We start from the raw sequence: 72089 nt of genomic DNA on the forward strand, positions 1-72089 counted from the left end.
TGGCTCTGTTAGTGGGAGAAGCGAAGAAAATAACTTTTGGGGCTCCCCTGGTAGTTTACACTCCCCACGATGTGAGAAACATATTGCAGCAAAAAGCAGAGAAGTGGCTGACTGATTCCAGGCTTCTAAAATATGAAGCCATCTTAATCAGCTCACCCGGTTTGGAATTGAAAACCACTTCTGCACAAAATCCTGCTCAGTTTCTATTCGGTGAACCTCTAGAGAAATTAGTACATGATTGTTCTGAGATCGTGGAGCTGCAGACCAGAATAAGACCAGACTTAGAGGATCAGGAGTTAGAAGGGGGAGAGAAGTGGTTTGTAGATGGATCTTCGAAAATTATTGAGGGAAAAAGAAAATCAGGATATGCGATAATAAATGGTGCATCCGGGGAGGTTGTAGAATCTGGTCCTTTGAAAGCAAGCTGGTCTGCACAAGCTTGCGAGCTCTATGCTCTCCTGAGAGCCCTCCGGAGGTTGAAAGGAAGGAGAGGGACCATATACACAGATTCACGGTATGCTTAGGTGTGGTACACACTTTTGGGAAGATTTGGGAAGAAAGAGGTCTGATAAATACTAAAGGAAAAGACCTAATTCATGGGGAAATAATCTGACAGATTCTACAGGCTGTCCGAGAACCGAAAGAAATATCAGTTGTCCATGTAAAAGGACACCAGACAGGGTTGCAGTTTCAAACCCGAGGTAACAACCTAGCCGATAAAGAGGCAAAACGAGCAGCTCTGCTCACCGTAAGTATTCCCGAGGTGACTCCGGAGGAATCACCTGAAATCCCCGTGCTCCCTTCAGAGAAAGAGATTGAAGAATTCAAGAAAATAGGGGGAGTCATGAAACAGGGAAAATGGTGGTTACCTGATGGGAGGGAACTGATCCCGAAGGGAGCGGCAAGGAGAGTATTGCAAAGACTACACAAACAGACCCATTGGGGAACTCGGGCACTGGCCGATCAGTTCCTGAAATTTTTCGGGTGCAAGGGGATTTTTGAAATTGCCAAGCAAGAGGTACAGGGTTGTGTGGTTTGCCAAAAAGTGAATAGATCCAACTCCAAACAAACTGTTTGGGGAGGGCGTCCTCTCTCATACAGACCATTTGAGAGGATCCAGGTGGACTTCACCGAATTACCAAAAATCGGTAGATATAAATTCTTATTAGTAATAGTTGACAAACTGACGCACTGGGTAGAAGCCTTTCCCAGGGCAAGGGCTACAGCCCAAACAGTATCAAAAATTCTATTAGAAGAAATCATCCCTAGGTATGGGATAGTGGATTGTATTGATTCAGATCAAGGAACTCATTTCACTTCAAAAATTATAAAACAAATTTCAGAGGCCCTGGGTATTAGGTGGCAATACCATACTCCCTGGCATCCTCAGAGTTCAGGGCAGGTGGAAAGAATGAACCAAACACTTAAATCCCAATTGTCTAAACTCATGATAGAGACGAAAATGTCATGGATTAAGTGTCTCCCCCTTGCTTTGCTAACTATTAGAACGATGCCCCCTTCTGAAACGGGTCTGTCCCCTTTTGAAATGTTGTATGGGATGCCATACAAACATGGAATGCCAGTAGGACACCCTCAAGTGGAGGATGTGCAAATACAGCCATATCTCATTGCTATCAACCAAAATTTACAGGAATTGCTAAAACGAGGACTGATCCCCCAAAGCGCCACTCTGGGATTCGCAATACACCAGATACAGCCTGGGGATAAAGTCCTCGTCAAAGCTTGGAAGGAGCTTCCCCTCACCCCCCATTGGGAAGGACCTTTCATGGTTCTCCTGACCACAGACACAGCTGTCCGGACCGCAGAAAGAGGTTGGACACACTCATCTCGAGTAAAAAAAGTAAAGGAATATGACACCTCCAAGTGGAAAGTCACCACCCCTCCGGGAGAACAGAAAATTAGGCTTCAGCGTCACCACAAATGACCAGTGACGACCAGATAAGTTGTATCAACCCTGAGTGTGATTGTTTTCCGTTTATACATTTTAAGTGCGCTTATTGTAACCAGATTTGGGTAACCCACTGTTGGGGAGGGTACAAGCCTAAGGGATTGTGTACAAAGTGTCTAGAAAAAGAACAGGATTTGACTAGCCGTCTCTTAATACTTGCCACCAGGGCGGGGTTGTTAGAACTCGACTCTCCTGAGTGGTTCCTACTTTTCCAAAAAGGGGTAAGGGGGAAGCTAGACTCCAAGGCAGAAGCTTTGGAAATCGAGTGCCGAAAGACAGTAAAGGTACCGTGCAGGACAGACAAGATTAAGTCGTCTCGGTGGGCTGCTTTCAAAAGAAGGTACGCCATAAGGACTACAAGGGCCCCTGAAAAATATCCTTGCTGCCGAGAAGATGGTAATCCCCGCCGTATATTTTTATATGGGCGAAGGGCAAGGCAGAGGGATACACCGGTGGAGAATCCTGATAGTCCTGAATCTAGTCATGTGCTTGACCAAGGGAATGAGTCCCGAGGTACCTCTGGGGGAGCGTCCCCTAGGGAAGTGTGAGCAGTGTCAGACTGCCACAGATGCCGGACGAATAATTGACTGTCCTCCAGAACAACAAAAGGGGTTTTGTTTATCCAACGGCACTCGGTATAATCTCTGTGAACTAAAGGGGGAGGTCTGGTGTTATCACTCAAGGGCAAGTCTTAAGGACGGGCAGTCTAAAACTCCTATGAGAAGAAAAACCAAAGCTACCCACTTCAGGTATAGGAGAGAAGTGGGGATGCTCCCTCCAATTCCAATCTGCAGCCAATGTAACAAAACTGTCTGGATAGGAAGAAAAAGACAATCCACCTTTTTAGCATATTATAAAGTCAACCCTTTGTGTTACAATAAAGCAAACTTAAAAATGTGTACCATAGGGGGGAAAGTGTATTGGGAAGGTAAAAATTTAAAACATGAAGAGAAAGCCTCCTTTAGTAATGAACCGATAATTCTTGATTTGTTAAAAAGTGATGATGACCGAGTATGTTTGCAATTCGACCAAGTGTTCTGCTTCTCCAGAGATGAGGAAGGGATGGACCCTGAAAACAAAATAAAACAACTAACCCTAGAATTAAAGAGGCGAGAAGTGGAAATTCGGAAAAAGAGACTAGAACAAGAGAGGCTTAACTCTCTTAGTGAGCACTATGAGCAATTAGAGAGACAATACAGCAATTGGGGATTGCCAGCCCCCAACCAGAATCTTTTCATAGACCTAATGCAAGAAACAGCCACAGAATTAGGTCTATCTAACTGTTGGATCTGTGGCGGTTTAAAGTCGGCTGAAAGGTGGCCTTGGAAGGGAGAGGGACTCACCCCAGAGCAACTTCTAAAATGGGAAGGCTCTAAAATGTCAAAAACAAAACAAAGACCAGAGGGATGGGTTATAGACCAAAGGATAATTGGTACCGTCTGCATTAGCAGAGAAGGAAAAGAATTCACTGATTTAGTAGTTTATACCCCGTGTGTAAGCACACTCACAGTGAATTCTGACAGTAAATCAAAAACTTGGCAACCTGAACCACCCGCGGGCTATTGGAGTCGCAGCCGGGGTAATCACTGCGAATGGGTTGAAATAATTGAACTATGTTGGTACAAAAGCTCCGGGGCCAATCCCTTCCAAGCACTAGAAGGCCTGAAAGAATATTGGGATGATCCGGCAAGAACAAACAAAGGCTGGGAAGCTCCCGATGGCATTTACTGGTTATGTGGCAAAAAAGCATATAGTGAGCTACCTAAGAAATGGAAGGGGTCTTGCACTCTCAGAATAATTAGACCCTTTTTCTTTACTCTACCCAGAACAGAAAGTAAATTGCTGGGAGCTCCCCTCTTTGAAACATTAAATAGACAAAAAAGGGAATTAAAACGGGAACTACCCATGGCAGGAGGCAGTCAGAAATGGAAAGAAGAAGAATGGCCTGCCGAAAGGATCATTAAGTATTATGGGCCTGCCACTTGGGCAAACGATGGCAGTTGGGGTTACAGGACTCCCATTTACCTTCTCAACAGACTTATCAGGTTACAAGTGGTAGTAGAAGTGGTTTCCAACCACACCTCGGAGGCCCTAGAACTCCTAGCGAAGCAACATTCAAAAATGAGAGCCTTTGTGTACCAAAACAGATTAGCTCTCGATTATTTGTTAGCCGAGGAAGGAGGAGTATGCGGTAAATACAATGAATCCGAGTGTTGCATGGAAATAGATGATTATGGAGAGACAATAAAAGGACTAGCTGCCGAAATAAAAAAGGTAGCACATGTGCCCGTTCAAAAATGGAACTCAATTCTGCAAGCCTCCTGGTGAGACCAGATATTTGGACAGGGGGCTTGGTGGAAAAAGTTAGTGTTCTTTATATCTTGTTCAATTGCCGGAATCATCTTTCTCCCGTGTTTAATTCCTTGCTTCATCAGGTTGATTCATTCTGTTGTGCAAGGAATGCAAATTGCCACTCTTCCAATTGACCCAGAAAAAGCACCAGGGAAACCCACTCTTTTCTCTAAACTAATGAAGTTAGAGGAGAAAAGAGAGAACCAGAAGGCAGCTGAAGCCTTAAAGAAATTTGAAAATAAAAACAACCCTTCTCAAGAATACTGTGACAATTCACTTACAGACTGGGAAGAAGACAAATATAGTTAAAACTACGCAGTTCTCCCTCACTAGAAATGAATGAAATAACACGAATTTTAAATGTTATAAATTATTAGGCGGGGGACTGTGATAAATGTAACCTTGGATAAAAAATTCGTGAAAGAATAGATAAGTATATAACTAGATTTGTAACAATGTAAAAAGTATATAAAATATAGTGTGGCCGAAGAATTTCCCCAAACCCAGCAGTAACTACCCATTCAGGCGGTAACGACCCTAGGCGACGTTCATCAGCCTGAAAGAAAGAGCAGGACACGAACAATTAAGCCAAACAAAGAAAGGAGCCAGGCCGAGATGCCCATCGACTCCACACCGCACCTGGGCACCCCTTCCTGCAAACCCCGACTGAAGATGCAATCAGGCCGGACAATAAGTGGAAGCCCAGCCGAGATATCCATCGACTCCGCACCGGACTTGGACACTTCACCCTGAGAGCCCAAACCGAAGATATAATCAAGGAGCACTCAGAATCTTTTACATGCGAGAGGACTCTGCCCAGTCGTCTATTGATTCAGTTCCACGGTTCCAGGAAATTCATTCAACCAGCCATCTAAACTCTTTGTTGAACAGTAACTGCTCAGAGTTTTGGCCTCAGGACACAAAATCCCTATAAAAACCCCGGACAGTCTACCCTCCTTCGTGGATTTGGGAACACCTATACCTTTGGGTATAGACCCCTGTCCACCCAGCGCTGCGCTGTTTATTTTATTGTGTTTTTTTTTCTCATTGTTTATTTTTATTATAAAAATTGTTTTATAATAAACTGTTCTTATTATTTAACCTAAATTTGCCTTTGCATTTATAACACCCACATCCCCACATGGTTCTCACACTTAAAATGTAGCAAGATTTTATGTTATCAGCATATAAAAAAAGCAACAAACCAGAGGTTTCCGTGGTGTTGCTGCTGGGCACCAATTATTTTCTCTGGTGTTTGTCTTCTAAACCTCTGCTGCTACACTGTCTTTTTGCTGAGGAGAAATTTCTGCTTCAGGAAACCTGCAGCTTTTATAAAAGAAGCTTGAAATAATCAAGATAAATCAGTGTCTGTCCCTAGGACAGCACTCATAGAACTGTTAATCAGCCACCAAAGAGGTTTTGACATATGGTACTGTCTAGGTTCTAGAAGACAGGTGTCTGCTAGGGAGGGCAGGAGCCTCCCTCGGGATGAAAGAATGTAGGACACCCTCCCTCCGAATTATTATAATTTTGAAATCAAGGGGTTTTCAGGCAGAGATCTGGGGATAGGAATAACAGTTCTTTACTAGTAGAACCAGGCAAACAAACAACAATAACTACAGCATTAGCAAGAAAACAGAACCAGGGACCCCGTGACAGCCTTCTCGGCTGAGACGGGATGGAGGAGAGGCTTTGTTTTCACAAACCCCTCGGGCAGTCAGTCCCGGTGCTCCTGCAGGGCTCTGAGGAACAGTCGGCTGGAACAGCAGGGATGAGCTGAGATCCTGGGCCGGTGGATGAGGTGTATCAGCAGCTCTGCGGCGGTGCCTGGCACTGCCACACGTCCCTGCAGGACAGGGGGTGTGAGGCTAACTAACGAAGAGGGAAGAAGGAGAAGAAACAGCAGCTCCGTCTGGGTGATGGCAAAATTCCTTTCTCTCTACCGCAGCAGCTCTGTGCCCCAAAAAAAGAATGTCTCTCCCTGAAGCCAAAGAAAACCAGCCAAAAACTGTCCCTACCTTCCTTTCCTGCCCCCTTCCCCGCCTGGGCTCAGCCACTCTTTGTCTTTTGTCGAGCACCCACTAAGTACCCAGAGTTAGGTTGTCCCCGCAACTAATGGGTAAAAATTCTACGGGCAAGCCAGAACAAAAAAGGACACTTAACCTCCAACACTATCTACTCCGCATTTTTTCTTATACTAAAATGTTACATCAAATATTAAACCTTTAAATTATACACAAACACACACTACTTTAACTATATACATATGTACATACAGATACAGATACAAGCACAGTGTCATGGGTAGTTCACCCTAAAACAAGGTCTCCTCGAGGTATGCACCGGGTCTCTCCATCTTTTTGCATCACCCACCAAGTGCAACCCGGTCCCTGAGCAAAGACAACCCCACGGATTGGATTGTCTTTGCTGGAGGCAGAATTAACCCAAACAGTTTTTCCCAACATACCTCTCATATGTACCACTGGAACTTTATCTCCATCTGTTGTTCTAAAGGGCTCAGATTGGGCAGGGCCTGCTTGGTTAGTAGAACCTCGGGTGTTCACCAACCATGTGGCTTTCGCTAGGTTAATCTCTCAGTTCTTGAAAGTTCCCCCACCCAGTGCCTTCAAGCTGGTTTTAAGCAGGCCATTGCACCGTTCAACTTTTCCAGCAGCGGGTGCATGGTAGGGGATATGTTACACCCACTCAATGCCATGTTCCCCAGCCCAGGTGTTTATAAGGCTGTTCTTGAAATGAGTCCCATTGTCTAACTCAATCCTCTCAGGGGTACCATGCCTCCAAAGGACCTGCTTTTCAAGTCCCAGGATGGTGTTCTGGGCAGTGGCATAAGGCACAGGGTAAGTTTCCAACCATCCAGTGGTGGCTTCTACCATTGTGAGCATGTACCGCTTGCCTTGGCGGGTTTGGGGCAGTGTGATGTAGTCAATCTGCCAGGCTTCCCCATACTTGTATCTGGACCACCACCCACCGTACCATAGCGGCTTCAACCGCTTGGCCTGCTTGACGTCTCACAGTCCTGAATGACCTGAGAAATATTGTCTATGGTTAGATTCACCTCTCGGTCTCGTGCTCACTTATAGGTGGCATCTCTACTCTGATGACTTGAGGCGTCATGGGCCTATCGAGCTAGGAACAATTCTCTCTTGTGCTGCCAATCTAAGTCTGTCTTTAATACTTCTATCTTTGCAGCCTGATCCACCTGCTCATTGTTTCGGTGCTCTTCATTAGCCCTACTCTTGGGGACATGGGCATTTACATGACGGACCCTCACAGACAGTTTCTCTACCCTGGTGGCGATGTCTTTCCACTCATCAGCAGCCCAGATTGGTTTTCCCCTACGCCGCTAATTGGCCCTTTTCTACCTTTCCAGCCATCCCCACAGAGCATTGGCTACCATCCATGAATCAGTGTAGAGGTAGAGCTTTGGCCACTTCTCTCTTTCAGCAATGTCCAGGGCCAGTTGAACAGCTTTGAGTTCTGCAAGTTGGCTTGATCCACCTTCTCCTTTAGTGGCCTCTGCGACCTGTCGTGTGGGGCTCCATACGGCTGCTTTCCACTTCCGGTTCATCCCTATGATGTGACAGGAACCATCAGTGAACAGAGCATAACATGTTTCTTTTGCTGGCAGTTGGTTGTACGGTGGAGCTTCTTCAGCCCGTATCACTTGTTCCTGCTCCTCTTCATCAGTGAGACCAAAGTTTTCACCTTCTGGCCAGTTTGTAATTATCTCCAAAATCCCAGGGCAATTTGGGTTTCCAATACGGGCGTGCTGCGTGATGAGGGCAATCCACTTGCTCCATGTAGCATCGGTGGCGTGGTGGGTAGCAGGAACCTTTCCTTTAAACATCCACCCCAGCACTGGCAGTCGGGGTGCCAGGAGGAGTTGTGCTTCTGTGCCAATCACTTCTGAGGCGGCTTGAACTCCTTCATAGGCAGCTAAAATTTCCTTCTCTGTGGGAGTGTAGTTGGCTTCGGACCCTCTGTAGCTTCGGCTCCAGAATCCCAGCGGTCGGCTTCGAGTCTCCCCAGGCACTTTCTGCCAAAGGCTCCAGGACAAGCCATTGTTCCCGGCTGCAGAGTAGAGCACGTTCTTCACATCTGGTCCTGTTCTGACTGGGCCAAGGGCTACTGCATGAGCAACCTCCTGTTTGATCTGAGCAAAGGCTTGCTGCTGTTCAGGGCTCCAGTGGAAAGTGTTCTTTTTTTGGGTAACCAGGTAGAGAGAGCTCACGATCTGGCTGTACTCAGGAATGTGCATCCTCCAAAAACCTATGGCACCTAGGAAAGCTTGCATTTCCTTCTTGCTGGTGGGTGGAGACATTGCAGTGATCTTATTGACGACCTCAGTGGGAATCTGATGCTGTCCATCTTGCCACTTTACTCCCAGGAACTGGATCTCTCGAGCAGGTCCTTTGACTTTGTTCTTCTTGATGGCGAAGCCAGCTTCCAGCAGAATCTGGATGATCTTTTCTCCTTTCTCAAATACTTCCACTGCCATGTTCCCCAACACAATGATGTCGTCAATGTACTGCAGATGTTCTGGAGCCTCACCCTTTTCCAGGGCAGCCTGGATCAGTCCATGGCAGATGGTGGGGCTGTGCTTCCACCCCTGGGGCAGTCGGTTCCAGGTGTACTGCACTCCCCTTCACGTGAAGGCAAACTGAGGCCTGCATTCTGCTGCCAGGGGAATGGAGAAAAATGCATTAGCAATGTCAATAGTGGCGTACCACTTCGCTGCTTTGGACTCCAGCTCGTACTGGAGCTCCAGCATGTCTGGCACGGCAGCGCTCAGAGGTGGAGTCACTTCATTCAATGCACGATAGTCCACAGTCAATCTCCATTCTCTGTCAGACTTGCGCACAGGCCAGATGGGGCTGTTGAAGGGTGAGTGGGTTTTGCTGACCACCCCTTGGCTCTCCAGCTCTCGGATCATCTTGTGGATGGGGATCACAGCATCTCAATTTGTCCTATACTGCTGGCAGTGCACTGTCGAGGTGGCAATTGGTACTCGCTGTTCTTCCACTTTCAGGAGTCCTACTGCAGATGGGTTCTCTGATAGTCCAGGCAAGGTGTTCAATTGCTTAATGTCCTCTGCCTCCACAGCAGCTATTCCAAAAGCTCACCTGAGTCCCTTTGGGTCTTTGTAATAGCCATTTCTAAGGAAGTCTATGTCCAGAATACATGGGGCCTCTGGGCCAGTCACAATGGGATGTTCCTGCCACTCCTTCCCAGTCAGGCTCACCTCGGCTTCCAACAGAGTCAACTGCTGCGATCCCCCCGTCACCCCAGCAATGGAAACAGGTTCTGCCCCCACATGTCCTGATGGCATTAGGGTACACTGTGCACCAGTATCAACTAAAGCTTCGTATTTTTGTGGCTCTGATATGCCAGGCCATCGGATTTACACCATCCAAAAGACCCGGTTTTCCCGTGCCTCTTCCCGGCTAGAGGCAGGGACCCTCTAGCACTGGTCATCCTCTCCTCCCTGGGCATACATGCTAGAGGTTCTTTCAAGGGGATCATCCTCCTTTCTGTAATATCTGGCAGTTTGGTCACAGGAGGTTGAGGCTACCTCCACTTTAGTGGAACTTTTCTGGTTAATGGTTCCCTCCCTGAGTTGATGCACTCGTGCTGCCAGGGCAGAAGTGGGTTTCCCATCCCACTTTCCCATGTCTTCCCCATGGTCACGTAGAAAGAACCACAGCTCAGTTCATGAGGTGTACCCTCTCTCTCTAGCTGGGAGACGCTGGGCTTGGAGTTTTGGGCTTGTGACCCGCACTGGTGCCATATGGGAACTGCTCTTCCTCATCTCTTCCCTCATTGCCCTCATCTCCTCTTTGAGTTCCTTAATCACAGCGGAAATCTTAGCCTGATGTGGGCCATGGACCATACTGTCAAAATGTCTAAGCCTGGTGGCGACAGAACCCACTGTCTCTCGGCTGTTATCGGCATTAATTGTCGCAATGAAGGTGGTGTATTCACGTGGCCCTAGATTTGCCAGACTCCACAACATCTGCCCAGTGCACCTGACTTTGTTGGGGTCATTATCATGCTGTCCACCCCTCCCAAAAAGGATCTCTAATATCGCCACTCCTCTCAGCTGTTGGATCCCTTCCTCAATGGTTTTCCGTTCCCTTCTATGATAGTGCTCTTCCATTCTCTCTCTGTGGACAAACCTCTCTCTCACACTCATCAAAAGCCGCTCCCAGAGGGAAAGGGGCCCTTGCTCCCTGACAAATACCTGATTCACACCTGAGTCCTGGGTCAAGGGTCCCACATTCCTTGCCTCACCACCATCCAGCTGCATGCCTGTACCCATAAGGTCCCAGACCCGAAGTAACCAGGTTGTATAAGCCTCACGCCCCCGCCTCGCAATGTCTTTTTGCAAGTTACAGAGACTCTCATATGTCAGAGACTCAGTGATGATTTCAACTTCTGGCTCCCCTGTGGGTTGTGAGGGCCCTCCTTTCTTATCCTTATCAACAGGGTGCTGTGATTTCATCTTAGACTTCCTCGTTTCCACAGGGGCAACAGCTGCTGGCTGTGACTGCCCTTGTGGTTCAGCTGGAACCTGGACGGTTGTAATGTCTGTGGGTTCCACTGCAGCACCATCTCCCTCTTCGAGGCAGGGGGAGGGTTTCCTAGCAGCTGAGGAAATGCACTCTAGCTTCTGGCTCATCTCACATATCTCTTTCACCAGAACCCCTACCCACTGTGAGTGGTTCATTTCTGAGGTGGGCTGTGGGGCAGGGGCAGGCTCTGGAGCAGCACCCCCTGTCTCTGGGGTTGTGTTAGGTTCTGGAGCAACACTCTCTGTCTCTAGGGTTGTGCCAGGTTCTGGAGCAGCACCCCCTGTCTCTGGGGCTGTGCCAGGCTTTGGAGCAGCACTCGCTGTCTCTGGGGCTGTGCCAGGTTCTGGAGTAGCATCTCCAGTCTCTTTCCCTTTGTCTCTGAATGCTAAGTAGAACAGGCCTATCAGCAACACCAGCCACTGTAAGATGTCATTAGCATTCAGAGAAGATTTTAACCCTTTGAAAACTGGTGGGGTAGGCCCAAGGAACTGGGTGAAAGGTTGGAAGAAAATTTCCCCAGCTGTCTTTTTTTCCCAGTAGGTACCATTATTAAAGTAACCCAAAAACCATCCAGTTAGTGTGTGACAGCTCTGAATCCATGAGCTCGCTGTCCAGAGGACGTTAAACATCCATGAATTCCTCACTTTATCAATCCACAAAACAAACTGGATAATAGCCACAGTAGCCTTAGTTATAGGACCCATATTTAAGTAAGGCACAGCAAATGGGAGAAATATAGCTGTAACCACATGCCCCACGAACCTGGGTAAGCTAAACAACATGGTTCTACCTAACAAGGTTTCTAAATCCAGCACACAAAAGTTAGGTTATTTAAGAAGTGTTATTCCTTTTATGCCCTTTTTCTCTCAGTGCCTCACGTTGGGCGCCAAAATCTGTCTTGGTTCTTGAAGACAGGTGTCTGCTAGGGAGAGTAGGAGCCTCCCTCGGGATGAAAGAATGTAGACTCCCTCCCTCCGAATTATTATAATTTTGAAATCAAGGGGCTTTCTGGCAGAGATCTGGGGATAGGAATAATAGTTCTTTACTAGTAGAACCAGGCAAACAAACAACAATAACTACAGCATTAGCAAGAAAACAGAACCAAGTGACAGCTTTCTCGGCTGAGATGGGATGGAGGAGAGGCTTTGTTTTCACAAACCCCCTCGGGCAGTCAGTCCCGGTGCTCCTGCAGGGCTCTGAGGAACAGTCGGCTGGAACAGCAGGGATGAGCTGAGATCCTGGGCTGGTAGATGAGGTGTATCCGCGGCGGTGCCTGGCACTGCCACACGTCCCTGCAGGTCAGGGGGTGTGAGGCCAACCAATGAAGAGGGAAGAAGGAGAAGAAGCAGCAGCTCCGTCTGGGTGATGGCGAAATTCCCTTCTCTCTACCGCAGCAGCTCTGTGCCCCAAAAAAAAGAATGTCTCTCCCCGAAGCTGAAGAAAGCCAGCCAAAAACTGTCCCTACCTTCCTTTCCTGCCCCCTTCCCCTCCTGGGCTCAGCCACTCTTTGTCTTTTGTCGAGCACCCACTAAGTATCCAGAGTTAGGTTGTCCCCGCAACTAATGGGTAAAAATTCTACGGGCAAGCCAGAACAAAAAAGGACACTTAACCCCCAACAGGTACTTTGAGCCATTTAATGTCTGATCCCTGGTTTGAGTGCAATGAATTTCTTTTTACTCTCCATTCCATGCCTTAGTGTCAGGATCAGCAGCAATGTGGCTGAGAGCTCAACAGGCCTTGCCTGACCCTAATCCCTGAGAATAGAGCAATTTGCTATAATAAAGGGAGATTAGGGAAAACAGTGCTAAAACCTTATGTTCCTGTTCATTCTATCTCACAGCAGTTCTGTGGAGCAGAGGTGACAAAAGCAGAGGGGAAAACATTTGTTGACAAAGATGATTGAACTGCTGAGACTAACACACTGCATCCATAAAGTCATAGATTCATGAATGATTTGTGTTGGAAAAAACTTGAAAGGAGGTCCAACCCCTGCATGGGCAGGGACACCTTCCACCAGACCAGGTTTCTCAGAGCCCCATCCAGCCTGGCCTGGGACGCTTCCAGGGATGGGGCAGCCACAGCTTCTCTGGGCAACCTGTGCCAGGGCCTCAGCACTTTCACAGTCAAGAACTTCTTCTCAATATCCAATCTAAACTTCCTCTCTGTCAGTGTGAAGCCATTCCCCCATGTCTTGTCACTCCAGGCCCTTGTCAAGAGTCTCTCTCCATCCCTCCTATAAGCTTCTTTCAGGTCCTGGATGGATACAATGAGGTCACCCTGAATTCTTTTCTTCCTCCAGGCTGAACAATTCCTGTTCTCTCAGCCTTTCCTTGCAATACTCAGAACTGCTTTGTACATATCGGTGTTGTTTCTGTCTTTAGTTAAGGAAGGCCTGAGGGTGACATGCATCAATGTAGGTGAGAGAAATTCTGTATGAGCCATTGAAAACAGCCTTCTTCTTTTTCTCCTCGTGATGAATAACAGAATATGCTGAACTGGGAAGAATTTCCATGCTTATGTGTTATGCCAAATGTCTTGACAGGTTATTTTCTGTTTGTGTGTGCTCTCGTCAGACCTCAAATTCTGGGAATTTGGCTCTGGGATACCTCTTTGTTTAGGGAGAGGATAGAAACTGTCTCCTGGAAACAGAGCAGGCTGGGCTCACTAACCTCAGGATTTAGTCTTTAGACACCAGGAGCATCCAGGTCTTTGCTTTTAGAAGTTGTTCCTTGCCCATTTCTTCATTCCTGTTTCAATGTGAGATAAAGAAAAATTTTGTTAAATCTTTATGCTGATTTAAAGCAGGATGGGGCCTACCAACTATGTGAGTCAAAGTCCCTAAAAGACCACTTTGTCTGTTAAGCACGTGTCAGATCTTGAACTATGTGTACCAAAGACAAGGCTCCTGGGGTGACAATCTCCTTTTGAACACATCTACTACTGATTAAGGAGATGACTTCAGCTCAGCTCAGATGCTTAGTCTGGAGAGCCTATGAAAATTTGTGTACAAAAACCAGAATATGCTGGAAAACTGTGCACCAAACCAGAATAAGTTAGGACATGAAACTTGGAGCAAGTCCAGAGCAGGCCACAAAGATGACAAGGGGACTGGAGCAACTTTCCTATGGGGACAGGCTGAGAAAACTCTGGCTGTTCAGCCTGGAGAAGGGACAGATGGATAGAGGCCTCACAGCACCTCCCAATATCTGAAGGGGCTACAAGGAAGCTGGAGAGGGACATTTGCCCAGAGCAGCTGTGGCTGCCCCATCCCTGGAAGTGTCCAAGGCCAGGCTGCATGGAGCTCTGAAAAACCTGCGACTCAGAAGGTGTCCTATGAAGCCTATGGTAGGGGTTTGGAACTGGAATCTTTAAGGTCCCTTAAACCATTCTATGATTCTGTGGTTTTGTGATTCTGTGATTCTAAGATTCTGAATTTCAGAGGTATATGAGACATTAGGCACGAGAAACACCTGTGTAAGGTTTTAACCTGAGATCTCAGTTCTTCCCCAGATCCCAGATGGGAGGTGGAAACCACAACTGGGCTGCCACCAACCTGTATCCCCCTCATCCTGGAGGAGGACCCCATGTCAGTCTGCTGTGTTTTATACAACAAAGACGTTTGGCTGCATGTTTATTTGTTTTAGAAACTGAACTCAATCCATTTTCAGAGACATACTTTTGTGCTGACTTGATGGGAGGCAGTGAGTGAAAAGTTGGCAGGTGGGAGATGTGATTTAGCCTTCTTGTTGATGTCCCTTCAACTCAGGTGGTGATTTTGTTGCCAGAGGAAAGATTTACCATGTTTTTAATAATCTCTAAAGAAGTCTTTCCCAGATCTCAGATCCAACACTTAATTCTGCATTAGCCTGCCACTTTTGTTACCAATTCCCTCACCCAGGGGTGAATAACTGATTGCTATCAGTCCTGTCAATCCCAACAATTTCATCATGCTGGAATTCCTCATCACAGGAATAGCTTCTGCTTTGGAGGCAGATCAATACCAGTTTCATAATGGAGGGAGTAGATCTTGGAAAAGGGAGTTGAACACACTTTAATCAGGAGGGAAAACGTAAAAGCACAACTCTTGGCTTTATTCCTCTGTTAGTGTCAAATCTGGAGCTGTTCCAAAATAAGGGTCTTTTAAATTTTAAGCTATTGTTCTAAATAACTCTGAATAATTGCTCAGTTTTTATCTGAAAAAAATCTACTAAGACTTTTTTGGACCCAGTGGGGATATTGCCACTTTTTCTGCTATATTCTGATGAAAATTCAGGGAGTTGGGGTACTTCTTGTTTCTTTCCAGCTGGTAAAAACACCAGTATTTAAAAGCAGTTTAAGATCAGGATATCTACATAGAAACACAATGGAAAGAAGAAACTGTCCACATACCTTTTGGGGAGAAAGTATTTTTCAACTATTCCAGTTTAAACTGTAGATCCTACAAAACCAAATAATGGAGGCTATATTAAGGCTCACTAAACAGGAGTATTTCCTGAGAAACTTGTAAACATAAACACATCCTTCATGTGAAGATACTGTTTCAGCTCTTTATTGATCACCCAACGTTATACATTTTATGATTTTATTTCTTTGCTGTTAAAAAAATTTAGTTGGACTTGTCAATACAATACATCAAGCTCTTACTGCATGGTTTGATATTTGAATACTGAATCCTTAGTTTCTAGATTTTTTTGGCTAGAATTTACAGTCTAGCAATGACAGCAGAGCAGATATCTCCATATCTAGGGATTGGGGCAAAATTTGGGAAGTAGTGGGAAACTTTAAACATACATGTTTAGAAAATAAACTGTAAAATTACAAGCTGCCAAAATAATATAATATATATTCTTAGATTTGGCTTGAAAAGTAAGACTGATAAATAGGCCAAGTTTGAATTTTACCATTTCAGTTGCCTTTGAATAATGCCAGAAAAGTTAAATTAGAAAGCTAAGTGACTTAAGAGCAAACATAATCTTACCACACAATACTGGACCAAAAGTAATTTTCACAAATGTCCTGGAGAAAAATAAAAACTGAATTCTAAATTTTGACAAACTGCTGTGGAAAAACTTTTTTGCAATATATCAACAATAGGAAAAGAGAGTTTCAAAATGAGATAATAATAGTGCTTTTAAGAAGCAAATTGAAGTCCTATAAAATATTGGTGGTTTGGGATTTCTTTTCATGATAGCTATTTTAAAAACTCAGCAGTTGCATTTTAAATCTATTTTGTAACCTTAAGAGAAGCTTGCTAAGCTCCTGAAGTTGGGAGTCATCCTCTTGTTGATTTCAGGATTTCTGCCAAGCACTGTTTTCAGTGATGAAAGGAAAAGGTCTAAGTCCCAGGACTCCTGTAGGAGGGATAGCAAATGAGGTGACTAAGCCTGACCTCTTCTCTAGTTCAGATACACCTCCTTGTCCTACATGTTCATAAGGAAAATGTTTTTAAATGCTTGGAGTTGTAAGCACCTCCTGTTGAGTTAGGACAGCTCTACCCACCAGCACAATAAAAAAAGTTTAAATCATCCACCCACAAATGCATTTTCCTTCTTGTTGCTGTTTTTATTTTTTATGTAATGACAGAATTTCCCAGCATGCAAACTGTGAAGTTTGGAACCAAATCCAGAAAGGTTTGTCTGGGCAGAAATCATTGCAATCTTCGAATCTCCCAAGGAGCTCTTTTTTCCAGCACTCCCCAGCCTTTCTAGTCCTCTCAGAACTATCTGTAGTTCAAGTTGTTGTGGTTTGCAAACCAAGGGCAAACCTCTCTGTATTTCCATATGTGGAGAGTTAAGAGCTGAGAGGAGGAACAGAAAGGGCAGCAAGTTCAATGTGCCTGTGCCACAGCACATCCCGGGAAAGACTTGGTTTTCTCAATGGAGAAAATAGAGGTGGAATCCCACAGCAGTTGGTCCTGAGTTGCTGCTGGCTGATTCTTCCTCTCTCTCTCTGAAGCCTGGTTTGGTACAAGGATTATGGCATGTGTTTAGGAGCAGCCACTGTAGGGAGGAAAATAACCAAATTTGAGGATTCTTCCCTGATTTAAGTTGTTCTGAGCAGTATTAATGGTGTTGAGACTTCTCCCCTGTCCAGAATGACTTATTAAGCTAGGACATCCAGAACAGCTAAACTATTGCCGAATAGTTAAGAAAAAACCTAAAAGCTGTGCACATTAAAACCTTTTTCCCTGCTGCTGTTAATCAAATAGATTCTTACTATTTGGCATCTTTGAAAACTGAAATTTGGGGTTCTGTACACTAGAACCAATTTAGTTTAGCTTTTTTATTGTAATGAAGAGTGTCAAGGTTCAAATTAACAATGCTAAGGCTAGAACATATCTGTATTGAGCTGTATTAAATTCAGGGTTTAAAGGAAACTGTTTGCAGTGGTTTCATATACAACTGATTGTAGTATGTAAACTCTGATGCCAGCCAGACTCTGCTGGATTCCTACTAAATTCCCAATCCCTGCAGCAGGGTAATCAACTAATTTTGTAATCCTACTCCCTTGGGGAAGGGATTGAGTTCATCCAGCAACTCTTAATGCTGGCTGTGCCCTCAGAGCCAAGGCTGGAGGGACTCCCACCGGGAAACAGCTCTGGCACATGGATATATTGCCAATGACATCTCTATCCTAAAACTGAGGCACTGTTGGTGCTAAGGGGGGTCAAGATGGGTCATGTAGTGGAGGCAAAGCAAAACCAAGTCAAGTGAGTCTCATTTCGTACGGAAAATCATCAGGATCTTCATGGGGTCTTTCCAATGGCACATCTGGAAACTACAGAGGAATTTGTTTCCTTTTCCCAGTTTCTTAAGACTCATTAAAGCTAAAGAAAGCCTGATCAGATAAAAGGACCACAAGGGTGGTCAAACACTGGAACAGTTTCCCAGAGTGGTTATAAAAGCTCTGTCCTTGGAGCTGTTCAAAATTTGACTGGATACAGCTCTGAGCAAGGGTTCAAAATCAGTATTTACTGATGATCTCCTCAGCAGGTCTTCCCAACCTAAATTATTTTGTGATTTTATACCAGCTTCTGAAGGACCTTGTGCGTTGATCTACATGCAGGTACAATAAATGGGGGAAAGGTTTGGAAGAATCCATCCTTCCCCTTTGTTGCACCTGCTAATGTCCAGGGAAAGAGTGGAAAGGCAGAAATTTATATGTCATAGACATTGCCAACAACCTGAAAGTATTTTTTGGGGGGTAGGAGGAGAAAACCAGATCAAAGCCACAGCAGGAGCAATGTGTGAGTGTTACTTCCAGGAAAAAGGGGAAACATCTTTTTCCACAAACCACTGGAGCTCTCCTTCAGTGTGGTGTGTTTGGAAGCCACCACAATTGCAAGGAGATGTGATCCCTCCTCTGTACTATGTATATAAAAGCTTTAACTGTTCTTTAATTTGCTGTTTCCTAATGACTTTGAAAAGCCCATGAAATACAGTGGTTACCTCTGGCAACCTCTGAGCTCTTGAGTCAGTGAAAGTGAATCATTCCATTTATGTTACTACAAGGGAGTGGAGTCTGGCAGAGGTCCTGTATGGAATTATTTAATCAAGTAATTCCTTTAGAAGGGATTACTTTTTCTTGGTTTTTGGCTTTTTCTTCGGGGGATTTTTATTTTTTAATTTAACTTTTTTTTAGGCTGGAGGAGCTTTTGTTTTCCCTTGGCCTCTCCTCTCCTCTCCTCTCCTCTCCTCTCCTCTCCTCTCCTCTCCTCTCCTCTCCTCTCCTCTCCTCTCCTCTCCTCTCCTCCTCCTCCTCTCCTCTCCTCTCCTCTCCTCTCCTCTCCTCTCCTCTCCTCTCCTCTCCTCTCCTCTCCTCTCCTCTCCTCTCCTCTCCTCTCCTCTCTCTCCTCTCCCCTCCTCTCCCCTCCCTCTCCCCTCCTCTCCCCTCCCTCCCTCCCCCCCCCTCCCCTCCCCTCCCCCCCCCTCCCCTCCCCTCCCCTCCCCCTCCCCTCCCCTCCCCTCCCCTCCCCTCCCCTCCCCTCCCCTCCCCTCCCCTCCCCTCCCCTCCCCCTCCCCTCCCCCTCCCCCTCTCCTTCCCCTCCCCCTCTCCTTCCCCTCCCGTCTCCCATTAAAATCTTGATCTGTTATGTGGCACAATATGTGTTGTATTCTGAAATGCTTATGAATATGCACATGAATATTCAATCTTCTTCTGAATTTGATTACATTTTTGGCTTCTCTGCCTCTTAGTTTCTCACTGTACTTTAGCCTTACATTATTTTTTTAGAGCTTCTGACATTTTGAAGCTTCCTGCGTCTAAATGTCATTATATACCCATCATTATTTTGTTATGGACTACCAGGTACAATATAATTACTTCACACAATTGATTATTTTTTAAATGCTTGAAACATCTTATATTTGCCCTTCATCTCAGTTGCACATTTCCAGGTTTCAATTTCTCTTTGGACTTTTCAGACGTGAGGTGTCTTATACCTCACAGGAGATAAGGCAAAAAACTTTTTCCCTGAGATCTCTTTGCCAGCTATTTTACTGCCTGCAGGAGTGGAAGTTCCCTCAGTAGAACCAGTGGTGGGTAGAGCGGGCCCTGCTACATCTCAGTGAGTGAAACACAATTTAATCCAGCTGTAAATGCAGGGAACTGGGCCTTAGACAGATTGTTATTATTTTAATGTGAGTTTTTTCCCACCTGTTCCATATTAGCTCTGCTGATAGTCCCTAAAAATGCATCTGTCCAGCACTGCGTGGCTACTTCTCAGCACTGTTAAAATCTGGAGAAAATGGAGCAAGGAAGGAGCAACTCTGGAAACGAGAAAGGAGAAGAATGCAGGACACAAGGGATGGAACAAGAAGAACTAGGGGAAAAAACAATTCCAAATGGAAAAAGTTGTGTAAATTAATGAAAGATAGATGGATTCCCATGTTGCACACAAATGTTGAGGGAAACTATTTTCTCTTTCTAATACTTTATAAAGTCTCATCTTAACCAGAATCAGAATCAGTCCTTGCTAGGTTTAGCTATGTTTTGCTTTGTTTTTAACATAGTCCACCTGTCTTGAAGGTGACGATGTGGAACTGATTTCAATAAAACACAGGAAATCAACCTAATGATCCTGATCTCTTTCCTTAAAGTGATAGAATCCTCTGTGGGAGCCCAGGACTTCTCCAGCACCAGCCAGACTTTGGGAATGCTCTGTCAGGAGCCAATAAACTCAGTTTGATACTCTTCTTTCCCTGGATCCCAGTGCCTAGGTTACACCCAGTGAGAATCAGCTGACTATTAAACAGGCTATCCTTTGTTCCAGCTTGGAATCTGCTGTCCCTTTTATCTGTTCCTGGAAACTTTATCTCCCTGCTGAGGTGGCACTCAATAAAATAAAATTATTGCAGCTAAGGAAGAAGGATATACTCAGAGCAATGTGGCTCACATATTCACTTCCTTTCTGACAATTTTCTTTTGAAGAGGCAGTCTAAAAGGGCCACTCCAGCCTGGCAGAGGATATTTAATCTGATAAAAATTGTCTCTCAACAGCTCCTGAATCAAGGGGGAAAAAAAAAAAAGGAAAAAAAAAAGGAGGGAAAAGACCCGTCACATAAATATAAATCTGAGTACAGACTAAAAGCACTACATAGAATACAACAAGAAGCTATATAAATCTTGTATTTGCCACAGAATCATCAAGGCTTGAACAGATCTCCAAGATCACCAAGTCCAAGTTTTGACCAATCACCATCTTGTCAGCTAAACCAGAGCACTGAGGGCCACATCCAGTCATTTCTTCATGGATGGGGACTCCACTACCTCCCTGGACAGCCCATCCCAGTGCCTGGCCATTCTTTCAGAGAAAAGCTCAATGTCTTTTAGTAGAGACAGGCCCAGAACTGGACACAGGAATCGAGGTTTGGTCTTACCAGTTCCCACTTCAGAGGGACAATCACTGCCCTGCTCCTGCTGGCCACACTGTTGCTGAGCCAGATTCTTATATTCACTTCTTTGTCAAAGCACCTTGATGAAGAAATTACATATTTCAGCAAATGGTTCTCAGGTAAAAAAAAAAAAAATATCTTGGACAAAAAAACAGGTTCTTTGATTATATATTTGATTATAGAGGGAGGGGTAGAATTGGTGCTGACACAAAAGTGTCTTAAAAATCTACCAATTATTTCTGAAATGCTGTAGAGAATGTAGTGAAATACTCAGAGAAAATTAAAGAAAAAACATATTTTTCCCTAAGAGTGGAAAAAAAATATTGGAAAAGGAATATAAGTCACCTTCATCAGTCCATAAGCTGTGGTACTAAGTAATTAAAATTATTTCACTCTCATTTTCTAATGGAACTTTTCATTTAGAGGCTTACTTCGTAGGATTTAGGCAATCAGCATAGCGGCCCTCTCCATGGGTTGCAAGGAATCTCTGCTTGCATGCCTGGAGCACTGCCTCTCCCTCCTCCTGCTCTCACTTTGTGTCTGCTGGATGTTTCTCACACATTTTCCTCACTCCTTTCTGCCCACAAGGCATTTTTACACTTCTTTAAAGATGTTTTACTTGGCATAAGGTTTATTCTAAAAATATTCCAAGAAGTAGCATGGGGTGATAGCTAGGACACTGATTGTTGAGAGTTTTATTTGTCTTATAAGTGGTTTTTATGGCTAGTGTAGCTATCTAGAGGAGCATCAGTGTTTTGTTTCATTTGGACTAAGTCCCTCTATATCAATTGAAGAACTGATATCCGTTAAAAAGGGAGCAAGGCCTGCTTTAATTTGCTATTTTTAAAAAGTGCAGGCCATGAGTAATGACCACGTTTCTTGGACAAAGAAGTACATCTCCAAAGGCCATTTTGTACTTGTAGCCTAGTCAGTTTATTTTTTTTTTTTACCAACTGCAAAAAGCCAGGGAAGTTTGGACTCTAGAAGGTTTTCAGTTGCTGATAGCTTTTCTCTGAAGCAGCAAAAGTTCTGGTGCCACATTATCAGCCAAGCTCCAAAAGTAAAACCCAGGCCCTTTCTCTTGGTCTTGACCTTGTCTTTCCATCCATATTCAGTTCTCACACCTCACCTGTTCCTTGTGTGTTTTCACATCCCTCAACCCTACCAGTGGATGTCCTCAATCCTTTTTTTCTCCTCTCTAGGAATATTCTTTCCCTGATGAATTTTTGTTTCTTTAATGTCTCTCCTCTATTTCTTGCCCAGGTCTCTGAATTTATTTTCTTTCCCTTACATCACGCACACATGGCCAGACCTGCTCCTTGGTCTCAGTTTTGTTATATTTCAGTCAGTGTATGATAACCTTTTAATGAGGATTTTGAACAATAACAAGGATTTTGAACTCTCCATGTAGAGGAGGGTAAACAATGTTATTCTCAATAAGGATTTCAAAATATATTGTGAAATTAGCCATTTCACAAGCAGGAGGACTACTGAAGCATGATTCCTACTGGCTTCATGCCATGAGGCTCAACTGGGCAGAATCTCTGAGGACTAATAAAACAAAAAGTCATCTTAGTTTTTTCCCCCAAAGGACACCTTGAGGGATCTCTTGTCTTTCCCCAGATGCCATTTATTAGTGTCTCTATTTTGTCCCAATGATTATTACCCCATGTCATCTTAGGAGAGATGTTGGTTCCTGTTTGTGCAAGCTAGTCTTTTCTGGCATTTAACCCCTGGCTCCCTGGTGGGTTGGCACAGGGGAGGCACACAGATGTGTGTCCTCAGCCTGCCATGTGAGGACAAAGCTTGCAGCTGGACCATTGGCACAGCTCTGGAAAAGAAATCTTTGAAAACTCTGCATTTCTTATGTTGATTAATCCAGCTTTTGACAAGGACACAAGATTGTGGCTGAAGACACCTGGACATCTTGTGCTACTTTTAAATGGCAAAAGCAAGATTATTTATTTTATTTCATTATTTTATAATTACTGGATTTTCCACTGGTCAGTGCTGATATGTGGGTGGCTGTGCAATAATTGGTGCAGAGTGGCGTGCCTGTGGTGATGGAGTTCACTGAAGCATTCTGGCTCATGGCAAGAGCAGAGGAAGTAGCAAAACTGATCACCTTTTGGTAAATCTTCTTCAGAGGATCTCTGTAATGAAGAGAGCAGAAATTAGCCAGATGTGTCTAATTAATTAGAGTGGCTTAACTAGTTCATGCATGACACCAAAGTGGATATGGATGGACTGACATGTGACAACAACAAAACCATGACTCTGTTAGCTCTGCCAGCACTGCTGAAATGCAATGACATTGCTTTGAAAGATGTGATGGGGAACCTGAAAATGCCATGGTGATTTGGATCACTGCAGTAAATAATGGGTTATTACACCATTTTACCACTGCCAAACCTTAGGAACAATATATGCTTCATCACAGAGCAGAACCCAGTTAAAGCCCTATTATCTTTTGCTATCATTTACAATTTCTTGAATTTGGAGGGGTTTTCCTTTTTTATTTTCTTTTTAAACTCTGGTTTTATGAAAAAATATTTAGCGTATTATGTGGAATTCAAGAAAGCACACGCCACAGGAATGTCATCCTGCCCTTAGGCAAATAGCTGAACAAATCCCAAACACCAGACTTTCAAAAGCAAACTTGTAAGCAGCTTTCTGCAACCTCCTGTATATAAGCAGGCATAAATTAAACATGCTTCTCCCTCCCATGGCTTTGATGAGGCAACTGTTGTTCTGTAAGAACAAAACTACCTAGAGGGATATGAGCTCAAATGTCAGGTAATAAACCCTTCCTGTTCTCAGTCAATCTTTAAGTTTATATTTTTAATAATGCCAAAACCTAGGATACTTTCCTTCCTGCAGATTGTTTTTTGTTTCACTCTGAAGGATATATTGCTGATGAGAACCAAGCATGGAAAGTGTCTGATATTTGGCTGCATTATTTCATACAATTAGTGACAACTCTGGGTTAGCAGCTGACATTATCTAAGAACAAAAGAAAAAAAAGAAAAAAGAGGAAAGTAACAACGAAGAAGTGTCTTTGCTACAGTTATTCCTGGTTTATGTTGTGCTGAACTAGCCAGTAATAAAGGGGGCTCTTGTTGATATTAAGGACACAAATTTAGCATACATTTTTCTGGGAAAATCTTTCTATTTGATTCTTAAGATGTCAATACATTATAAAGGATTGCTCCACAAGAGTTTAAGTGACCTTCACCACCTACTTGGCTGTCCCTTACAAGCCTCCAGAGTCCTTGAATGCTTCTCTCAAGGCGCTGGAGTGGCAGCTATTCCTGCCACTAGAGGGTATGATGTCTCCATCATTTATGCCTGGCCAGCCCTCACTCATCGTGGATGAATGAACACCTGGTTTTTCAGGAAGTTCAAAACTGACGAAAAGCTCCTCAGGGAAGTCCGAAGGAATTAAGTCTTGTGGGATAGGAGCACCTCACTTCTACCGCCTGCTTTGTCAGTCTCAGCCCAAGAATACTTTTCAGAAAGCTACAAGTGTGAGTGAGAGCTGACCAGTGGAGCTAAATGGGAGACATAATTATCAGGATTTGTGGGAAAAGTTAATTTAAAAAGTCCATAACCAAAGCAGTTTAGCAACAATGGGAAATCCCAGCCCTGTCATCCCAGGCTGAACATGGAAGGCTGACGTGTAAATCCATTAATCACGTTCCCTTGTAGTTGTGTGGTAGGATCTCTCAGCAGCCAAAAGAAAGGTTATAAAGGCTGAGAAGAAGCCCTGGATAAAAACACAACTGAAGAGATCCCTGACTGATAATTCTGAGGAGGGAAGAGCTCGTTCTCACTCCACTGAGCTAACAAGCTCTGTGCCAACGCAGCACCCCTCAAGCAGAACAGAGGGTAGCACAGCACCAGCCGGAGATAAAGATTGGGCCGTGACAGCCCCTCTTCTACAGCACTTGGGATCCTTTAGGAAAATAAACCTGTGTGTTGAGCTCTAGAAATCCTTCTGCCAGAAAAAATTAATTTTTTCTGCTAGTGAGAAAACTGAGCTTCAAGAGAAAAGTTACTTTTGAGCTGTTAGAAGGCTCCATGCAGTTAATCTTGAGAATCTGTAACATTTGGGAGCAAGATATATCTTTGATTGTCTTTCTTGCTGTATTGCAGGTTGAGGATCTGAATATCTGAATAACAAGTCCAGTGAAGAAATTGCAGTCTAAATTAAACATGTGAAAGCTCCTTCTTAATCTTTTAGAAAAAGGGGAAAGACATTATCTTCTCAGTCCAGCCCCTCTCTGTTTTGTGATGTCTCACAGAGAGGTGGAGCAAGAAAAAATGCTTAAATCTGTAGATGTTGCAGAAGAAAAAAGTATTCCTTTAAAGAGCAGGAGATAGAAACCCTGTGTAAAAGTAAGAGAGTTTCACCTTGCCTTTGAAAGGGTCAAGATGCACACAGATATGCAGCCAAACACTGATTTTAGGTGACCAGAACATCACTTCAGCTGCCACCAGGTCCCCTTGGGCCAGGGCACTTAGGTGGCACCTGAGTGTGAACACAAAAACGCCAGCGCCAAGTTCCAAATTCACCATAGCTCTGTCTTGCAGTGCAAATCCATCAGGCAGACTCAGAAGGATTTGCTCTACTAATCTGGATTACATTTAATGGCTATCAGATAACCCCACCATGGTGATTGCTATGCTGCTGCTGCTGTCCCCTGCCAGTGGCAGTGCAGATGGCCAGGCAGCAGGGCTGCCTGTATGGAGAGGGCAGTGCCTGAGGAAAGCAGCAACACAGGAATTCTGTCTGAAAAAGGACTGTGAGTGGGTCAGGGATACAGAGCTTCTGTAACTGAGCCCTTACCCCTCCATCCTTCACATGCAGGGCCCGGCCTGGTAGAACTAATCTCTGGTAAGAAGTGAATTGATGGAGACTGTGTCGGTGTCTTGCTGTAAACCCTAAAAGGTGAAAACTCCCAGTACCTCAGCTCACTGTCAGTGTGGGGAAGGGGCTAGTTAGGATCAGGTGTAATGCAGAGTCCCTGTTGCTTCTCTTGTGCAAGATAAAACCCTTGTGAGGTTTACTGAAGCTAAACTTGTCCCTCTGGGCAAATGGGTTCAAAACCATGCAGATGTGGCACTTGGGGACATGGGTCAGTTCTGGCTTGGTGGGTGGATTCATTGGTCTTAGAGGTCTTTTCCAACCATAATTATTCTATGTTATATCATAACATTTCCCTCAGGAATAGGGAATTTAGGGGTCATATGTGGGAGACAGAGAAGCTGGACCTGCAGGACTAGAAATGCCAGACAAGTGAAATTTTGACCCCCTGAAAATAAGGGCCAGACTCAAAGCTAGAACAGGTATGATCCTTGTTTATGAATTAAAAAAAGTATGTATACCAGGCCCAGCTGCTTTTTACTAGCACAACTAAGAGCTGTCCTGTGCAGGGCCAGGAGTGAGACTTCAATGATCCTTGTGGGTCCCTTCCGAATCAGGATATTCTATGAAATTTATTTACTGTGGATTATTGAAAGCATTATGTCACTTCATTTCCCCAAAACACGTGTATACAGGTGATATAGAGGATTCCCTGCAGAAATCACCCCACAGGTTTTAATGGAAGGAATGAGATCAGAACCAAGATGATTACCGCACCAATAAAATATGTACAATCCATGAAAAAAAAAAAAACAAACCACTTGCAAAAAGAGGTTTTAACAGGATTATCCTGACAATGAAGAACATAAAGACACAGGTCAGTATATTCTGCCAAAAGTATAGGGACTTGCCATGAGACTGCATTGTAATAGAAGTGTGAATTTTGTGAATACCGTATAAGTCTGAAAAAGGCCTTGGAATTAGTGAACTAAATCCATGTATTCTGTTATCAGTGCTTATTATATGGCATAATATCCAAATCCTAGTGTGTCTATTTCAATTCCTGGAGTTTAAACTGGCTTTCAATGCAACTACTATGCACGTGTCACAGGAGAGATTTAGAGCTGTTATTAGCAGGCATGTGGAAACTCAGAGTTGAAGGATGTGCTCATTTTGTCTGGGATAGAGTTAATTTCCCTCACAGTAGTTGGCATGGACCTGTGTTGGGATTCGTGCTGGAGGCAGGGTAGGTAACACTGGGATGTTTTAGTTCTTGCTGAGCAGCGACTACACAGCACTGAGGCCTTTCTACTTCTCACCCACCCTGTCAGTGAGGAGGGTGCACAACGAGTTGTGAGGGGACACAGCCAGGACCAGGTCACCCTAACTGGCCAAAGGGACATTCCAGACCCTTTGGCATCATGCTCAGCTTATAAAGCTGGGGCAGAAAAAGGAAGTGGGGTTGTTTGAAGTGATGGCATTTTTTTCCCCAGGTGTGTGTGATGTAGCCCTGCTCTCCTGGGGGTGACAGAACACCTGCCTGCTTATGGGAAGGGCTGAATTAATTACTTTTTTTTGCTCTGCTGGCTTGCCTGACTTTTGCTTTCCCTATCAAACTGTCCTTATCTCAACCCATGAGTTTTCTGGCTTTCACCCTGCCAATTCCAGCTTTTTTCCTTCCCAGTGTGTTACAGGAGAGTAAGTGGCTGTGTTTGGTTAAACCACAACAAAGTTATTTGCAGTTCTCTGTCTTGAGGTTGCATCCTGAAGTTACATTTCACTCTGCCTCATCAAGGGTTTTACCTCCTGTGGGTTACCACATCTTAGCTGTGCAGACTGGATGGATTCCTGTGGAAGACATAGTTATGTGATGGTTGGTTCCTGGATTGAGATAAAGCAGCCACACAACAAATTTATCCACTTTGTCCATTTGTAAATGTCCACTGAAGAGGTAGACTTGGTGTAAGTAAGGACATACTTCCTTTGACTTTAAACTCACTTAAGTGGATTGCTGCAAAAACAGTCTAACACATAACATAGTCGTCTCCAGAAATCAGGAGATTCGTAATTTTACAGCATTTTTGAAAAGAAGAATAGAATACTAAAATTAATCTTCATACCCACTTGCAAACTTCTTAATGTTTACCAAATGTATTGCTACTTTCCAGAGGTATGATAAAATACTCATTATGGGATTGTATTGCTTCCTGCCAATTCCTTCTTAGCCTTGTAGGCCACAAACATAACTCATGTGTGCATACTGAAACTTAGAAACACCTAACAGAAGACCCAGCATAATTTTCATGGTCCAAAAATGTAGAGTGACTAACACTGTCCTTGTTACAGATGTTTCACCTGAGGAGGTGGCCATGGGCAGGGACACCTTCTACCGTAATCCCTCCGCTCCCAGCCCCGGGAAATCGCCCAACTAGCTCCAGTCCACTGGGGGAGAGGATTCGGCACAGACAAAGATTAAAAGATGAAGGAGGCTCTCTTCCGAGACATTGTCCCTGTTTCTTCACAGAACAAACTGCAGGGCAAAAGAAAGAGACAGAACAGTAAAAGGTGGGGACTTTTAAACTGGGGGGGAAAGGGGAGGGGTTGTAGAATTACAACCGATGGGATGAGACCGAAGGGGTGGGGCAAGGGGAAGGAACCAACGTCACAAACCTTGGGGGGAGCACAGGGAACATGATTTTTTTTTTTGTCTTTGTGGTGCAAGACAACAACCTCCCACAATCCCAGGTTGTTCAGAGCCTCATCCAGCCTGGCCTTGGACACCTCCAGGATGGCTGCCAGCCACAGGTTCTCTGGGCAGCCTGTGCCAGGGCCTCACCACTGTCACAGGGAACAATTTTTTCCCGATATCCAATCTAACCCTGCCCTGTCAGTGTGAAGCCATTGCCCCTTGTCCTGTCACTCCAGGCCCTTCTCAAGAGTCTCTCTCCATCTTTCCTGTGCGTTCCTTCAGGCACTGCAAGGCCACAGTGAGGTCACCCCAAAGCCTTCTCTTCCCCAGGCTGAACAATCCCAATTGTTCCCTCAGCCTTTCCTCCCAGCAGAGCTGCTCCATCCCTCTGATGCCCTTGGTGTCCCTGCTCTGGCCTGGCTGCAGCAGCTCCCTGTCCTTCCTGTGCAGGGCCCAGGGCTGGATGCAGCCCTGCAGGGGGGGCTCAGCAGAGCCGGGCAGAGGGGCAGAATCCACCTCCCCTGCTGCCCTGGGGCTCTGGGTGCAGCCCAGAAATTTCTCTTTCCTCCTTGGGAAGACTTTTGGAAGGTTGTTTCTTTCCCTTTGCTCCCTGAAGAAGAAAGAATAGTCTATCATTTCATACCCTCTCCTCACTGATTGTTTTATCTTAAGTTTTCCAGCTTGTCTTACTGTCCCTCAGGGCACTGAGTGTGCTTTCATCTGCATATGAAAATATGTCCATGCACTCTAACTCTTGTCCTGAATATCACAAAGGTAAATATCAGTATTTTCTCTCAAGTTTTTGTGCAAACATAGATGCTGGCAGCTCAAAACTAAATACATTTTTGGTATGCACATGCTTTTTCATTCAGAGAAATGGCATACATAAGATTAATCATGCCCAGAATTATTGATTATTAATTATAAACAAGTCTTGAGTAGATAAACCTAAATGCAGTCTTACATGAGGACAGGGAAATCCCACCCAGTGCACCTGTGCATTAAAAAATAAGAATCTTACAAACTGTACTGTGCTGCTTATAGGAAATAATCCTCCTCATTAAAAAAGAAATTAAATTTCCTTAGTTTGCAACACTGCAACATGCTACTACTGTTACATTAACTGATGTTCCTAGATGTGAAGTCTTCCTTTTCATGGAAAGCATGAAGGGGAAAAAAAAAAACGTTTTACTGACATATTCCTACAGGAAAAGCCTTTAACGCTTATTTTTTCCAGTTAATAGTTATAGTTCTAATGAGGTTCCTTTGAAACTTTTTGGAATTTTTTGTCAAAATAAAAAGAATTGTTCTTAATGTGCTTTCTTTAAATATCCCCGAAAAGTATACTTTCCCAAGTTCCCAAGATGGATTCTCTAACAGTAAAAAGAAACTAAGCTTAAAGGCATTGTTTTCCTTCCAGCCTTCATCTTGTCGAGTTAGTGGCTAATTTTATATTTCTCTTGTGATTCTTAAAATTCATTCAACTTTTTTTTTACCTTCTCTGTTACCTCTTGAGACCATAATCTAATATAACAAATAATGCCCTGAAAAACTGTTTTGTAAAGAAGACAGAATGATTACAATACTTTTTCTGCTCATTGTTTTGGCAAATACATTTGGCAATAAGGAAGATTTAAGAAAATTCATAAATACATGAAAATAAACCAAGATTTTAAATAGAGGCAATATGCGTGGAGCATATTTAAAAAAAATTTAAAAGGTGGGTGGCTGCTACCATGCTGTCCCTCCATGTTCATGTCAATGAAAAGGTGCAGTGGGACAGTAAAAAGGGAGGGAGGGAGGGAGGGAGGGAGGGAGGGAAGGAAGGTAGGAAGGGAGTTAGAAAGTTAGGAAGTTAGGAAGGAAGTTAGGAAGTAAGTTGGGAAGTAAAGGAGGGAGGGAGGGGAGATCACTAATCCTGATAGCAGTGTTGATCCAGCTGAGGGAGGTTGCTGGGTCCTGGGGCGCCTTTGTGCCCAGGCTTTGTGGGAATACCTTTTCATAGATATGTTTCCTCACCCTGGAGATAAGTTTCTTGTTTTCTATGCAAATTGCTCTGCAGAGAATCACGGTCACTGAGGTTGGAAAAGATTTCTGAGATCATCAAGTCCAACCTGTGACTAATCCTCACCATGTCAACCAACCCAGAGCACTGAGTGCCACATCCAATGATTTCTTGAACACCGTGAGGGATGGGGGCTCCACTCAGGGCAGCCTGTTCCAACGTTTCACAACCCTTTCCAAGAAGAAACTACTCCTTATGTCTAGCTTGAATCTCCCCTTGTGCACCATGAGGCCATTTCCTCTTGTCCAGTCACTACTTGCCTTGGAGAAGAGACCAGCTCCCACCTTGCTACAACCTCCTCTAGAAGTGCAAAGCCAAACCCTGTGGCATTGTCCCATGGTAGGAGCAGCTTGCAGAGTCTAATTTCTGTCCCCACAGTATCACCTGAAAGGTTCAGAAAGCATGGCACAGGAGCAGTACCACATTGGATCACCAGCCCAGCCATCCCTGTATCCTTTCTCTTGCCATTCCCTGCACTAGGCAGCTCATTTTCAGGAAGCTGCTAATTGAACCTTGATGACCAAACGGGAATTGGTTCCTTTATGCTTCATTTGGAGGGGGGATTATACTCTAAACCATCAGGCTTTGTTTTTCCTTCCAGTAACTCTCAGATGCATTTTTCTTTCCCCCACTTCTTCCTGATGTAACTGTAGCTGTTGATCTTTATGTGATTGATTATGTAAGTGTCAGTCCCTTTTTTACTCTTGACAAATGCTTAACCTCAAAGACACTCTGACTGATTAATCCCACAATAAATGGCACTGATATCCCGTGTAGGCCACAGGAATGGCTATGCAGAGAGTGCATTTGCATCTCTGTCAGGTGCGTTCTCACTCCCCCATTAGCCTGAGGTAAACATTAGCACAATACAGAGTTCCTGCATCTGTCAGCATGCTCTATTCACATTAAGTGACCAAAATTTTTGATGCTAAACCAGATCATAGGAATAAAGGATATTTTGAAATCTGGAGTGTTTTCTAGTTCTGCTTCCCTCCTTCAGAACTGAGCAACACACACGCTACAACAAATTGTGTTCACTTCTTGAGGTTTCATTTTGATATGCTTAGATCTGCTTAGTTTTATAATATTCAAAATTTGCTCCACCAGAAAAAAATTACAATTTGTAACAAATAATGATAAAAAGATCGTGCCCATTGTCTTTGGGAAAGTTGAGGAAAGCCACCAGAATAACAGGCACAGAAAATGGTAGAGATGCCCAGGAAGAAAAGTTTGCACAGAGCACAAAATGCTGAAAGATGTGAAGAGTGAGGGGGGCATGTGATGCCAAAGACGAATTCCAGGTGAATGCTTTCCTGCTTCTTTATGGGACCCAGCAGTGTTATTGCAGCCCCATTTACACTGCTGCTGTTCCATCTGGGTCAATATTTCCTTTGGAAATCTCTATTTTGAGGGCTTTAGAAACTGCCCATAAAAAGCCTTAATGGGCAGAAATCTTGGCAGCCCTGCTCCTAGTATGGGAGAGAGCCATTGAGTTTTAAGAGGGTTTATTTCCTTCTAAGTTGTAACTCAAATTACTTCATGGGCTTTGCTTAGAGGAAAGTTTTCAGACTATCTGTGTCCTCTTGTGGCCTGGACTGAGGAAGTCTTGTTGCTGAACATGAATAACACCTGTTGCCCAGTGAGGAAATCCAGGGATGAGTCTCTTGGGTCACTTTTTCCCAGACATCCCAGCTGTAATGTAGTCCTGCCTACAGTCCTTATACGGAAAAGGGGAGGGTAGATAAAACTGAGGGATAATTCAGCACCCTTTCCCTACCACAACCCCAATATATTCCTGGTACCAAATATAAAAGATTCATATCCTGACCAATTTCTTTCCATTTGTAGAGGCCATAAACCAGGCACATAAATTTTCTTTTCCCCAGTTCAGAGTTTAATTTCACACCTTGGGCCTTCTTAATTATCTGCCAGCCCTTCTAGGCAGTCTGAACACATAAAGGCATGAACACATAAAGAATGCATGAAGGTTATTTACACTTGTTTTATGGGCCCTTTGAACTGTTCAAGTGATATAAAGCGAACACAAAGTAATAGGAAACAGAAGCAGCAGTGCGTTAGTAATAGAAAGTATATAGTAATATAGTAATAGAAAGAATATAAAGAAATAGGAAAAATGTCTCTTAGACTCGTGGGGATCTAAATGGTTTGCTTCATTCTTACTCCACCAACCCTGACTAAGTCTATTTGCAGTGGTCAGATGCCTTGTTCCTCTGCTCTGTGGATTGTCTACTTCTGATCTCTGCAGAAGCCTTGAACTGACTGCATGGATTTCATGTCATGCCATGGCATCACTACCTCCAGGACAATGTTGAAGTTTGGTGGCTGGAGTTGCAGCTGTGGATGGTTTGAAGGGAAGCTTCACCTCCCTGTGCACCTCTTACACAGGGCTGGGAGACCTAGGAAGGATTTGTGTGTGTGGTGATGAGCGAACATGGCCCTCCAGGACATTCCATTTCTTACCAACATTGACCTGGATGCCTTGAGAAATAGCATTAAACAAATAAAGGAGCGTGAGAACTTCAACACTCCCTTCTGTAGCCACACTTGATTGTGTAGAGAGTAAAATACCCCTCACTCCCTTCTTTAATATATAAATAACCTAATTCTCTGCCCAAAACCAAAGGGGGACTCAATCTTAGCCCTTCTGTCAATAAAGGACCTCTGAATGCATCATTCAGTGAGATTTATCTTTTCTCGTTGTCACATTCTCTGAATGTGATTCTCTGAAACTCAGAGTTATCCCCATATTTTTTTGGTAGCCCTTTTGCCTGGGAATTATCTCCTGCTTTAGATATATTTGCTCCTTCTTATTTATATCACTTTGTGCTTGGCTTTATTGAGAATGTTTTTGTTTACCTTGGACTGGTTTGCCAATTTTTCAAGATCTTTCAGATTTCCTTTCTCTCTGCATGATACTCAAATCTTTATGAAATCCATTAAGCACTTACCCTGAGTTAATACTTTGTGCAAATAATGAACTTTTCAGTTCTTAGTCCAAACAAACAAAACATTTAGCCTTGATCATAAGTGATTTCTTCTTTTTTCTCTTAGAGAAGCAAATCCCTTCCTACTCAGTATATTCTGTGATTCTGTGAAAAAAAGTCATTATGACTCAATAGATATATTTTTGTTTTCATTGCTGACAATTCTAATAAAAGCAAAGTACTGGAAATGAAAAGCTTCATTAGGTAACACTGAAAAATAACAAAGAAATGCCACTCTTTCTACCTAACCCAGTGCTTAAGCTGCTTACCCAAAGTACCAGAGATTTAGATTCACTGTCTTCTCCCATGGAGAAGTGTCAAATCCCCAGCTCCCAGAATGCACTGGCCTCCAAACTCTGTGCCAGATCTGGACAGCATTTCAGTCTCCCTTTTGAAGCATTTTCACAATAAACAGAAGTGATCACTAGCAGAGGGACAAGAACATTCCATTTGCCAGGTTAGTACCCCAACCATAACAGAGAGAGCACCAAGCTCCAGCTGCTCTTTCCCATGTCTTGGACGGCCCTATTCTTGGGCAGTGATCCTTTTATGAACAGCAGCCAGCAGAGGAACCTTCTTCCACCACTCTAAACCAGAATATCCTTAATGTGGATCTGAATAATGCTTTAGATGTGGAATATGAGAAAGGTAACCAATTCTTCACATCTAAAAGGTCCCTTACATCCAAAATGGTGCTCTCATAAAAAGGGATAAAGATCCTTGCTCCACTTGAGCAACCCAAACAGTTTCTTCTTATAAAAAATAATAAAAAAATAATAAAAATTAAAAGCTTTTCCAAAATCACTGCATCATTTCAGGCCAACCCCAAACTCGTTCTAAAGTGAGCAGAACATAGCAAGTACATTCTCTGAGTGACACTCACTTGTGACAGCATGGGGCAAGTGTCTGCTTATACCCAGCAGGATCCAACACTGACTCCTTCCAAAACAAATTAGACCTCAAGCAGCTTCTGCTGAAAGTATCTGAAGAAAAATTTTCATGGCTTTGGAAATCCCAACATGATGTTATGGTGCCACAAGCCTAACAGTAAACAGGTTTGAACTGTTCCCTCTCTAGATAATGTTACTCAGAGCTCACAGATGTTGCCAAGCAGAACAGTTTGTGCTGCTCTGTTCTCAGCTGCCATGTGGAACTGCTTCCCCAGCCTAAACCACACCAAGATTGAGATAATTAGAGAACGTAATACAGAAACAGACATGGTTTGGTTTGAAATTCATTAGTAACAAATGCTGTACAAGATCCTTCTGCTAAACTACTCATCAAATAGTAAAGCTTGAGGAAGCCAGTCCTGCATATTGGTGATGGACTGGGGTGGTAAAGAAAGTCGCATCAGCCTGCTGCGCTCTATATTCTCAACAGAATAGAAAGCTTTGTGCACATTGAAACTGTGGTGAAAGAAACCCTAGACCTCTAGCAAAAATCAGTGTCTGGTAAGGCCCTTGCTCAGTGCTATGCTTGGGTGAGGATTGTAAGACTTATTTTCAATTCTTATATTTGGAGTGTAACAGCTGAAAAATATTTTGTTGAAGAAGTTCCAGTGCCCAAAGTAAACTTCTTATCAAATGACAACACTCCAAGATGAGTCAAAAGTAGAGGGACCCTCAGCCCTGGGTGTCCCTGTGAGCAGGGAGGGCTCAGAGCAGGGCCCAGGCTCTGCTCTGGGGGCCCAGCAATGGCACCAGAGGAACGGGCAGGGACTGATCCCAGGAAGTTCCGCCTGGACATGAGGCAGAACTTCTGTCCTGGGCAGTGACCGAGCACTGAACAGATTGTCCAGAGAGGGTGGGGAGTCTCCTCACTGGAGATACTCCAGAACCATCTGGACACAATCCTGTACCCTGAGAAATTCATGGCACACTGCTACAACAAACCACCATATGGCCTCAAAAACCAGGATTTCCCAACACTGGCAGGGTAAAAACACCCTAAGCAAATGCCCAAAGCATGCCTAAAGTTTTTTAGACATACCTTTTTTTTTCTATAGGACACCTTGCACGGACCAAAGCTTTATCTATACACATCACAGACTTGACTTATATTCCAGGCTGCCTTTTCAGAGGTTCAAGAAAAGTTTCCCATAGTTAACTTAAGTGCAAAAGATCAATCTATATCTACCACTCAGGCATCTATAAAGACTTTAATTAACATTCATCATTATTTGCTCTTGCTAAGCTACAGGAGGAGCTCTGAAGGACAAAATAGCAGCAAAAGGGAATAAAGCATTTCCAGCTGGCATTGATTTTTTATTCAGCTTCCTCTGTAGGTTTTTATATGTGTCTTTCTGTAGATTTGACACTGGCCAGGAGCAGAAAAGAGACATGCTCTGGCTGGCCAAGTGGTGCAGTTCAGAACTACAGTTTTCATGCAACTTCATTATCACACTGTTTATGACAATGCTGAACTCATATACATAAATTTAACCTAAAAACCTCAGGAGTTTTCAAGCCTCCAAGAAAAGGTAACATCTTTGGGAATACCAAGGACATAAACCCAGAAACCCAGTACTTGAGTTTAAAAGCATATCTGAAAAAGAACATTGTAGAGGCATTCATTTATATTGAATATTTCAACCAAAATGTTTATGTTCTTATGTTCTTAAATGTTCATGGGTTTGAGCCATGAAATATGACACTTCTGCAATTGTAATGTACATAATACAGTTTTGGATGCTGCAAAGCTGCCAGGATTCTTGGGGAGATACATCTAAGAAATGCTTTCTAGAGCTTTTAACAGTAATAACTCTCATTTCAGTCCCTCACTCTGCTCTGTAAAATAGAGCTATGGCAGTTTTTTCCTGGGAGGAGCTAAGATGCTCTGCTGCTTGCTGGGTTTTGCTCTGCACTGCTCACAGAAGATTTGAGAGGCATAAATGAGAGTTCTCACCGTAGTGTGGCATCTGATCTCAGTAGCTGCAACTCATTCAGTAAGCACAAGTGGAGCTGGATCACCATGGAATTCCACTACAAGTTTCAGAGTGCACAGTCAGGTTATCTCTGTTAGCAGAGAGGTGGAGATGATCTGAGGGAACCTGGAGAGATGTGGCATCCAGCGTCTGCCTGATTTCTTTCTCTGCTCAGTACTGTTTGCATGCACACTCTTGTCCCAGAAGAGAAATGACCCAGGGTCCAGATTCCACTTTTTTATTAGAACTGATGCTTTTTGAAACAACTTTAGAAATGTTCTGGGCAGAATTTTGTCCTTGCTCCACACACAGAAGCGGATTCTGTGCAGAATTATGTCCCTGTCATGCACACAGAATCAGATTTTTCTCTTTCTCATTTCTATTTCACTTCCATATTTTCTCTTCTGTATCATCTCTCTATACTCCTTTTTTTTTCTCTGCCTCAGACAAATAATAGGTGCCTAAAAAGTAAGGGTGTGCTTTCTGGATGTACCATGTGAATGGATTTTAAATACATGGATCTGAATACACCTCTATTTCTCAGCATCTTGAGTGTCTATTCATTTTGAGCACTGCTTCCAGTTAGGAGTAAATTCTAAGGCAACAAATTTAAAATTGGACAGTGTAAAAGGTTTCTTCCCTTCTCCCCACTGATCACATAATCTTTAAAATAATTATTTGTTTCTCTCCTTAATAAAAACAGTTAAACAGGGCATCTCACGGCCATAATGAAAGGTGGGAAAGTGTATTTAATTGTGTGCTGCTCTGGATAACTGTGGCCACAGCCCAGCAAAAGACTATCCAGCTTTTAAAAAAAGTTCTTTACAGTCTAATTAGAGTGACCAAACCTCATTTTTCTTAAAAATAAAGTTATAAAAGCCTCAGTGAGCATAAATTATAGCAGATTGGCATGAAGAAAAGTCTTGAGTAATATATATGAAAAGATGTACAGAAATTTGAAGTTTACAGCTATATTTTAACAGATTTCTGTGGGACCACACTAGGGAAAAGAATCAGAAGGACACTATCCTAAAAGCCACAAGTGTGGAATTTTCACTGTGATGGGACATTTTTATGCTGAGTACAAGGGTTCTGTCCTTTATGCTTATATGCTTATATGCTTATATGGCATGATAATGCTATGGTGGGAGGCACACAGGTATAAAGGAAGGGGAAAATAGGTGGTTTTTTTCTCTCTTCTTGGGTCATTTGCTTTATGCCTTAATTGTAGAAAAAAGTCCATTATAGAGAAGTCTAAATTTAGTCTGCTCTTGGTGAAATACCATTTCAATATTTGTTGGCAACATTTCAACATTGCAACAAGTGGCAAATTCTTTGGACGTGGTTTTGTGAAATCACTGAAGTCAAAGTCAAATATCCCAGTGAATTTTTGGTAGCAAAGTAAAGGTCCTTTACTTTTGCAAAGTGGCTTGTCATACCTTAGGCCCACTAAATAACTCAGAAATCCTAAAATAAAAGGTGTGACATTTGTTTACAAATCTGCACCCTTAAGAAAGATCTGGATTGACTTCTTGACTCAATGGGGGCAGCGAATTCCAGTAAATGGAAATTTTTTAGTCAGACTTATAACTTAAAATGCTAACACTTTTGTTTTACACCTTAATGCTGCACATCAAATTAAAATAGAGTCCCAATGGTAATGTGCAATATGTAAATCAATACAACATGATTAGTGTCATGAAAATTAATATTAAATGTTATAATACCAATGGGACTCACCAAACAAGAAGGGATTTTTAAGGGAATAAAGCTTTAGGTGTCCATTAACTCATGCCTGACTAATGCTAAATTATGATCAAATATCTGAAAAATACTTGTGAGAGCTTCACTAACGTCCGCAAAATGTATCCTAATTAATGCTATTTTTATAAATTCTGAAAGAATTCATTGCGGCTCAGTATTTTAATAGATAGTTACCCATAAATTTAATCTCAACAAACTCTGACATTACCACAGCCCCAGTGATTAGTCCCACCCAGATGTTTTGGTGGACTGTGTCAAAACTCTTTATTTAAAGACTACCCATGACTACTTTTTATGCTTGACATATTTCAACTTTGGAGCTTTCTGCCATGACTGGGAATCAACATCCTGCCTCATTTTGTGGCTTCATGATCAGTGCAATGTCTCTGTCCACATGGCTTCCACAACAGACAGGCTGATGGGGATGTGACAACAGGAGGAGCACAAGGATGGATGTGATTCCAGTCTGTCCAATCTCGCATTAAATAAATATTAAATACATTTGCCAGACAAGAAAATTGCTTGGATTCAAATTTTATCAGGTACCAGATACATGTTTTTTTTGAGGTTGTCCCCTGCTCATATGGAGTCTCCCACATCTGTCCCACTGTAGGCCATGGCAGAGCTTGGTCCCAATGCCTTCAATACATCAGGAATCTGGTTTGTATTCTCTGAATGTAAAACAACACATTTTCTATCAAACTATTTCCCTGCAAAATTAACTTCCCAAATAAGCAAAGTGTTCTTTAATATCTCAAACATGAAAGCCATTTACAATTTATCCCAGCAAATTATTACAGATATACTCAAGCACGGTCTATTTACAAGGCATAGGAATAATATAAATTTAAATTTAACTGGTGTAACTTTGTGAAAATTGCAGATAACTCTTTCAAGTTCTCCTCCTCCTTTTAGTTGGATCTGCTTTCTGAAAATTTAATGTAAGTGCTGCTGATTTCAGCCAAATCACGTCCAGCCAGGACAAGGTTTTTAGAGAATATGCTTTGCTGGATTTATGCTTGGATTAAATCCAGAGAAGCCCAGTGTGTTCCTCCAAGCAGGACTGCATCCAAACATGCTCGTATGATTTCCTAAATCAAGGTGGGTTTTTTTGTTTGCATTGCACAAAACCTTCTTCTCCATTTATCCTTCATACTTATTGATTAAAAAAGGATTTGCCAAAGGAGTCGGGGCAGAGTTACACCAAGTTTATTTTCTATGTAGCCAGTAGACAAATGAACAACAGAAAGTCTGTTGTTTGTATGCCTGAAAATTTACCTGGTTTTAATAGTTTATTGTCACTGTTTGTCTGTACCTTGCTTATTTTGCTTATAAATTAATTGAGTAAAATTAAAAAATACCAATTTATTTGGTTTTATAAATAAAAATTGGATGCTACATTTTGATTTTCAAGGGAAAAAAAAATGCAGTGGGTGAGAGCCATCCCTATTGTGTACCAGAGATTAATTTGGCCTTGTGATAGATTTGGACATAATGAAATATACTTCTACTCTGAAAACATGCTACATTAAATGGCAGCTTATACCAAGCAGTCCCACATTCTGAGCAGAGTCAAAATTTCTGACTTCAATGACAAAGTGATTTTTTTACTTCTTTTTTCCCCAAAGTACATGCTTGACATTATAACTGAAGGATGTGCTTCAGCATATGGTTGAATTCAAAATATTTAGATAGCAATGCAAGCTTGCCTTGAACATGTGCTAAAGTGCAGCCCCTTAAAAAAGAGACTTGCCTGCACAGAATAGGATTGGGTAGCCAACTCCTGCTCCATCCAATAATTTAGCAGGTCAGGAAATAGATTTTTTTTCTGAAGGAAATTAAAAAAGGATCTTCATGCAAAGCACTACCACCACCACCACAGTTTGGGTTTGTTTTTTTGGTTTTTTTTTGTTATTTTATAGCTGACATTCTTAATCAACTCTTCTCTCTCCTTCTCCTCTGATGTTGTAGTGCTTCTTTCTCATTATCTTGACATTGCAATCAGAACTCTCTACACATGAATTTTCCTCAAATCTTTCAGGGAACCTCAACTAATGAATCTGTGGTCCAAGATAGGAATCATGCTTTTCTTTCAAGCAGAGACATCAGAAGGCCCTGATTTCCACAAAGGAAAACCATTTCTATGTATTTATGTCATTGTTTGCTTGACCTTTCGCGTGCATCCACAGGTACATGAATTTTCAAGCACTCACATGAAAATCAGGCCCTGATTTTGCTCTCTTGAAGCATCACTTTGGTTTGCTCATTTTCCTGTGGGTATTTGGACTACAAATTCCTCTTACCCCACATAATGGACCTTTAACTACAAACTCAAGGTACCTTTTGGTCCACTCAGCTCTTCACAGTTAATTCAGCACATTGTCAAGTAAAGTGAGAGATTGAATTATTCTACATTGAAATCCATGTTGCACAAAGTACACTGGTCACAGGTGGCAAGTGAGTGACGTTTCAATCAGCCAAGACTGGTCATCAGGAACTCCAGCCATCCCTTAGGTTCTCCTCCTCATAAAAGTGGAGGTGCAGGCTGCAAGGAATGCTGTATTCCTGCCGGGTTTTATTTTCACAGGATCAAAACCATTTAGGCTGTCAAAACATGAACAACTACAAGGTATCACCTTTATCTCAGGTAATCCTCAAGCTGGTTATTAGAAACTGGAAGAGTATCCTGGGGGAGTGTCACTTGAGATTTACTTGATACTCACCTGTTTTCCAAGGAATGTGGTATTTATATTTCCATGGGCCAGGATGCTGAGCTTGGTGGACTTCCACCCTGGACTTCTGCTGTTCTTGCATCCAAGTTGAATCTACAACCAACCCAGCCTTATTCAAGACATGGAGTTATGAATTAATGGCACAATAATTCATGGAAACTGGTATTTATTTCTTTACTACTATTAAATAAGCAAATCACTCAAAATCTGTCCAGGATGGGAACTGAAGCTCCATGAGACTGACTGTCCATCGGAGCTGCCAATTCCAGCTGGAAGAGGAGAGGCAGGAATGAGGCAGGATTAGTCCTGCTGAATATCAGCTCCCTGAAAATGGGATGTCTGGCTCAAGCTGCTCACGTGGGGCTCTGTCTCAAGCACCTCAAGGGAGTGATTTATCTCTCTCATCTGAGAGATTAAACTAAGTGAGGACAGCTAAATGTGGGGGAAATCAATCTTGTTCTCTGTTTCACCCTCTCTTGTCTTTCTACCCCCTTAAGTTTTTTTCACCCCACTGATTATATTCTGAGCAACTGGATAATGATGTATAGCAAGCTTAAGAAAGCTCATCAATTTAAAAAAAAAAAGTATCCTTAAAACCATCTGAGGCTGCCAAGGAATAACAAAAAGATGTTTCACACATTTTCTTCCCAGAGTCTGAAGGACACAGAGATTCAATGGAGACATTTTTGTTCCCAGGAGAAAAGAAAAACTCAACCAATAATATTAATTTCAAGGGGTTTACTTTGCTTTATTTTGTCCAGGTTAAGCCCATAATCTCTTTTGAACTTCCTGGAAAAAAAAGTTTCATTTTTTATTGCAAACTTATTTCTACAATTACAAAACAAAAACAGGGGTTAAGAATATGTGTTGGAAACCGAAAAATAGAAACTTCTGCAGATACTGAAGGGTTCAGCCTGCAGCCTTAGAAAGAGCTTGGATTGATGTAGTGATGAAGGTACACAGATACTGGGTAGAGAAATTATAAACTTATGTCTCTATAGTTATAAGTAAGAATATGCCTAAAGTAGGTAAGAAATTATATTGGGTAATTGAGTAGTTTGAAGTTTAAGCTGTAATTGTGTGACTTACAGAGTAGGTTAGAGATCCAGAAACTGTAATAGAAGTCTGCGTGAGTACATGACCTGTCAGCTTATTGGCTAAGAAACAGACACAGTGTAGCAAAATTAAGTAAAGGTGATGGGTTAATAAGTGAAAACAAGCTTCTTGTCAAGTGCCTATTGGGCTAAAATGTTACATATTGCCATGCAAAGAAGAAACCCGTGACTTCCTCGAGCTATGGCTGACTTGTTGCTTCTCTAAATCTGGCGCCTTCCGACTGACATCTTATCTGGCTACTTGAGCAATAAATCATCTCAAAGCAAGGTGGCCCCATCCCTCAGTCCTCATCTCGACAAATATGAATCACCAAGAGTTTTTGGGAGGAAAATTATTTGAAATTCCATTTTCTTCTGGTATTCAGAATTTTCTGTGTGCTTTCATTTCAGTCTAGTAGGAAAAACATTTTGAATAGTCAAAAAAACAATGTTCTTTCACAATTCTTGCTTTCAGTTTCTTCCAGAGGACTCTGCCTGGTTGTGAGTAAGAACTTTCCAGAGCTGTCCATGAGCAATGTCTTCTCATTTCCTCAAGCCAAAAATGGGCTTTTGTGTCTGGGCAATGACTTCTGGACCGCATTTAATTATTTCAGAAAAAAATGTCCCCTGATCCTGCCAGCAGCACCTGTAAGAGAGGATGCATTTCTGTATGGGATCTGAATCCAGGTCTTTGTCTTCATCTGTGCTATAATTTCATTTACCTGTCAATGGGGATGATATTTACATTGACCTCACAGAAGTGCTGCAAGGTTTACTTCATTCAATTTTGCCAAACGTCAGGTCCTTGGAAGCAAGATGGGATGGAAATATAAAGAAGTTATTTTTAGTATTCAGAAATTGATCTTTTAACCTGCCAGAACAGATCCTCTGTGCCTTTCTCTGTGCCCTCCAGGCTGCTGAACTCTGGTGAATCATGAGCAGAAATTAGCTGCAGACTTTGCTCGCAGGGTAAGGATTGCATCAACCCCGTGGAAATAAAAATATGATCTCAAAGACCTGTTGGAGTAATTTTGAATGTGAATATTGTGTTGGACAACTTCAGAGATGATTCTGCAGCTCTTAAATCCAAAACTGTTCAGTTGGAAAGACTTTGTCTACGAAGTGACAACTATTTGGGCCACTGAAATTTAGATTTGTCTTCTGAAATCTGATTTCCCATATTTTTTCCCCCTGTTTGGAATTAGTAATTGTCAACATTGCCGTTTTCAGACGAAAAAAGTAAAACTATAGGAATGCCATTAAAAAGTAGTTTGGACCAACAATGAGACAAAATATAAGAGAACCTAAAGAATTAAAAGCACACATGCCCTGGAAAGTAAAAACTTAGGCCAAGGCTTAGAATATTTGGAATGGAAAAATTAATAAGGAGTAAATAGGGGAAGATGATTTATTTAAGCTTCAGGCATTTTTCTTAATTATGTTTTAAGAATGTTTCATTTTCATTATTAGCATGAATGGTTCAGTGACTCACTTCTACAGACCTCAACAATCACAGCTCAACAATGTGCAAAATCTGTCCTCCCACTACCTTTCCCTTTGATACTTTACCACTGCTTCTGCTATGTTTCAGTTGGGACTGTGTGACCAAAAATGGGAATGTTAGGGAGAAAAATGCCTGCAAACATTCACATTCCCTTTGCTGCACCATGAAAAATGCCACACCACCAGTCCCTCACTGCACTGGCCTGCCTGCAAGAACACCTCTGCAAGGAAATCCTGTGGGCCTCATTGCTTCAAGCTGTCCAAGCTTCCAGGGAGAACCTGCCCAAGAGCTTGCCAGGATAATGGGATCTGAAATAGCAGCACTGTGGCCTTGTCCATTTTTCACACTCTTTGCCTGAGCATGCACTGGCCTCGATCAGTGGCTTCAGACTGACAGAAATTAGGTTTAGATCAGATATTAGAAAATAATTCTTCCATGATTGGTGGTGAGACACTGGCATAGGTTTCTGGGAGACTGGAATATTAGTGGGTAATGACTCAAAACAATCTGCCATCTCTGGATGTGCTTAAGTGTTATTTTTATGCTTTTATATTGCTGTATTACTATAATCATAACTAAAATGGCTAAAAACCTGCTTCCTATTGCAAACCAATTGTTCTAAAATAAAGTTTGAATATATATATATTTATAAACATCAATCATTCAGTGTTGTTTCACTTTAACCCATCCCAAGGGATCTATTAACAGGAACCAGGGATAACCTCGCCTTCAGAACAGCATCCCTGGAAGTGTTCCAGGCCAGGTTGCATGGGGCTCTGAGCAACCTGAGATAGTGGAAAGTGTCTCTTCCCATGTCAGGGGCTGGGAATGAGATGGACTTTAAGGTCCCTTGCAATGCAAATCATTCTGTAATTCCATGATGTAGACATGGGGTGATCTGATCCAGGCCATTTGCAGCTGCACAGCCCCAGAAGTGGGAGCACTGTGCAAGGGATGAGTGAAGCCCAAAGCTAGGACATGGCTGTCGCATTGCCAGGGTCACTTCATTCCTTAAGGTGAGTCAGTGCCTCTGTGTGGTGTCTCTGCACCAGACAGATCCAGCAGCCTGCTCAGAGCTGACTTCACAGAATCACAAAATCATTTAGACTGGAAAAGACCTCCCAGATTATCAAGTCCATCCTTTTACTGAGTACCACCTTATCAACCAGAGCACTGAGTAATTTCTTGAAAACCTCCAGGGGTGGGGACTCCGCCACCTCCCTGGGCAGCCTGTTCTAGTGCTTAATCACCCTTTCCATGACAGAATTCTTCCTGATGTCCAACCTGAACCTCTCCTGGTGCAGCTTGAGGATGTTTCCTCTTTTCCTGTCTCTTGTTCCCTGGGAGAAGACCCTGACCCCACCTGGCTGCACCCTCCTGTCAGAGAATTGTAGAGAGTGAAAAAGTCCCTCCTTTTCTCCAGGCTGAGCCCCTCAGCTGCTCCTCACAGGACTGACTTGGTGTATTCAGAGTACAGAGCTTGAAGATGCACAGAGGTCCATGCAAACACCAACAGCTGCAGAGTTACCATGGTACAGAACCATTCAGGCATTTCAGGTACAAAGAGATCATGAAGACGTGGTTCAGAGGAGTGAGTCATCTCATTTGTGCTGCTAAAATGCTGCTAATAAAATGTGATGACAGGCTCGGCATTAATAACATGTGCACTATCTCTGTGATCAGCACAATATTTATTTAAAAAACGGTGTTTATTCCTTCCATTGCCTGTCCTCATCATTCAAGGCTGAACAAAAGCTCTTTTGTGTAGCACAGAGCTGGGCTTAACCCTACAAAGGGCTAAGCATTCTTGCAGCAGTGGACTTAGTCACATGCTTAACTTTAAGCATGTCAACAGCCCCACTGAAACTGGCAAGACTAATTATGTCCTCAGAGTTAGATTTAAGTGCACTTTTGGATCACGGCCAGAGCACTCAGCACCTTTGCAAGGCTGATCTACCAGTGACCAGATTTTTTTTTTTGGAAGAATTTATATTCAAAGAAAGCAAAATGACATTAAAGCAAAACAAAACAAAAAAAGAAAAAAATAAACAAACAAACAAGAAAAAACCCTCTTTGCATCTTTCTGTAGGTATTATCAAATTGGATCCAGGCCAAAACTTTACCATTCCCACCAGCAAATGCAGCTGTTCTCTGAGAAAAGGGTGTAATTCCAACCCCTGGATAAAAGTGTACATTTCAGTGCATTTGCCATAAGGAGAAGTTTGCTGTTTTTCACAGTTAAAGCAACTTTTCCTGGCTGGTGGTAGTTTCCTTGTCTCCAGTGAAAACTGCCTCAATTTCCTATGGAATGTTTACAGGCGGAACAGGAAACAGTTTCGTTTTATTGCAACCCCAGAGTGTATTTCCCATTTCATCAAGCCCATGAAGAATGTCTTCCAACCCTGCAGGCTGAGCTGTGGCTCAGAGAGCCCCAGGGGAGAGTTTTCAGGTACTGCAGGACCTTGAGCAAAACCTCAACCACCTGAAAAGAGCACCTTGTATCTCCAGGGAAGGATGAGGTGAGATGAAGTGCCACTGCTACATCTCATTCCAGACCATTGCTACCATTGACTTTTCCCTCAGTGAATCCACACGGTGAAACGCAGCCCTATGAAACTTTGATTCCTCACTGCACATCTTGCCATCTCCTCCAGGATGAATCCTACCTGCAATTACTGCTCAGCTGTATTTATTTTTTTTTCACTTGCATACTCATTTTCCCCACTGGACACCCCACTTTTTCCCAGATTATTTAAATTCTCAGCTTCTGTCCCACTACTTAATGTTGCCTGTTCCTGTTCCTTTCTACCTCTGGAAGTGAATGCATCCCAGCAAACAATTTCTCATGGATTAAATAAAAGAGCTGCTCCTGAGGAGAGGAAATGGAACGGGGGAGTGAAGCAGTAAAGAGGTAAGTCCCTGAGCTTTGAGCTTTGCAGACGCCAGTATTTCTCTAGCAATGCCCTCCCAACTTGCTAGAACCTATCAGTCTAGCCTTCCTCTTTGAATTCCACTTTGAATTTCTGCTAGAATATACTCGTCTATTGATTTCCCATTTGCTATTTGGTGAGGTTCATAAGGAGCAGCTGTAGTACCTGTCCTAACTCCTTCATTTCTCCTCCTCTTTTCAAACCAGTCCCCAAAGTACAGCTGCTCTGGCTTGGAGACCCACCACAGAGCTTGCAAGCAATGTTTGTTAAACAGATCTTCAGTTGGCTCTAAGCTCCCCAGGTTTAGCACTAGAAACACTCAATTTAGCAGCTGACCTTTCAGTTCAGTCACCCACTGACTGGACTAATTTTTAAACCTCAGTATTTACCTAAACTCTTGGCACGGAAGGAGAGTTTTGCTTCCTTCATCCACCTTTGCTAAGTCACACAAGAGTGCATGAAGTGACACTTTCTGTTTTCTAAGAGGCCAAAAGACGATTTTGTTATAATATGTACAGTTCTTCTTTTAACCCTTGCCATCTTCGGGTTCAAATGACTTCAGAATTCACCCCTATCCATCATCTACCCAAATCATTCCATTAGGCCCATCACAGTTGTATAGGAGAAATTAGGTCACTTTCCTGGAATGATAGTAACTGCTGATTTATTTTTTAAAAAGGATCATCTGTAAGCACAGCAAGCTGCAGAATGGAGTGAGATGGTGCGAGTACCTCCTTCTGGTTTTTGGATATTCCCAGAATCCAAGAATGGGCCAAGCTGGAAGGCACCACAATGGATCACTGGTCCCACTTCCCTGCTCCAGCAGGGCAATCCAGGGCACAGGGCACAGGATTGTGTCCAGAGGGGTCCAGAATATCTCCAGTGAGGATACTCCCCACCCTCTCTGGACAATCTGCTCAGTGGTCGGTCACTGCCCAGGGAAGTTGAACAGAATTCAACAGAATTCAACAGAATCACAAGGTTGGAAGAGACCTCCAAGATGATCAAGTCCAACCCAACCCTAACACCTCAACTAGACCATAGCACCAAGTGCCACATCCACTCTGTTTTTGAACACATCCAGGGATGGTGACTCCACCACCTCCCCGGTCAAACCATTCCAGTATTTTATTATTCTTATCATGAAAAACTTTTTCCTAGTATCCAACCTAAATTTCCCTTGGCACATCTTGAGACTGTGTCCTCTCGTTCAGTCAGTGGTGGCCTGGAGAAAGAGACCGACCCCCACCTGACTACACCCACCTCTCAGGAGGTTGTAGAGAGTGATAAGGTCACCTCCAAGTCTCCTTTTCTCCAGGCTAAACAACCCCAGCTCCCTCAGCCATTCCTCACAGGGCTCGTGTTCCCAGCCCCTCACCAGCCTCGTTGCCTCCTCTGGACGTGCTCAAGCGTCTCAACATCCTTCCTGAACTGAGAGGCCAGAACTGGACACAGCACTCATGGAGCGGCCTCACCAGTGCCGGGTACAGGGGAAGAATGACCTCCCTGCTCCTGCTGGCCACGCTACTCCTGATCCAGGCCAGGAGCCATTGGCCTTCTTGGCCACCATGGCACACTGCTGGCTCATGGTCGGCCGGTTGTCACCAGCATCCCGAGGTCCCTTTCTGGCTGGGCACTGTCCAGCCACACTGTCCCCAGCCTGTAGCACTGCAGGGAGTTATTGTGGCCAAAATGCAGGACTTGGCACTTGGACTTATTAAACTTCATCTTATTGGACTCTGCCCATCCATCCAACCATTCCAAATCTCTCTGCAGAGGCCTCCTACCTTCCAACAGATCAACACACGCTCCCAGCTTAGTGTCATCTGCAAATTTACTAGTGACAGATTCAATACCCTCAGCCATGTCATCAAAAAAATATTGAACAGAACTGGCCCTGGCACAGACCCATGAGGGACACCACTGGTGACTGTCTGCCAGCTGGATGCAACTCCATTCACCACCACTCCCTGGGCCTGACCATCCAGCCATTTCTTAACCGAGCAGAGTGCTCCTGTCCAAGCCAAGGCCTGCCAGCTTTTCCAGGAGTGTGCTGTGGGAGATAGTGTCAGAGGCCTTGCTGCAGGCCAACTAGACAACATCCACAGCCTTTCCAGCATCCACCAGGCAGATTACCTGGTCATAAAAGGAGACCAGGTTGGTCAAACACGACCTACCTCTCCTAAACCTATGCTGGCTGGGTCTGATCCCCTGGCCATCCTGTAAGTGCTGCATGATGACACTCAGTATAAACTGCTCTATTACCTTACCTGGTACTGAGGTACTTCCTGGCCATCAGTTCCTGCCTGTTCTTCTGGTGCCATTGCTTAGCACCATCAGCCTGGTTGCTTCCTCTTGGCACTCTCCCTTCTTCATTTCAAATGTCAGTGATTACTGGGGTTTTTTTCCCCTCAGAAAATCTCTTTTGCTCATTCATTGCTTGTATGCAATAAGACAAAAGGAAAATCCGAGTGTTTGTATGACTGTATTAAAGATTTTGCTGTGTTTCACTGTGTTGCTGTGTCCAAGCATAGGTCCTCTCCAGTCCCACAAAATCATTTAAACATGGAGCACAAGTTCAAGCAGTCTGGAAAAAGCAGGACTTTGGCAGTGTAAAGCATTACAGAATGTTGACAGCCAAGGGCAAACAAGTCAGGTAGCAAAGGCAAACTTGCTGTAAATCAGCAATTTTGAGATATTTACTTTCACAGATGGCAAACATTTTGTTTTGTCATTAGAAAATAAACACTGAAAATACTTCTAGAGGCTACAAACTATTTAAGTTGCACTGACTTTCTAGACACTCCAACACTACTAATGCTGTTTCCTGCAAACTCTGAGACATTAATGGTTCCTCTATCCTGTTCAGCAGTAGAAGTAATAATAACACTGTCAAATTTTAGTAATCTGCAAGAACAGTAGTAGCAATCTGAAAATTTTTAAAGGAACAGAAATCTAAAACCATGCTTTGTTGCAATTAATATTTTCTTCTAAGATTCTCCATCCTCACTTCCTCTGGTTCCTCATGCTAAGTCAGGTGAAACCCTAGTAATTCCTGAGGAGCAGATCCACATGGTATTTGAATGTCGTGAGATATCTAATACATTCAAAGCTTATAAAAAAAAAAAAAAGGAAAAAAAAAAAGAAAAAGAACCAGAAAAAAACGGGGAGTCATCATGAGAAATGTCGATTTACTTCTCACTGGAGGAATTTAAGGAAGTTCTGAGGTAGTAGCATTTAATAACAGTGCAACATTTTTGCAGTCATTGTGACATGAACTCCTTTTCTGTTGATAAATTGCACAGTTTGGAAAACTATCAGTGAAGTGAAAGACAATATTACTTTTCCTATTCCCAAAAATACACTTTTTGGTATGACAGAACTGCTGCATCACAGGCATCTTCTTAAAGCAGAGGGGATCTTTTAACAGTTATAGTGAGGAAAATCAATCAAATTCATTGAAATGAAAGAGCAACAGTAATGGAGTCAAACATTTTAAGACTCAAAACCAGTCCTGTAGTCCGCAACTTCAGGATCTCGTCTAGGGAAGCAGCAGGATTCTGGAGACCAGCATGGAACACCAACCGAGACGGGCTCCCAGTTCATGAAACCATTTATTCATCATTGGAACAAACTCAGATCCAGAACAGAGAGCCCCGAACAGAGGCACAGCAGGGGCTTTTGAGGGACAGAACTCTTGAGGGTCTCCACCCTTGAGGGTGGAGTTCAGGGTCAGGGACCACTAGAAACACAACAAGGGAGAAACCCCCAGGGACTCAAACCCAGTCAGAACTCCTGGGCTACCCTTCACAAGGGGTTTGGGGTGGGGTAACTTAATCCAGGGCTCACATACCCATCCCCCAACACAGGAGGTCAAAATCCGCACACATGGCTTACAGCCATTCCCCTCCTTTCACAATGCTTATCTGAAACTAAGTCTTTACTTCCCTGAGGCACTTCACAACACCAGAATAAATTCCATCAGTTCCTGCCTGTTCCTTTTGTGCTGAGGAGCAGAGCCTGGCTCCTCTCGGGGCTGGACAGCCCCAGCTCCCTCAGCCTTTCCCTGTCAGAGATGCTCCAGACCCTAAATCATCTCTGCAGCCTCTGCTGGCCCTGCTCCAGGAGCTCCCTGTCCCTCCTGTGCTGAGGAGCCCGGGGCTGGACACAGCTCTCCAGATGTGCCTGGCAGGGCTGGGCAGAGGGGCAGCATCACTCCCTGAGCTGCTGGAACTGCTATTCCCAAGGCCTCCCAGGATTTCTGAGGATTCCAGGAGCTAGTCACCACTGTGAAAGGTTCGCTGAAGGTTGAAAATGCATTTTGAGGGGTGCCTGATGACTCTGGGCATGCAGCAACCCTTGCTTGAGAGCTTTCAAACTCCCTCTATGTGAGAGTGCCTTCATCGGTACCTCTAAACTAACTGATAGGTGAAGGGCCACCCCAGGCTCTGATGCAGGATCTGGGTTAAATGCTGTAGGGCAAACAATGAAATTCCACTTGGGCTTTCCACATCTGGGGGGAAGATCTGAAGCACTAAAGTACTGAACTGAAATTATAAGCAGCAAAAAAATTTTTTTACATAATGCTACAGCTATACCTCTTCCCTACAGGGATTGCAACTCTTCCCTCTCCTTGTTCTGTTACCTTTCAGAACTTTCTTTGGTACACAGGGAAATGATCACAGGTACTTTGAGACAGGAACTGGAAAAATGCTAGTGGGGTAAATGGATCGGAACTATCCAAACCAGATCCAAGTGCTATTTCTTTTTCTGATTTAGAAGATGAGTCATATTTTTCAGTGGATGACCAAGCTGAGCTGTAAAACCCTAGCCCATGTTAGAGAAGTCTGACTTGAGGCCAATATTTTTTCTCATCAAAACGAGGGCTCAAATAACACACAGAAAAGCAATTTTTGAAAGTATTTATCAGCTGGTGAGTAAAAAAATCATGACAATCAGTTCTATGAATATAATACATTAGAAAGCTTGATAAAGATAACCTCTTCCTAATCACAGACCGTAAAACATCACTGTTGGAGTCAGAGGCACAGGAAATATTCCATTATCTGTGCTGACAGGTACTGACACCCAAGAGAACACTGAGTTTAACTTAAAGCCATGGAGAAAGCTTCTAGAACTAAGTAGAGAATTTGAGAATGTGAGTGTGTGAGTTACATAGAATTGTGTTAAATCAATGGGTGAAAAAGTTAGCGTTTGGAGTTTTAGTTATATTAATATGTAAGATACAAGATGGAAGATTTGGGGCATTGTCTCTTTCTCCATCTTCTTTTTCTTCTTCCCTCTTCATCTTCTTCCTAAGGGTTTTTGGGTAATAATGAGTGATTGGATGAAATAATCTGCATTGCAGCTCACATTTGTCAGGTCATTGAGTCACTAAAGAAAATAAGTTACTTGGCATTTGATTTTGGGTAAATAGACACATAAAAGGCTTTGGAGAGATTCTTCCTCTCTCCATTTGCACCTTGCATCCCTAGTGTACATAGCTCCTTGTACTCTGTAAATATGTAATTGAGATAAGAAAGAATAAACAGCTGACCCCGAACACAAGAAAACAAGTCTCTCTCGTCAATCTCAGTCCTGGGGAAAAGAACCAAGCCACCAGTGTCGCACCCCAACACATCATCACTTTGTGGTTGCAAATAAGAGTGAAGATTGACCATGAGTCTGAAGGAATATGACATCTACAAGAAAGCATGTTAAGTGTCTATTTCTCCCACGTTTTTTTTCTTCACTTTTGCTATGAGTAGTAAATCATATCTGGTTTATCCTTATCCTTGGCTGTTGTATATTTTTCCTAAGCTTTCAAAGTGTCTGTAAACCTCTGAAAAATTCCTCAGAGAAAATGAGGAGTGACTTGCAATAAACATATAATCTTAGAATTCATATAAATATGTATATACACATAATTATAAATATTTGTAATTATGAAACTTTCTTTCCTATTTTCTTCCTGAGGAAGACCAGGCCATTTGTAGGCACTGCAGTCAGGAAGGAGCGAGAATTGTGCAAGCCAAGGGCAACTCAGGTTCTGAAATTAATTCATGCAGCAAGGCTGTCATTAGCCATTGTCAGAATATTTCATTTCAAGAGTTGTTATTATTGTGTGTCAGGAAAACTTTGGGATGGGGAAACCATGATGGTTTTGTACTCAGTTGCTGAAAGGAATTTAGTCTGGTATTGGCCAAGGAACAAAAAATTAGTATCTCTGGAAATGAATTGGATAAGATTATTAATCTGTCAAGCAACAGAAGAAATCCATCTCCCATTGATTTTGGGACATCTATAAATGGAGGTTTGCTATTCTAAGTAGTGCTGAAGAATAACCATTTGAATTATTCACTGTGTTGATTCCCAGACTTATATGTGATACTGCCAGGGTGGTGAACTAGCAGAATCTAATGCCACAATGCTACAATTAAAAAAAAGTATTCCAGAAAGTGGAGGAAGACTCAAGATGAAGGTGTATAAAACAAGAAAAAAATGGTACAACATGTGAGCATCAAAGAGATTTTCTGTAACTCAAGGAAAGCAATTCAAAGAAAAAAGAATTGTTTTGGTTTTTATTATTAAAAAAACCCAAAAACAACAAAGGAGAACAAACCAAAGCAACCTTTATATACTAATTAAAACCTGGGCAGTTTAGTTGTGGAGACAGAGAATCAAGAACACAGGCACCAACCTTCTTTCAAGAAAGAGATGACTTAAGACTTAAAGTCATAGGAGTGAGAAGTGGAAGCTAGGGAAAGACCAGAAGGAAGGAATACATGCCTCCCAAGACATTTTCAACACAGATGAAATGCCTGGCACTATTTTCCAAACCTCATTAAGTGGGGGGATTTCCCAATGCACTGAGAGCAGATCTTTCAGCAGGCAGAGCCTTATCTTATCGATTTAAGCTACATTGCTGTATATTGATTTGCTGACTTTAATCAGGATGTCCTTCTAAGCAATTAGATCTTATCTGAAAATGTAGGAGTTGCTGCTTGCCTCTACGAATCCTGAGATTTCAATCAATACTCACAAGATTCAACCAGTACCAGCAAGAATGTGGCACGACTGTCCATTTCAATGGAATCTCCATCCACAGTAAGGCATCCCCACTCCCATACAAATCATGTCTTCCACCGGAGCCTTCTGCCTTGAATCATGCTCTGGAGGATGCTGGCCTCCTCCCCTGATTCCAAAGGCAATCTGCACTGACTAGTTGCTGCTTCCAGAGGTCACTTGGCTGTTAGTCAGGCCTCCCCTTTCTTCCCCCTGATCAGACTACCCAGAGCAAGATCACATGGACAGTGAGGAGGAAACTTTTGTTCCTTTGGCTTCTACAGCATGGTGGGAATAATATACTTTACATCTCCAAGGCACCAGCAGAACATCAGTACCTTCCCTGGTCAGAGGAAGGGGAGGGAGACACTGTGACTCAGTCAGTCATCTGAGTCACCGTCCTGGCAGCAGCAATTTGGGTGGTGCCACTGTCACCACCCTCCTCCCTCAGAGCTGTGCTTGTACTCACTCCCTGCCTGCATGAGACTCTTCTGGCTGGGGACTGAGGTACCTGCCCTGGTGCACCTGATTTTAACATTTGGATGACATTCTCCAAGCCATGGAATAAATGTGAAAGCATTCCTTTGAAAGAAAAAAGAAACTGTACCAAACAAAACCTTCTAAAATACCCAAGTCAGCCTTTAAGCTGAGTCTGGCAAGATTTTGGGCATTAAAATAAACATTTCTGCATGCCAAAAGATCCTCTTTAAAATCTGAAAGAGAAATTTAATTTAAATTGTTAAAAAAATCCAAGAAAAATACAGAACTGGAGTTTTCCCAAACTGTCCTTACTCTTTCTCACATCAGAAGCAGAGCGTGACAGTGATATCCTTACACACCAAAATAAAGACCAAGCTGGTGGTCTTGTCCTACAGCATTTAACCCTTATCTCAAACTTCCCAGGAGATCATCTTAATCACCCTCACACCTCCTGCAGTGGTGTGTGCCACAGATAAATCAGTTCTTATACTAATTACAGGCAAGAATTCTTACAAGAACCCATAAGACATTATTTTATTTTCAGTCTGAGTAAAGTTGAAAGTCCTTTAAAAGCTATAAGCCAGCATGAAGGACACTTCAATTATCTTAAAAACAGCACAGTTTTGCAGTATTTATGAGCAAATCCTGTGAGGACTCCGACTTGGATCAGGCCCATTAAGGTGTGAATTATATGTAATGCAAGATATTACCATCTGCCACTGCTCTCGAGGCATTCAGACCCCTACACAGAGTTCTTCACTTACTGCTTCTCTAGAGCCAAAGCAACCCTAAGGCCCAGGACTGAATCTGAGCTTTGTATCAATATCAGAAGAATGGCAGCAGTAAAAATTGAGGGTCAGCTGCAACTCAAAAAGATGTGCGTGGTTCTGGTGGAGTTTGAGGTGTTCCTGTAGGAAATAGATTTATTTCCGCTCTAGAAGAGCCCTGTGTGCTTTCTGAGAGCTGAACAGAAAAGGGAAACACTTTCATAAAGACTTCTTGATCAGTAATTTTCTGTTTTCACTGAAAACTTCCTTTAGAAATTTACATGAATAATTTTAGTTAGTCAGCCATTACCACATGAAGGTTTTTATTCTCTCACAATTTGAAATAGTTTTGAACAAAGACAATCAAGAGGAAGCAAATTCAAAGTAGAAATTCTGCCAAGATAACAAAGGTCATGTATAATGCGTTAAAAAATGCTACATTGAACTGAAATATTTTGCTTCATCAAATTGCTTTTTTTCATTGCCTGTGTTTCTGCTGGCACAGGATGGGAAAGGAAGTGGAAAATAAATTCAGATTTCTCCTTGCATCACTCTCTCCAGAGCCTTTATGCTTGGCTTTTCTATACACTGCAACCACATTTAGAGCTAGGCCATCCCTGAAATGTGCATTTATGTAGTTGTTCCTTTTCTCTCTTTTTTTTTTTTTTTTTTTTTTCTTGGAGCAATATAAGTTCTTACAGTAAGGATGTGAAAAGAAACATCAGCAGAATGGATCCATGTTTATGCCATTTGGACCCAATCACTTGAAAATTATTTTTATGCACCTGAGGGATGACATGAAATGTTTATCCTGCTGAGGGCCACAGCGCATGGGCCACTTAGGAAGTTTTGCTGGGGCATGGGAGATGCTCAGGGGTGCCAGAGCTGGCTCCAGGCACCCTGCCTGGTGTCCCAGTCACCAGCACTGCTGGGAGGGGAGGTTCACTCCATCCTGAGAGCCATGTCCCCATGGCAGGGTCAAACTGGGCTGTATCCATGGCACTTGTCTTGCCAGGGGGGTTTTGCAGCACAGCCAACTCATTCCAGCTCTGGATTCCCACCAGGCACAGGAGGCTTAGGGATTTCTGCAGGGTACTCAGCAGGAAGGGGAGATGAGTCCTTGTTGGTTGTCACCAGGAACATCAATTCAGGCTGGATAAGGCTTGGGACAGCCACTTGGAAAGCAGGACCCTCGTCAAGCAAATGGTGAGTCAAAATTCCAGACAAACCATATGAGGAGGATCTGGGCAGGCCTAGGAAGTCTGTACCAGATCATATTTGTATCCCTCCAAGTTCAGTGTTCTATTTCTGACTTCAGGCAGTGCCAGTTATTTCAAAAGAGATTCAGCTGTAGACTATTGCAGTTTATCCCCAGGGAAAGCTTAGTTTTATATTTATGGCCTGTGTCTTGAACAGAAGATTTATATCAATTTGAAAGAAAAGGTTGATAAACATTTATTCTTTTGGGCAAGACACTCCCCAGCCCCTGGGGAGAGGCATTTTGACAAACTCTGGAAGGGGTGATAGGGGCCTCAGACCCATTTTTAAGACTCAGGGGTGTGGGAGGAGCGCATCAAGAGCGAAGTCACTTAAGGCTTTGCAGGCTTAGGCTACAAATTTCTAGGGAGATCCAAAATTCATGTCCATGCCATGTGAAAGGAAAGTGCCTCTTCCAGACAGCATTTACCCCACCTGAGGCTGAGGACTGAAAACCCACTTCAGTCCCCACTGGGAGGTGCTCTGCACTTCCCAGGGAATACCCACCAGCTTTTAGGAAGTTTGGATCACCATTTCTCTCTGCCCTGCCAAACTCCATGTGTCCCTGTAAAACAGCAAACCCATCTAACCCACAGCTGGATGAATAGGGATACAACTCAGGTCTCCAAAGCTGTTTCTTCCTTCTGAAGCACTTGGCTTACTCAAGATTTACTGGACTGTCAGGACAAAAGAAAGCATTCAGGAGACCCTCCTGATCCCATCCTCAATCTCATTAACTTCTTGCCTTCCAGAGTGCCCCAGTGGCCTCATGTTAACAGCAGCAGAAGGGCTGTAATTGGTAAATGAAATTGATTACACAACTCTTTGAATGAGGGAAATTGTCCATCTCTGGAGAAAAGGTATCATTTTCTGCTGTGCATAAATCAAACGAGGGTCTCTTAAAAGCTCTGGGTAAGTAGAGAGCATTTCAAATTGGCTACAAAGTGTTAGACAAAGCATTGGCAGAAGGAAGGGCAGGGACAAAAATGACCTTAGTGGCGCTTTCCTATCCCCATTTTCTGTGTTTCTATGAATTTTAATTCTGAGCCACACAATTTAACTATTTCTTGCAAAGAGCTGCAGAAATTGGAGCCATTTTCTCCTGTGGGAAGATCTGTCCTGTCATCTGTCAGTTGTCAGGGTGCTGAATTGTTCCTACAGAAATGCGGACATAAAATTGATCTGTGTCTGTCCGAAGGACTGGACATTGGGGCATCACAGCTGGAAAAAGCTGCCAGAGGTTGTCCTAAATGGCCTGAACTGCTCTTCAATAAAACAATCTAAACTCTGACATGTTGCAGGACTACTCAATATCTTGTCATTTAATCATGTTAATATTTTCATATATCTGGTTTTGAATTGCTGCAGAGTAAAGTAATCAATTCCTTTACTCTCTTACTCCTTTTATAGTAGCCATTTTACTAATGCAGAGCTTGGCCTTTTCCATCTTAGATGAGAAATGTATTTCTAGGCTATTCTCAGAAACAAGAAATAATTCCCTTTCTTTGTGAGATGCCCTTGTCACATTAATACTACCCTTTCAACTCTCTGTAATCCTTAAAGGAGTCTTCCAAGCCTGGTGTCAGTTTTGTTCTGAATATTCCTCATATTATGCAGTTGCTCCTGAAGCTGTAATGACAGCACAGAGACAAAAAGATCTCAGTGTATGGCCATATAAATATAAATTACAAGCCTGTGTACTTATAGTATCATAGAATCATAGAATGGACTGAGTTGGAAGGGACCACAGGAATCATCTCTTTCCAGCCTCTCTGCAGGGACACCTTCCACTGGACTGGGAGGCTCATTCCTAGGTCAGACAACCTGTGAGACAGGTGTCACAATTTAACATTTCTTGTAAATAAATATGCACCCCATTCTCAGGCTAAGCCTGACCATTTTCATCTCCCAAATTCTGTCATTGCAAGAATTAAGGAACAGGTGGCACGTTTTGGGGGGTTTGCCTGTGCCAGTTTTAAGGGAGCAGAGTGCTCTGGGAGGAGTAGTGATGGATGTTCTTTCATTCACTTAACTGAAAGCCTCTCACCTGTGCCAGCTGTGAGTTAGGTTTTACAGACCAGATGATACCCCCAATTATTACCTTATTTTTTCCAAGTGGAGATGTTGTTCTTAAGTGATTAACCTGTGCTCAGCAACAGTTTCTTAAACTGTTCTTTTTTTGACTATTTTTCCTCTTGTCTGCATTGAATCGATTTATTTATGTAGACTTTGGTGTGTTGTAAACCCTAAAAAGATCCTGGACATCAAGTCTCTTCTCAGGGGAGACCTTATCTCAATGTTGATTGCATGATTTATTTAACTCACTGCAGAAAAACACTATTTTCTGTTATGTACAAAATTATAAACTCTCCCTAAAAACCTGCTGTGACAGACAAATAAACATTCTAGCCATGAGAAGGCAGAAGCAGAAAGGTGTTGGGACTTGCTGAAAACCACAGAGGGTGTTATTGTCAGAGACCAGATTAGGATTTTGCAAGTCACTCATCAGCAATCTCACTTGATTTGGTATCTGGGAGTTACAAAGAAACTTGGCAAACTTTACCAGTTCTACCACTGGCACTGGGATAGGATCCCAGGAAAAGCTCATGTAGGATAAAGGCTCTGCCACAGCTTCCCTTCCCTGTTGTGTGTGTGAAGACGAAAAGGATGTGGCAGAACATTGCAAAAACTGTGGGTAGAAGTTGTAGCACCCATTCTGTGAGACTGTGAAGTTGTGATGGGTGGTTTACTGACAAATCCCTAAATCCCTGCAAGCAGGGAGGTGGCCCTGCAATATGGGACTGCCATCACCCAGTTGTTTTGCTCCCTTTTTTGGGGGGGGAGGTTCAGAAAATGGATCTCCAGGATCCATCTGAAAAAAGCAAATCTTGCCGAGTGCCAGTCACTCTTAATCTCTTAATCCAGTTTAGCAATACAGTTTCTGTCTCTGATACCATTTCTATGTTTGGGACACTCACACTTTATTTCACTTCAGGAAGACTCACTGACCTAGGCTTGCTGGATTGGTTACTCAGGTAATTCCCTCAAGCAGGAGACAACCACACAAATAGACTGTTGGAGTTTTTTCTAGTTACTGTGTTTAAGGATTGTGTGCCATATGAAATAATAAAGATTTACTAAATTATGCAATCACAGAATCACAGAATGACCTGAGTTGGAAGGGGCTCTAAAGATAATCTGGATCCAACCCTCTGCCACAGGCAGGGACACCTTCCACTATCCCAGGGTGCTCCAAGCCCTGTCCAGCCTGGCCTGGAGCACTTCTAGGGGTGAGGCAAATGGAGGATGATATCCACTAACCTTCACACACATGTACCAGACCATTCCTGGAATCCCCAGAAGTGTGTTAGGAGCAGGGCGCAGAAAAATAGAGCAAAAACTTCAAGAGCATTTCTACTCTCTGTCATAATTCTGGTAACTATATCACCTGTGGATTTTGCTCAGTATCTTCAAGAAAAAAAGACAAAGTTCTTTTTCTGTTCACTCTCCAGCATTTCATAGCAGCTCAACACTTGCAGCTGAAGAACATTAGGACATTTTTAATGTCTATTGCAATGTCATTTTTCTCCACATGCTTCAATAGTTTGTTTTCCCCAGTTCCTTCCCTGAAGAAGAGGGCAAGGATGGACACAGGACTTTGAGACCTGCTCAATAAATAAATTCACAGTAGTAGCAACATCTGAAATGATCTTCCCTACCCCAAGTGGAAATCATAGGTGGACGCAGACATATTCCCCCAGCTGCACAATTCCCACAAAAGTACTATTTAAAACTAATGGATCAAAAACATTCCAGGTGTAATTCTGCTGAAAATTAATCAATCTGTGAATCAATCGGATATTCAATAGGTGATGCCTAAACCCTTTCTTGCCATGGGCAAGAAAAGCCTGGGATGTGGAACAGCAAGTGTGAAATAAAAGCAGCAATGGGAATGTTAGAGAAGAAAGCCTAAATGATGGAAATCTAAAGCTGAGCAGAATTTTTCTTTGTGGTTCATGAAGTCTGGTCACACATATATAGCATATTTATATTTTAATTGCATAAATACAGTGCAATTATGCTCTTGCACATAAACATTTGGAGTAATTTTTGCTTCATTTCAAAGGTTTCCAAAGTGCAAACCTGGGAAATATTATACCTATATAAGGCAGATTGGGAGCTACCTTAATTTTCAAAATGATTGCAAATATCTTTATGAAAGAGAGACTTTTTTTAGATAGGTTAGGTCAAGAGCCACAAGAGAGATGTAGAAATGGAAGCAAAGTCTACACATTCCAGAATGTTCCATTTTTCAATTCCCATTATTTTTTAGCTTGGGCTTCAATCTTCAAAGCTTGTATATACATGAGTTTTTCCCTGGGCATTTGAAACTAGAATAATTAACTGTGTAGGTTGGTTGGTAGTAGGTAGGTGGATGTGTTGTCACAGAAATCAAGATGTGCATCAGAAAACAGGGAAGGAGAAGAGTAAAACCAGCCCAGGACATATCAGGCTGTAAAACACACAGTTTCCAATTAATTTAGATCTCTGCCAAGTGTCTGCTTAATTATTTGGTCCCATATCTTGGCCTGCCTTGGGAAGTGCTTGTTGTTAGGAACACTATCATCCAACTGCCTTGCTCCTTCAGGTCTTTTATTTCGCTGCTCCAGCCGAATTTGATTTTCATTTAAATGTGGCAAACATAACAAGCCCTGTCATGAAATGTTAGAGGTCAACTACACCCCTCATTTTATTTAGTGTATGTTACTTTACTTCATTTAAAAGAAGAATAGCAAAACCACAAACTGAAATCCAATATCACCAAGCACTGAAAACAAAAGGGTGCTTATGGGATTGGAGTGCTGGGAAAAAAACCCCACCATTTTCTTTTGGAAAGCATTTGGAAAAGTACATGTGATCTTATTTCATTCTTTGGTGCCTGATATTTCAGCCATCCACCCTGGGCTTAATTCTGTGTGGTCCTACCAGCAAATACGGGGTTTGTTCCTGGTGTTACTGCTCACCTACTGTGTGACATGGGTTGAAGCACATCTACATCCTTGTGGTACCTAAAGACACCTGGATGTAAAATGGCTGAAAAGGTGTATTTCATTTATATTTGTGAATTATATTTATGCATTATATTTATGGATTATATTTAATTCAGCTTAGTTGCAGAAGGCTCAACCTTAAAGACTCCTACCCGGAGAACCTAATTGAGTGCTCTCTCATGTATCTCTTTGTTCTCTTCTGTGTTTTGTCCACTCTGCCTAAAAATGGCATATTTATTTGTTTGAATTTTGTCATGTTAATATTTTTTCAAATAATTTTAAATTTGATTTCTATCTTTTTTACAGTCCCCGGTTCTGGAATGTCCTTTGGAACCATTTCCATGGGAAGGACTGCAGGACTGTGCTGTTCTCTCACATCACAAGCCTCTAGCAAAAATAGCTACCGCATAAAACAAATAAACAAGAGGAAAACAAATAAGCAAATAAACAAGAGGAAATATTTTTTGCTATAATAACTGTTAATTAACATGATTTGCCTTGTTAGATGATCTTCAGTTTTAATTTGTGATGATTTATATGCATTTCTATACTTTATATATTCAAGATAGGGACATTGATGAGTTTCTGCTGTTTAGGACTTTTAATAAAATGATATGCATTCATAAACCTTCATATTTCAAATATTAAAAAGCTTAATTAAAAAAAAATGAAGTTTTTTATGCTTCTTATGAGAAGTATATCTTTAACAAACAGAAGCATGTTAGTTACCAGTATGCTGCTCCCTAATCAGAGGGAGTGGGGACATTAAAAGGAGGAGGATAAATCTAATTTCAGTGCTTTGCTGGGTGAACAGTATGTTATATTCACAGAACCAAGAGGCTTTTTTTCCTTGCAACTGGAAATGAGAAAAATGAACATAGATAACATGATAAATAGCACATTGATTAGGAACGTCATTTCTTGGGAATCCTGTTATTACAACAATAAACACACAAAAACTGCATCTGTAAATAGGATAAAATGCATTTGTGTGTGTAACAATATTAAAATAAATCTAAACAAAGCTAATAAATATATTTAACAGTGAAAAGAAAATTAGTAACTCACATATATAACATGTTGTACGTGGACCTTGATGCAATGTGCTAATAAATAAAATAGCATCTCTATTCCATTATTTGAATCTACATAAAAACTTCTGAAAGAGCAAATACTTCAGTTTAATACTTCAGTCTTCCTTTCACTTTGTGTAAAATTATGTTTGTGTGTATTTCAGCACGAATTTTTAAGTATTAAAATGCACTGTTTTGATTTATGTGCCACCTATGCATTTTCTTTTTTTGTTTTCTTATATTTTGTTCCATTCCCACTGGAACTGTTTAGAAAGGGAATCACACAGAATGGCAAGACACTGGGTTCTTGCCATGCTCTGTTTTTCCCTGGAAAAGCAAGATCTGCCCCATCAAGTGGGATTACAGTACCAGAGGCATTTAGAATTGACTTTAGGAAGGGTGTGTATAGGTATGCTTTTATGAACCTGATTTCAATGGGACAAGTTCATGTGCAGGATTATATTGGATTCAAAGCAGGACTTGAATATCTTCATATTTCAGTCTTTCAAAACCCCCACAGATCATTTCCTACTGCACAGCTCTGATAAAAACAGCTAAATATGTCTGGAATGTAACAGATTAGTTGTTTTTAAAGGTTGCTTGCTATAGGTTAAGTGGGAGAACAGCAGTTTTTCATTTATTCCTTTGTAGATCTGCAGCAAAGAATTCCAGAGAAGGATATAGATGTAGCAACAAACAGATGAAGCAGTTGGGATTTCTTAGTCTAGTGGCATTTTGCAAAAATTCTTTAAAAAATGGAGGCGTTTGTTCCAGATCCTTATCCAAACACTTATTTGTTTTAGCAGTTTCCACAGTAACTGGCCATTGCAAACACACAGAGTGTTTTAGGGCTGGCATAATGGGCCTGCTCTTAATTTATAAAAATAAATCACAACTTAGATGTCACTTTGCAGTTTCATGTAGTAAACTGATAGCCAGCTGGAGAATCGTAACAATATGGTAGTTTATTTTATTTTTTTATTATTATTTTTTTATTTCTTTGAGCAGTGGCAATGAAATTTCTTTTCAAAGTTGACCAAACCTCCAAGACAACATGACAACATCAAGACTGGCCAGCACAAGCCAATATGGGTTGTCATCATTGCCAGTGTGGAAAATGGCTTTTGGTGAGCTGTACATCACAGAAGTCTTCAAATTGCATCCACACATGCACAGATGCCATATGACGAATATCTTTCCAATGTGAAGTTATTCCCTATTAATGCTATTAATGTCCTGAAGCTGTATGAACATCTTCCCCAAAGCTGGTATCAGGCAGCAGCTAGAGCTGACTGGAAGTCAAGAATTTCCATATTTATTAGCATCTTGGGGACTTCAACATTTGGGTTTTCCTGTTGGTTTGCAAAAAAAAAATAAAATTCAAAAACCAAAAAAACCCCAAACAAACAAAAAAATTAAAAAACCCCCACACTAGAATAAAAATTGCGCTGGAACAAAATCTCTCTGTCTTTGGAGAAATGAGAAATCCCAGCCCTAAAATTGTGATACACATTTACATATTTGAGGGACAGACAGACAGCACAGCTGTGACACTGAAGTTGTGATGGGGACACACCAAGGTTGTGTCCCCTGGTCTGTCATCTTTGGCCACCTGGATGACTGCTGTGGCCTTTGGGCTACAAAATGGCAGAATCCAACACCATGCTGAGTTGGAAGGGACCCACAAGGACTGAGTCCAGCTACTGTCCCTGGACAAACACCCCAACAATCCCACACTGTGCCTCAGAGCATTGCCCAAACACTCCTGGAGCTCTGGCAGCCTTGGGGCTGTGACCATTCCCTGGGGAGCCTGTTCAGTGCCCCAGCACCCTCTGGGAGAAGAACCTTTTCCTGATATCCACCCTAACCCTCCCCTGACTCAGCTCCTGGTGTTCCCTCAGGTCATGTCCCTGGTCACACAGAGCAGAGATCAGGGCCTGCCCCTCAGCTTCCCTCATGAGGGTGTTGAAGAGCATAATGCACTCTGACCTCAGTCTCCTCCTGAGGAGGAGTGCCCCCAGCCACTCCTTGTGTGGCTTCCCCTCCAGGCTTTTTACCATCTCCAAAACCCTACTTTGGACACCCTCTAATAGCTTTAGATCTTTCTTATATTGTGGCACCCAAAACCACACACAATATTCAAGGTGAGGCCGTCCCAGCTCAGAGCAGAGGGACAATCCCTCCCTGGCCTGGCTTGCCATGCAGGGCCTGGTGCCCCCAGGACAGGGATGTCCCTCCTGGCTCCGGGCCACTGCTGGCTCATGTCCAGCTGGCCATCAACCAGGACAGGACCCCAGGTCTCTATACACAGCACTGCTCTCCAACCTCTCATTCCCCAGTCTGTCTGTACATCCAGGGCTGTTCCATCACAGGAGCAGAATCCAGCCCTGGCCTTTGTTAAATTTCACACAGTTGGTGATTGCCCAGGCCTGTCATTTGCCCAGGCTCTCTGCAGGGCCCTTCTACCTTCCAGGGAGTCTCACCTGTTGGAGTCTGGAATACAGAGTGTGTGCCCTTGTTTCTGATACTTAGTTATAAGATCCAGAAAAACACTGAATTTCATATAACATGAAATTCATGAGCATGTTTTCATGATGATACATGAAAACAAATGTTAAAGTTAGATAGAAAAAGCTAAAAGTGTAAGTGTGTAGATTAGAAAGTTTTTTTAATCACTGGGTGAAAAATTTAGTTTAGAGAACAGGAGACAAGATGGAGGATTTAGGGTGTTGTCCCTTGTCCCTTCTTCTTTCTTCTTCATGTTCTTCTCCTAGAGGTTTTTGGGTAATAGTAAGTGATTAGATAGAAAATGCCGCAGTGCATCACAGAGGTGATGGGTCATTGGGTCATTAAGAAAAATAATATACGTGTCTACTCTTAATTAGGTAAAAATAGGTATAAAGATAAAAGAACTGCGTAGTTCGAGGCCATTTTGTGCATCAGACGCAAAGTGAGCCACAAGGCCTTGTTTGTACCATCAGAAGAAAGAAATGTGCCAAATTGCAAAGATTAACCTTGCAACCAGCCTGGAGAGATCTGTTAAGTTTTGTAAGGATCCTTCAATAAACACGAGAAACAAGATTCTAACGAGCTCGGGAGTTTTCTTTGAATCATAAGGACTGAGATAAGTAGAACTCCCCATGAGGGAGGATCCCAGAGGAATTCAGCCCAAAGGAGGCTGAGAGACTAGAGAAAAGTTGTATCCACAGAGAATTCAGCCCAAAGGAAGCAAAGAGGAGAGAAAATTACATCAACATCTCTTCCCAATTTAGGGTCATTTGGAAACTAACTTAGTATCCCTTCCAGTTCAGCATCCAAGTCCTTTATGAGGTTCTTGCAGAGCACAGGACCCAAGATGGTGCCCTGCAGAACCTCACCAGTGACAGGTCCCCAGTCTGATGTCAATCCAGTCACTGCCACCCTTTGTGTCCAGCCTGTGAGGCAGTTACTTGCCCAGCACATGATGATTTTATCCAGCTGTGGGCTGGACAAAATCAACCTGTTGTCCTCATTAATAGACTCTAAACTATGTTTATAAGATTATTTTTATAAATTATTTTTAAACCATTAAAATCAATGACCATTAAAACAAACACTTTGTTGTAGTAACACTTTCCAAACTGACTGAAAACTTGCATGACAACAAGTAGCAGCGCCTCACACCGGAACCACGGAATCCATGATCTCCAAATCTCTGCATGAAAAGTAAGACAAACTTTATTCAATGCATCAAAAGTTAGACCAAAAAAAATTAAAAAATCTTTTGCACCTGGATGAACTTTTCAACAGCAGATAAAGAATAGGAACAACCACTCTTGGCATTTTTCATTAAATAATAGTTCTGTTTCTGAGCTGACAGAAACGTTTTTGCAGGGAAGCAAACCTTTAGAATGTAGATCGATAAAAATTACATTTTTTTTTTCTATTAGTTACTGAAGCATGCTGACCTGATACAGATACAGGTTTTACAGCTCATTACAATCTTGTCTCCCACATAGTCCTCCAGAACACTGAACTACTCTTTTTCATCTCAATTAAATTAGAATAATAAAATAGAATAATAAAGACCTGTTGTCTTGGTTTTGGAAGACAGGTGTCTGCTAGGGAGGGCAGGAGCCTCCGTTGGAATGAAAATAATTCCCTCCGGACTATTATAATTTTTTATAATTATTATAATTCTGAAATCAAGGGGCTTTCAGGCAGAGATCTGGGGATAGGAATAATAGTTCTTTACTAGTACAACCAGGCAAACAAACAACAATAACTACAGCATTAGCAAGAAAACAGAACCAGGGGCCCAGTGACAGCTTTCTCGGCTGAGACGGGATGGAGGAGAGGCTTTGTTTCACAAACCCCTCGGGCAGTCAGTCCCGGTGTTCCTGCAGGGCTCCGAGGAACAGTCGGCTGGAACAGCAGGGATGAGCTGAGATCCTGGGCTGGTGGCTGAGGTGTATCCGCGGCGGTGCCTGGCACTGCCACACGTCCCGGCAGGACAGGGGTTGTGAGGCCACCAACAAAGAGGGAGGAAGGAGAAGAAGCAGCAGCTCCCTCTGGGTGATGGTGAATTCTCTTTTCCCAGCCGCAGCAGCTCCCAGCATGTGTCCTGCTCTAAAGCTGAAGAAACCAGCCAGCCCCCAGCTGCCTCCGCCCTCCCTTTTATCTGCCCCCTTCCCTCCTGGGCTCAGCCAAACTCTTTGTGTTTCTCAAGCACCCAACAAGTACCAGCGGTTAGATTTCCCTCCCACCTCCACAACTAATGGGTAAAAATTCCATAGGTGAGCCAGAACTAAAGGAAGGACACCTAACCCCCAACACCTGTGTTACCTTTATGTTTTACGCTTTAATAGACCAAATTTTATGAGGGTTTTTCATTAATTTGTTTCTTTCTTCCTGACAAAGCTGGTATTATATTTCCCTATATAGCACTTGCTTCTGTTTCTCCTCAAAGTTTTATCTACTCCTACTGCTAAGTTGTATTCTTCAAGTTTCATTTAAATTTCTGATTGTAAACAAGGAAGGTGAAATCTAGTTTGTGAAGCAGATTATTTTGTATCATCCTCCTGAGAGGACTTTACAAATCTTTCCCACCTCTGTTGGTGGGTGCCGTCACATTTAAGATACCAGAACATGCCATGTAACCTGTTTTTCATGTAACTCTTTTGTGCTTAGATGAGTCAAATTGTCCAAAAACTCAAGCTAAACCTATCTGCCATTCTACTGGTGCTCCAAAGGTGCTGCTCTCAGCTGTCTCCTCCTCTCACAGTGTGGTACATGCTCTTGCTTGAAAGACATCCAGCCAACAGCTAATTTTGACCCTCAAACAGATAATAGGACACCTGCAAGCCAGACTGGGAATAGCAGGTCCATGGATTTGAGAGAGGTGAATGAGAAGGGATGCACCAGAAAGGAATGGCACAATGCAAAGTTTTGTTTATTTTGACCTTCAGTTCAGAAGCAGAGGGAAAGCAATTGAATCCAAAGTCATCAGATTTAAAACTGATAAAAGTGAAGAGATATTTCAGCCAAAGTCTAATTAGCTACTTTGTATCTGTATCTATTATACATAAGGGGGGAAAAAAAGAAAAAATAAAAAAGTAAAAACTAGTAACAAAATACTGCATTATTTTCACATTAAAAAATATAACCAAATATACACCTCAGAAGAATATATCTTGAATAAAAATGTCAGACTTATAAAGCTACTTTAAAGCTTATTAAGCCAGGTATTAATAGAATAATTAAATTTTGAAAATATTAATGAATAAGTATTTAAAAATATCTTGATTTAAAAATCTTGCATATTTTATAGTTGCTAAGAAGGGAAAACCTTAAATCTAATATAGTCTTTAAAGTCACTTGTTTCTGAACATAAAATTTTCAGAGTAACAGAGTAATGAACAGTCAGGGTAATAATCTGTCAAGATAAGGAATGCATTGATGTGCATATAAGGAGGAAAACTATGTGTGAGAAACAGAGGATTAGGCACCATTCACTTTAATTATTATTTTTTTATATTAAAATTCAAATTATTCAAATATGTTAATATTCAAATTTAATATTCAATATTAAAATATTTTGAATATTTTAATATTCAAAATCATGATTTTAACCAATGGTAGAATATCCACTAAAAAGTAGGCTGCCATAGACTTTAATAAGTCCCCCAGTCCGTTTTTTTTTACCCTGGGCAGGGTTACATATAAGCAAACTTCAGTCTCATGACTCACCTGGAAAATGTTTGTCTAAATCGTTCTTTAAGCCTCCACAAATTCCCAGAGCAAGCTAATCCATCCCTGCACTATGTTGCCACTAAAAAGCTGGGGTTTTTTTCCCTAATTCCACCCTCTTTCTGTTGAGGCAATTCAAACACTTCATGTCTTGTCCTGTTCCTGGTGGCTGTTATCATGTCTCTGCACATTCTTCCCTTCCCTAGACTAAACAAACCCAGCTCCTTCACTCTTGTCTCACAAGCTGTGTTTTCTGGACCTCTAATAATTCTTGGTGTTCATCCCTGGGTTTTTGCCAGTTGGCAAGGGGCATTTCTTCAGCTGTTAGCTGCACTTAGCTGGATGCAGGATCCCAAATGGGGCTTTATCCATAAGGGAAAGAGGTATTACTTCCCATAACTTCTGTAGCACCCCTCATTTATAGGGGATTCCTTTTTTGAACAGGATGGATCTGATGACTCACAAATTCTCTTTTGTAGATTTGCTGCCTACTTGGCTGTTCCACACCTTGTATTTGTCCCCTTGACTCTTAGAAATTGTTGGTTTGTTTTGCGTTGTTCATTTTTTTATTTTGAAAGTTCAAAAGATGAGAGGCTCCCATCCAAAAGAGAAATTTTACATATGTTAACAATGATGAAAAGACGGAATAAAACACTTTGCATATGAAACTAAATTTGTTTTCACCACTCCACAGTTACCACTTAGAGACTGTAATCTTTTGTTATAAGTGGTCATCATAAAGTGATCTCTGGTACAAATACTTCATTCCGGCAATATTTATATTTTGATGCAATAAAATAAATCAATGAGTTCTTAAGATTCATAAATAAAAAAATATATGGGATCATTAGGCAAAAGAATTAATAGAAAGAATTCAGAAAAGAAGTGAGGAGATGTGTGGAATTTCCAGTGTTGTCTAGAAAATTCAGGAAAAGAACTGCATTTATTTCACATTCTTTTAATTTCTTCAGACTAAAATTTGTCATTCTCTTCAAATAAGGAAATGATAAAAAGTCTGTATCTACAAAAATACTTCATTCACAAGTCTTCGTCTTTCCTAGGAATGTGAATCATCCCATGATCAGCACAATACCTGAAGCCTGACACTCTGGTGTTCCAGGTTTTGTGACTGAGCTCTCTGAATACCAGCTTCTTGCCAAGCTTTACTTCAAGACTAGAGCACTTCCATTGCCTTGCTGTTTCTGATTTTTTCTCATTGTTTCTGATCATATATTTGAGTTTCTGCTCCAACTTTTCCCTCAGAAAAGACTTGTTTGAATCTTTTTCTGTCCCAGCTACTAATTTATTGAAATTTGCAGTTTAGTTCCTCTGAAAACTGAAGCCATCTGTCAGATGTAGCTGAAATTGGAAAAGAGTTTTGAAATTATGAAGAGAAAGTACAATAGCAGACATCAAATATTTTGTTAACATCAATCTTATCCCCACAGAAAATCAAGCCAAGGAGCCTCTCTAAGCACTATCACACATTTTCCTTCTAAAAAACCTGCTTTGTTCAGGCTTTCTAGAAATAAATGACAACAAGAAAGAAACAATAATTCTTGCTATAAAAGAAATTTTAGAGGGCCCAGGTGTGAGAGGAAACCAAGGAAAATATTTTGATTGGCCAGAGAGATAAAACTTTTATGAACACTGACAAAAGGGGCAAAAGAAAAAATAAAATTTCATTCTTAATTGCAGCTGGCATCACTGAAATCCCCTTCTAATTCACTCTGCAGAAACAGAAAAGACATTGTATCATTTATTATATCAGCAAAAACATCACTATCACTTAGATACTGCAGAAGAATGGACAGGATAGAATTTGAGCTAACCAAAGATTGATTTTATGTCTTAGACTTTAAATAACTTGAACATTTTTGTCATTTTCCCCGTCTTCATTTTGAGCTATTAAGAGCTCTCAGGCATCAAAAGCAAGCTGTGGAAAACACTGAAATTTTATGAGATATCAACTTGGATGTTTTCTGTGTTCATGCATCTGAAAAGTGAAGTAATAACTTGTTTGTCAATTTTTTGATCCAATGTATTTTATTTTTCAAAATAAACAAAACACAGTCCTCATCTCCATCCTTCCAAACAAAGGAACTGACAGTCGTGATTAAACATATTTCCACTTAAACATTTATTCCTGAGGAAAAGGATTTTTAAAATGAGAGGAGAAATAAATTAGCAGAAGTATCTCTGAGCTGTTTTGAACTTGATCATTAAATTGATAATTTTTCCTACCTTCTTGCTTTGCTACGGCCCTCTCTGTCTTTCCTTCACAAATTCCTTGCATTGTTTCAACAACAGTTCCTAGTTTATTAATTCAGGCTTAGGCATCCAGCTCTTTTAAAACGGGGTTCCCTCAATCATTTTTCCAGTCAGGCAAGCAACCTTCTTCTCAAATAGTATTTTTTTCCTCTCCAAAGCAAATCCACAAGTATTATATTTCCCTATCAGAGAACAAATACATGAATTAGAAATTCTTCCTCCTTCCCCCACCCCCCCCTCCAACAACAGCCCACTGATTTCATCCACGCTTTCCCAGAAAATCCAAGCAGCTTCACATTCTCCCTGCCCCCAAATCCATCAGGTTTTCTATTCCCACAGTCTATTCCAGCCCCTCTGAATGGACCACACTTCTGATTCCCAAGGACTCCATAGAGAGTCCGGGAGTGAAGTGTCCTCCCTGGCAGCTCTGCTGTGTCACAGCAGGAGCGTGACAGTGGCAGCAGATGGGCTGCCTTGAAGCCTCTGTTAGCAGCATGATGTCTCAACTCAGCCCTCCCATGGGGATCCAATTTTTGGCTGCTTGGCAGGCTGGGAAGGGGGAGAATCCGATCTCCCTTGCTCCTGTGCATGAGACATGAAACAAAAGCCTTCCCCTGCCTCACTGATTTCAGGCTGGCTCAAGCCCTTCACATCATGCAGGCAGCAAAGGGGATGCCCCATCCCCTTTCCTGAAGGCAAATGAGTGATTTATATTCCTAATATTATTATATGGATATAATAGTTCAGGCAGGTTCATGCAAGGCAAGACAATAGCTGTTAGGGAATTTGACTGAAAAATCAAGGTAATTTCATTCACCATCATGGCAGAAACAAAATAAGGATCATGATTTGCAAAGTTACTTCAGGGAACAACTTCCAGGAGATGCCCTTTAATACCCTCTCAAAGTAATTAAATTATTTCTTATTTGATCACCCAAAAATGGCATATGGAAATCCATAACAAACCTAGGATGCTGCATTTTCTTAATAAATATAACTTAATTAGCCTTTTCATCCCTGTAACACTAAATACACAAAAAATTATTTTGCTTGGACTTGTATCATGAAATAAAAGTAATTAATTTCTCACAACACTGCTCCTGTACAAACACCAACTTGCTGTCTCCTTTGTCTGCTTGGGAAACACACCCTGGTTCTGATAAACTGATAGAGCATAAAATAGTTACAAGCTAATCCTTGTGGACTGAGAACTCCCAAGATTTCTTGTTCCACTCCCCCTTGGCACGAATTAAAGACTTCTTCTTTCACACGGCAAATCTCCGTTTTCTCACATATTTTTTGTCAGAGCTGTGTTTCACTAGGCCTTACAAACCCAAATTCCTTCAGGTCTTTTTTTCCTTCAGTGAAATCCATATGTACAGGCAGTGGGAATAGCAAGAGCACCCATTCTCTTCTTCCTTCTCTTTCAAGGCAGACGGCTCCTTTCCTTGCATGGAGACAGCTCAAGAGTTTCCTTGGAATAGTTCACATCCTTTTGCCTCATGTGTCACCACTCC

The sequence above is a fragment of the Pseudopodoces humilis genome, chromosome 5 (assembly GCF_049639895.1).
Source record: "Pseudopodoces humilis isolate 2021_Gansu_Grassland_sample_001 chromosome 5, ASM4963989v1, whole genome shotgun sequence".
Lineage (NCBI taxonomy): Eukaryota > Metazoa > Chordata > Aves > Passeriformes > Paridae > Pseudopodoces > Pseudopodoces humilis.